Source organism: Indicator indicator, chromosome 8, assembly GCF_027791375.1.
Source record: "Indicator indicator isolate 239-I01 chromosome 8, UM_Iind_1.1, whole genome shotgun sequence".
Classification (NCBI taxonomy): Eukaryota; Metazoa; Chordata; class Aves; order Piciformes; family Indicatoridae; genus Indicator; species Indicator indicator.
The window spans coordinates 35,521,247-35,593,335 of NC_072017.1; the positions used below are offsets into that span (position 1 = coordinate 35,521,247).

Consider the following 72,089-nt stretch of genomic DNA (forward strand, 5'->3'; position numbering starts at 1 on the left):
ACCAAGTTTTTAAAGGCAATTTCACATTGACTTTGCAATGCATTCCGTGTTTGCTGAAGGGGGTCTTAAGTTGAATTTTGAAAAAACATATGCAAGCAGGCTGAAGATGCTTAAAAAAAAAAAAAATTACCTTATGTGGTAAAAATAAAGGCCTGAAGTGGCAGCTAACAGATTGCAGCATTGAGAGGCTTACACAGCTGTACCACCAGACCTACCAACCTGACCAAGGAGACCACAACCCACGAGCTATGTTTTAAACTGCAGGCATTGCGTATGTGCTGATGTTCTTTTTATACCTAAAGTCGGAAAAGATCTTCTCACAAGAAGATGTAACCACATGAGAAGAGTCTTGATTTGTTAACAACAACAAAAAAAAGTACACTCCTCAAACACTCCCACTGCACACCCATAAATATAGTGCTCTTTGAATTTAATTCTAAACCCACCGAAGTGACTAAAACAAATCTGATTTCAGTGATCTCAAGATCATTAAGTCTGATTAAGCAAATGCTGCCCAAGTGTAAGGATATGAAGAACTGCACTGACTTTTCATTAGAAAGCTCCCATTAAAAATCTCACTTGATTTGTGTTTCTAATGAGCCCATCAGCCTTCAGGATCAAAGCTTCCAATGATTTATACTTTAGCAGCAAGCTTGTGTGGATGCTGAGTATTCTTTTTTCTCTGCCTGCTGCCTTCCCTTCTCCCCCTTCTCCCTCCCCCTTATTTACTCTGTTCTTTTCCTATCAGTACGTGCCACTGTACTGTACATTGTGCAGTTGCATTACCATTTATCTGATGGAACTGAAAGCCTAGATCTTTCTGTCTAACTTTTGTGAGCCAAGTTTTAAAAGCTTCTCCTTCCCCGCCTCCCAGATCCCTTCAGGGAAGAAGCAATATGAACAAGAATACGCACAGATCTCTCAAGAATACAAATTATGTTCTGAACAGAAAGTTGGCTCATGCATGTCAATTACTTGTTGCAAAGAATAAAACATTCACCTATAGTTAACCTTTAGAGAGAATGAAAAAAATAAAGGTATTGCTTGCTATATGCTATTTACTAAAGTGGTAACTGGCAGGACGAACTGTAGAGGAGAAAAAAAAAGATGCTATAGAGGATTCTGGGGAGTAATTTTGAGCCAGTGGAGAGAGAAAAAGTCTCAGAGCAAAAGACAAAATTGATTTGTTGCCAGGGTGTTCAACAAGGGAAGAAGAGACATGCTCAGCAGTGGTGTTTAATTGTCCTTTTTATACTCACTGCACTCTCTGTAGTCAGGCAGAAAAACCACCCAGTCCTGAGTCAAGTGATACAAATGCATAAGAGTTTTGTCCTGCCTAATCCAATAGTGCTGCTTAAGCTCATTGCTTACGTGTGTTAATTAATATGTGATTTTTTTGTCACTTGGAGATGTACTGTGGATGAGTTACTTCAGAAAAAGCCTGTTTCTGGAGCATCTACTAGTATGTGCCTTTCAAAATGCTTTTGCTGTTAGGTGAAGAGGATTCCTCTCTTTGTATTAATTCAAGTGGCATTTTAGGCTTGCTTTTAAAATTTACTTATTGCGTATTTTTGCCCTCCATTGTGGGTTCTCAAAGCAGTAATATCTCCAGGAGAAGATTGCATTGGCCTGTAGTGACACAATTGTAAATCTGCCACTTTCAGTAGACAAATTAGTATACTCTATGACTTACTCATGTAAACATCTGGAAAAGTAATAATTAGGTGGGCAGGGGGAATGGAAATTGCCTAGCCATTAGTAAGAGCATCAGAGCTGTTGGACAAGATGATGAAGCGTGCTGCCAACAGAAATCAGATAAAAAAAATCTTGTGAAGATGCATAAATGCAACTAGAGCACTTAAGTTTGAAATTTCTTTTTGCCCAATGTTCATGAGAAACTGGACCTGACTCATTTCTCCTCTTGTTTCCAACCCATGCTGCTCCACAGTGCCAGGGAGGATAGACTCACAGCCTTCACACTGAAATGATGTGCTGTAGACATCTTCACCCATGGTGAGGCCCAAAACATCCACTACAGTTTGGTGGATTAATAAATCTCTTAAGACACACTATCAGCTACAAATTAATAGTGACTTTTAACTTTTTTCTTCTTCTGTTTTTAAGAATAGAATTATTATTTGCTTGGGATCTGCCTGATGTCTGTGTACAGGTATAAAGCCTGGCTTAATAACAGAAGCCAATGACTTCTCTTTTCACAGTCCAGACCCAAGTGACAAATTGACATGTGAGGTTATTTGGTAGTCTAGATCATGACCTGATGGTGTGTGCCTCAAAAGGCACGAGGAGAAGTTCAGTCCCACACTTGCTGCAGACGCTCACATTCCTGAGAGAGAGCGACTGGTGCATACGTGTAATATTACCCATGGTGACAATCAGGTGATGGGAATGTGCCTGGGATTGCTCAGGTCTTTATATTACTCTTGACTTCTGGTCACCTTCTGGAGGTGAAATCAGAGCTAGTTGTGCAAATGAGATAACAAGGGATGCAGCAACTGCAATAAGTCATTCCTGGTTTGTTTGGAGTGGAAGGTGTTAAATAAGGGCATTTCCTTCTTCAGGAAATGGGTACTTGCAACAGAAAGTTATTTTTAGTCACTCTGTACTCCAGGAGTTGATACATAGAGCTCTGACCTGCCTGCTGATAACACATTACCTCATTTGCAGCTCCACTGTTGACGTGCACTCCACTATGTCCTTGCTTGAACCTGGCAGGCACTGTGTGGTACAGTTGTCATGGCATTGTCTGAAGGATTAAACTGCAGCAATGAGGTTGCTGTTCAGACTGACACAGAAACCCCAAACAAACTCTAGGCAGCAACGTCTCTTAGCAGTGAAGCATGAGGGGACAGGCTCACATCTACATCCTACCAAAAATATCTGAAACAGTGCCGTTTTACAGCAGCACAGCTGGCACAGTCTCATTGTGCTAGTGTCATTACTCAGACCTTAAGTCAGAACTCAATCAGTAGGGCTCTGATGAATCTGTGGAGCGACCCCAATCTACAGCAGCTTGACATCTGCCCTTATCTTCTCCATTTCTTGCAAAATTACCAGATTATTTTTGGTCAAGGCAGACAGGGCATCTTCCGCAAGTGTTCAGCCTCCTTAGAAAGCTGGTCACGAATGGGCAACGACTACCTAACGGGCTCCTTTCCTCCTTTCTGCCAGGCCTTCACTGCTGCCAGCACAGCGCCACATCCATCTGGACAGCCAGACGAGTCACTCCCGTTGGAGGCAGCCCGGCTGCCTTTCCATGACTTGGCGCGGGGATGGTGTGGCGGCGTGCCGATCGGCTGGAAGCCTTCCTCTGGGAGTACGCACGTCACCTCTGTGGCATGCTCGCCATCCCTTGGCCCGAGGCCCACGGCCTGCAATCCCGAGTCAATGCTCAGTCTAGGTTTGCCACCCAGCTGACAGTGTAGTGACCTTACTCTATGACACAGATTCGGTTCCATGGGTCACAGGAAAGATATCGCATAAGCCATCTGATCGTTTTGAAGGGGACTTTCATAGAAGCTATTATGAACTAGCCAGATGGGTAAATTCATCTTCTCATATTTTTTCCTGTGTAGTCATTCAAGACCTTTCTGTCATAATGCTCGTCACTGTTACCATTTGGTCACATCATGCTGGCTCTAGAAGTAGGTAAGAGCAACAATCATCGTTCACAGAAAGCCAAACCTCGCAGTTTCATTAGTGGTGTGGCTTTAAAAGTAAGAAAACAGAAAGTCTTACTTCTGTATCATCTCCTTTCTTGGCAATATAAACTTGTTTCACCTCTTGCTTTCTCTGTTCGCTTTCTACAAGCTGAAAAGGATCACTGCTTTATTTTAAAACTTGCTTTCATAAGCTTTTCTTCCACTGTGTCCAGAACCCTTTTTTTCATATCAAGCCTTCTCCATTGCACGTTTTCACCCACATCTTGCCCTCCTTTAAGATTTTTTCCTTTTATCTCACTGCTTTTTTGTCCCAAAGAAGGGCAGACATCTGACTTCTCCAATCTAACTAAGGTCTGCATCTGTATCTGGATACATTAACAGCACTCTTACTTAATTCTTTGCAGCCTGTTTTCTCCCCAAGCACCTACACGTTTTCTGCTTACCCTCACATCCTTCAAATCTTTCTCTTGAGTTCTTGCCACCAAACATTGCAACTATCTTCAGCTGTTTCCAAAACAGTTTCCTTCCTGAATTAAAATTAGGAAGGGGCTACTTCTAATATACTCCCAGGTTCCAGTCCCTTTTGATCCTGAGGCTCTTCAGACTTTTATGTATGTGTCAATTTAACATGTGTGAAATTGTTCTCTGGGAAAACTTGTTGACTGGCACCAAATTCCTCCCCTGCAGATGCATGACTTAACATGCATTAAAACAACCCAGAATTTTTCTAAACTGCACCACATCTCTATCCTGCCCCTTTCTGAAGCACTGCTCTGGGTGCACTGTCAAACACTTCTGATTTGCTTTTCCCAAAACATCAGTTACCCAGTTTCTTTTCCACCTAAGACAAGAAAGCTAAGTACTGTCCTCTAACAACTCCCAAATTACAGTAAGTCTATTGCTTGGAAAGGACATGCTTGATTTTACTTCTTACCTTCTCACCTCTCTTTGTGAACCCAAACAGTGACTGTTGTCAATAAACCCATTTCAGCTGCCTCCAGAGGAGCTCCTCATGTAATCTCCAATGACCTTGCAGGGTCCAGGCATCAGTTTAGACAGGAATGTTTAAAAATCATCCTTCTTTCTTGTCTCCTCTCCAATTCCCGTTTTTACATGTAACATTCCCTGGTGTCCTTTGCCTAAGGTGGTATGTCTGACAGCTTTCTTTTCTTCTGTTTGAACATATTTCCCTTACCCATTAATACCAGTGACTGTTCTGCTGACTGCTACAAGCTACTGCCATCATACATCCCTCTTGTGACTAGAAAGATAGATAATAAATTAGTTTCCCAGCAAAATGAATAACACATGATGATACCATGCATATGTGACTGTCCATCCCCTGCAAAGAGAGTCTGAGTCAACTGGCTGGTTTCAGCCATGTGTAATAAGGTCTAGTGCTCCAAGTGCTGTGAAGATTGGAAGCTTGGTAAAGAAGAAAAACCCCATACACATCCCAAGTGAGGGAACAAGGAATGTGTAACTTCATTAAATGCCAGAGAGCCCTTATACATGTTCCAGCCACAGGGAAAGCTTCTGCTGAAATTCACAGTTGTCCAAGAAAAGCAAGTCCATGCAACTCTCAGGTTTCCTGAGGCTTGCTGCTCCCAGAACTACCTGCTTGGAAAGCATGCATGAGTCCCAAATCAGGAATAGTTCCTACTCCAGTCAGAATCATTTAGCATTTGCATTTCAGCTCAGGAGTAAAAGTATTGTGTTTTTAAACCTCAAAATGCAAGTAACAGTACTGAAACCCCTTGTGACAGGTTGGACTCGATGATCTTTGAGGTCTCTTCCAGCCTTCTTGATTCTATGATTCTATGATTGCATGGCCTGGAAAGACATTATTTCTGAGGTTAAGGTTGAGGTTGTAAGAGCTCTGTAAGTAATTCAGGATAAGGACAGGTATGTACCAGTTCTAGAGGAACTGTCAGCCTGTTGGAATTCTTGATCTACTGACTCTCATGGCATAGCACTTCTGCTTCTCTAGCAATTAATTTTTAGTATAATTGCTCACTGCAGAATAATAGGGAGAGCGTTACAAGGTCCTAATATAAAGGTAATTATTCAGTAGAAACTGTAAGACAAACTGGGAAATTTTGAGGAAGTCTCAGACTATGAGGTATTCATACAGAAATAACTAATAACTGCCATGCAAGGCAAGAAAAAAATATTGTAGGTAATGCTAAAGTGATTTAGAAGGACCTGTGCAAGGCTAGAGGGGGGAAGGGAAGCACATGGCTGAAACCACGCAAGAACATTCTGGCTTGCACACAGTGTCATGCTCTCTAATACAGTTACTCACAAGTCTATATATAGCTCTGTGTGTCCCAAAGATTGTCAAGGTATCCTGTACAGTTTATAGAAATGAAAACCCCACATGGAAAGATCACTCCTTTCACTCCCTGCCCTCTCCTCACTCAGAACACAAATGTAGTTAACTATTTCGGAGAAAGACAGATTTTTGTGCCTGTAAATCAAGCTACTTTAGGTCTTTTTGTGTTCAGGGTTTGGTGCTAACATAAGGGGAAGGTGGTTTAACATACGGAAACATGAGCCCTGCTTCCTGCAGCATTTGTCCTTCCTAACTGAGTTAATTTACCTCCTTAGGAAGTGAGGTCCAGTAACACAGCTTGAGGTGGAATTGCTACTACCCTTTTCTTGCTTTGCATAACAATTTTACATCAGCTTCAGAAGGCTGTTTCTGGCAACTGCAGCTGGCAACCAGGATCTCATGTAGGTCAGCGGCTGTTCCACAAACTACATACAGGTGTGCTAATTGAGTGCCAGAGGCAGGCATTTTGGTGGGCTGGCTATCAAAGCACCAGCAGTACATAGGTGAGCTCAGGTACCTTGTGGGAAAGTTGTGTTAGCGGGCATCTCAAGTGTGTGTGCTGTGGTCACCAAACCTGTGTACTTGAATTCTGGTAAAACAGGCCCTAAGGACCACCTCTCCAGAGATTCTTTAAAGTCTAGAGTCAGATGGGTACTTCTGTAATTCCCATGAAGCTTCTGATTACATTAACTAATAAAATGATTTTGTAAATCCCTGTGAGGTGCCCATCTGCATGTCTCTGTGCACAAACACTTTGGCCCATCTTTTGCTGCTTTCTTCAGTCTTGTATTCAAGTTTTGCTAAGGTTTCCCCTCCATTTGTTGGGAAGCACAACACCCACTGACCACCTGCCCTGTGCCCCACTGTTGTCCCTTCCAGTCTGAGCAGGAGTAAACACGGCTTCCCTTCTGTATCCCTGTGTGCTATGGGTGCTGGCCCAGCAGCCTGGCTGCGTGTGGAGCTGAGACCTGCTTCCTCAGCATGTTCCTATCGGGCAGCTGGCTCACACCCAGTGAAAGAGGCTGCCTCCAAAGCATGTGGATGTGCGTGCAGCTTTTTCTAGCTCAGCAAAGCTGTTCCTCTCCAAGCCTAGAGATCAAGGTCCTCACAAGGAGCCAACTCCTTTTCTCCCTTGAGGATTTGCCCACTCTGCCTACAGTAAAACTTTTGTGTGCTTGAAAGTTTCACAGCAATTATTCCCAAGTGAAGACAACAACACACACACACACAGTGGAATAACAGTGAAAGCAGTTCCTGAGTGCTTGATGTACACTCAGAGCTCATGCTAGTCACATACAACAGCTAGATAAAAATCCAGCTTGTCACTTCATGATATCTGATCAATGTGGAGACCATTCTGTTGCCCACTTTGCAGCAGTCACCACTGAGTTCTGCATTTGCTGGTTTTCCCCATTACACAACCCAGTTAGCTATTTTTCCTGAATTAAACTACTCCCATTCCTTGCATGTTTCTGTGATTACACCATGATTATCTATGATGTAATTAAGAGCTCTGCCCATTTGGCATCATGTGTGCATTCTGGAGTAAAGTACCACTTTGCACTTCTACTTGTGCCTTCTGGTTTCCAAGCAAGGCTGTGGGAAGACAGACACTCAGCTGAGCAGCAAAGCCTGCAGGCTTTCCTTACTAAGACCTTAACATTGCTGCCTTCACAGAAAATCTTTTCTTTTCATACTGAATAGCCCAAGTGCTTTTGGTACAACAGAAACAGAACTCTTACAGTTAAGCATATTTGCTGCTTTTTCACTATAATTAAAAGTTGCCTAGAATGACATTCACCTCTCTCTTGCATGACTTCCTTCTGGTTTGTACCTTCTCTGCAATGCAGGCATCCATGGGGGGGGGGGGAGGCGGGGGGGTGGGGAGTGAAAGAGACAACCACCCTTGGCATTTTCATCAGAAAAAGCTGTTCCTGAAGTGCTCTTCCTTAGCGTGTTGGTTATTGTTGTCCATAAAATAATGAAAGGAAAAATGTGCCTATGTTAACTTGTCAAGGGAAAGAAGCAGGGCAAGAGGCTTGTTTTTAATTAGTCATTTTGTGAACATTTGTGCAAGGACAAAGTTTGCTGCCAAACAGCATCTCAATTAGCATGTCCCTGTGGGCAGACCTTGCTTGGGCTGATCTGTGGCTTACAAAGGTGGCAGAGGGAGAAGACACAGAAAGGATTTGTTCACTTCTTTTTCTTCTTCCCTGCTGCTTTTTGTGTTGCTAGGAGAGCAGACTGGTACAGTGGGTGGTGTTTAATGGGGAGCAGCAACACAGTTCAATAAACCTGTCTGGGCCTCTGTGGGATTGGAGCAGGGCAGCACAGAAGAGCAGGCTGGGACTCCACCAGCCATGGAAGCAAGTAGCTGTTTCTGGTGAGTCGTTAGAGAACAGAAATGAAACATGAAGCAGTAAGACAAGGAAGGATCTGAGAAAGCACAAGGACACTGAGCAAAGACATGCAAATCCAGCCAGCAGTTTTTGTCTGATTGCTATTTCTTTTGTAAAGACCACTTTATTTGTCCAGTTCTCCAAACTTGGAGGGAATACTGGGGGAGAGAGCAAAGAATTGAAGGAAAGGAATATTTCTTCTTCAGAAAAAGATTATAAGATTTCTGCTTAGGAGATGGGGGTGGCAGTGAAGAGATTAAAATGATGATTTAATCAGGAGACTCTCAGAAATCTGCCTAGTGATAACCTTTTTTTTTTTTTTTGTAAAGACTCAGACTCTGTGTCTTAGTTACAAAGGAGGAGTCTTAATTAAAATTAGCAGGCAGATGAAGCATTTGAATGGGCATCTTTCAAATCTTTTCCCTTTCAGCTCACAGTAAACCCTTTTCACCTTTTCTCACAACAGCTTAAGTTTGCTTCAACAGTTTTTCTTGTCCTTTTTCTTTCCATCACACACACACAAAAAAATCCCCTTTAAATTATACCCTCTCTAAAATGTGATGCAAATAACTTGCATTTCTATGATTCTTTTGAGCCAGGAGCAATTTAAGAGGCAGTTCTGTTTCTTGTCAGCTTGCAAGTTACTCTGTATGTCACTGCCTATCCCCCATTACAGCTTGTGAAACAGGCACAGAAATGAACTTAGGGTCTGCACCACGATTAGCTTTTGCTGAGCGTCCATAACAGAAGTTACATGTGGTTTATTTGCAAGTTTATCAGATCAGAACAGAAATGTTCAGCTTGGCTCCAGCTGCTTCTGTTTCTGACACCTGTTGACAGTTAGGGATAAGATTTCCTGCACTAGGCAAGCAAAAACTCAAATTGTGCAGACCATAAAGCTAAAATAGGCTGTTGAGCGTTCAAATATGTATACACATAAAAAAAAAAGGCAAGATTCTAATGTCAGTGGCAAAAACCATTTCATACTACATGAATTCAGATAGAAGCATTATAAATGAGGGTAATCAACAATTTAATTTGCTCTCTCTGTTTCATTATCTATTAATCATGCAGGAGAGCAGGCAAAGTTCCACTCCCTGCTTTCACCAAAAAAAAGAAATTGTTTTTTTTTATTTACAGTGTCACTTCCTTAAAGCAAACTGTCCTAACACAGCAGACAGCAAAGGCAGCACGTGCTGTTGAGTAAATGACAACACCTAAAGGACAGAATGACAAAATTAATTTTCTGACTATCATCATACGGATAAACAGCACACAAAGCCAGGTAACCTAGCTTTAAGTTTGTTATGTTCCTGGATTTTGGAACAGCTTGCTATACATGTATTTTGCCAGGCAGAGCAAGCCAGCTTGCCACATTTCTTGCTAGGGTTTGGAATTAAAATGTAGATTCAAAGCAGATGGGGGTGTTTCTGCAGCAGCTGAATAGAAATACACAGAAACTGAGAAAACTCCCTTCTTCCTCCCCTCCCCCTCCCAAACAAAGTCAGCTATCATCTCGTTCTGACAAAGGCCTATTCTTCTGCAGACCACATAAAATTATCTGTCTGGTGAAGATATGAATTTATGCACTATCAGGACTTTTTGTGAAGTGCTGGCAAGCTCCTCAGTCAGCAGCAGCCGTGTTGCTTACAATGCTGCTGTTGAGAGAGGAGCAGGGCAACCTCTGTTCAGGAAACTCCTCGAGCACTTGTTTTACATACAAAGAGAGAGGAAGACAAAACAACAAGAACCAAAATCAGTGAAACAGAAAATTATTTCTGAGGCTGGTACCTCTCTGGCATTCAATCTAACCTGTTTTGTATTGGAGCAGCACAACAACTACTGGATTAGAGGTTAGTAAGTACAGGCAGCTGGTCTCCCCCTGGATCTCTCCCCCACACTGACCTTGCACAGGGAATCCCTCCCCTACTTTATCCTTAGATAAACTCCCATCGTCCCTGAAACTGGAATAACTGTGCTACCTCACATCACTTCTGCATCTGCCAAGCTTCACTGTGAGCCACCTTTGTTTTCAGCAGGGAGTTTCAAGTCATTACCTGCCTAAGACAGGATTTATTCAATGCGTTAGTGACTCTCAGAGTTTTCTTAACCCAGGCACAGGAAGATTTCCTGTATTTGCATTTTTCTTTTCTCTTAAATAAAGATTTCATCAAGTGATGATAAAACCCTCCACTTCATCCCATCCTTCCTTTCTCTCAAAACCCTAAATGTTGATCTCTGCTGTTCCACCCTTGGTAGGTGCATTTTCCTTCTACAATCTTTGGATCCCCCCCTGCTGCTCTGTCCATCTCTTTTTCTTACAGTCTTTTCAGTGTAATTGATCTCAGCAGTGATACTGTGTATTTTCTCCTTCCCCTGGGCAAATGTCTACCCAAGCAGTTTCTGTCTGTTTTTTCCCTCCCTCCTTAAATAGTAACTCACCTTTTAGGAAAACACAACTGCCTCCCCCTGTGAAACTGTCCTTATCTCCTCCATGCATAGCAAGAACAAGAATTTCTACTTCTTGAGAAAACACCCATGAGCTCAAGGAGAGAAAAGGTCAACTGTGACAAAGTATACATTTCCGTAACTTCTTTCTCTCCTAATCTAGAAAGATTCCTATTTTATGTCTGAACTATACAGCTAGAGTTTACATTTGCAAAGCTAATAATCTTGCTACACCACTTTTATTGCCTGCCACAAAGTGAAGATACTGCTCTTCATTATGAACAAGGTTTGTTTTTCTGCTAAAATGCCATTTAAAGCTAAGAAATAATCTCTTTTCCTTGCCCCTAAAGATAGCTAAGGAAAACCTTAGCTCTGTTTTAAAATTGCAAAGAATAAAAGGAAAAGTAATCCAAAACTTTTTCTGTAGGACAAAAAGGCATGAGGTTTACCCAAATTTTCTTCCTTCCTCAGCAGCTCTCAACTATAAATAATGTTGAAATGAAAACAATAAAAACAACCAACTGTAAGGACTGTGGAACTGAAGAAAGAAAGAAAGAAAGAAAAAGATTTATGTCTGTCCATTACTGATTCAGTTTCTCACTGTAAAGCATTCTGCAGTTTTAAAGTCAGCAAAGATTTTAAGGGAAGAAGCACAATTTCTTATTGATCATCTGTGGTAACTGAAGTTCTGTATCATGACTAAAAGATAACAGGAGAGAACTGTGTTAATCTTCCCAGCAGATGACCACCATAACTTTTTCAAATGCAATTTCTAACTATAACACTGACAGACAAAGCTGATGATCTTTGCTCTTTGGAGGTATTTAGTACCTAGTAGCATCCCTCTTATTTTCTTCATTCAGATATTACAAATCATTTTTTTTCCCTTTGAGAAACTAAGAAATACAGAAACTAGACTTAAAAAAAAAAAGGCTCACAGAAGACTTTCCCTTCAAGCAAAAATGACAATGCAAATAAACATTGTCAAATAATGAAAAGCTCAGTATTACTAAAGAAGAGCAGTGGAGGAGTTCCTGTGGCATGATCAATATAAAAAATACCACCACTGCCTGCTTTTGTTATAAATGGAAGTATCACCTCTCAGTTACTAGAGTCTCTAATGTTTCTATGTAAAATCTGGTCTAGTCAATGCCAGTTTTCCTGCCCATTGCAACGGATGCAAAAGTTTATGGTCCTCTTTTCCACCTATAGTACATGTAAATGAAAGTGTAAATACAGTAACAAATCACTTTGCACTTAAGTAGTTGCACCTAAAACTAAATCTAAATGATGGTAAGGCCACAGGTGAGTACAAAAGTTAACTAAAGATGCTATGGCTGCTCCTATTTCTGGTTTGCTTATTGAAAACCTGCTAAATTTAAAGTCACCATAGTTCATTTAAAACTGCTACATTTGCAATGTCTATGAATAGTTCATCCCTGAACTTCTGGTCAGAAAAAAAACCCCAAATCAATATACTCTACTATGTTCTCTGCACTTCACCATGCCAAGCTGTACACACTACATACCCTGTGGCCACTGTTTTATGGACACATCAGCTGTGATTTGAACAGGCAGATGCACAACCTTCCACCTCTCATGTTAGGTCCTAAGTCTCCTAAGTATTCAAAGAACCAGATGCAGCACCTGCCAGGTGCCCAAAGGGGAGCCAAGGGTGGGAATAGCATTTTGCAGGCTGCATTCCACAGGGATGGAAAATGTGCTGGGGTTTCCCAGCTAAGTCAGTCAGAGATGTGGTGGCTGGCTGGCTACCCTGAGTCCTTCAGGGAGAGTTACTGTTCAGTGTGACTTGTGCATGAATTACTGTCCTCATGTTGTCATGTGTGAAATGCAAATTTTCTCTTAAAAGATAATATTGGTAGTACTTGCCTTAATTAATCTGTCTCTGTATACTATACCAGAAAGAGGTAACAGCCTCTTAGAGTACTCAAAGTGCTTACAAAATGTGTTTCCTAGATGTTGTACATTGTTACCTATTGATTACTGTAATTGCCTGTGAACCTGCACGTGGTTCTGACCTGCGTGAGCAAAGTAACTGGTGAATGCTGATGCCGATGCCCTGTTCCAGCTGGAATGTAATATGAAGGATAAGTGGTGTCATGTGCAAGCCCTAGCATCATTCAGTAACCCACTGGTTGCTCTGGGGAGGAGGGGGCTCTCCAGAGACAGCCTCAAAGAAGTGGCTTCATAAGTCCCACAGGTCAAATGAGCATGGCTGCTTGTACCAGACTAGACTGGAGGAGAGGATTGCAGTGCAAGTGGGCAGGATCAGGGAACCATACACATGTGGACAAGTTCCTATAAAGACAGATTTGAATCAAACTGACTCCAGTTACTTGACAATGAGTGCTATAGTTGCAGACTTTAAACTTTTGATTAAGAGGGAAGGCTTTTCTCATCAGCCATATCTGGAGGAACCTACTTGATTCTCATACCTGGTTTTGGGCCTTTGAATAACTATTAAAATTCTAAGTAATAGACAAGACAGAAGATAAAATGCTGCAATCGTTTAATCCAGAATTCCACTGCAGTCCTTCACTGACTCCTCTGCACACACAGGTATTCTGTATGTATCCCTTTGCTGGTTTTTAAACAAAACCTTTTTATAACCAGTAAGAATAGTCAGTGCAAACTATGCAGTTAGTTCCTAGCTGACCTAAGGAAGGGGAAGCTTTTTGTAATAAGTACCTAATGAAGGTCAGTGCCTGCCAGTCCCTGGGGGGACACACTGTCTTCAGTGGCTGCTGCAGGAGGATCCAAACAAGGACGGACTTGGAGACTGGGTCAGTTGGCAAGCCCTGGTAGTTTCATCTTCAAAAACTACTGTGTTTGTGCACATCTTAAGTCTAGTTTCTAGCTGCTGTGCTGCCTTTCTTGAACTTCCTGCAGCTCTGCTGAGCACATTCTTCCATCCACTTCCTCTTGTTAACCTTGCAATGGAAAATCTCTCTCAAAAACCTCTCTCTCTTCCTTGCTGCTATCTGAAGCACACCAATATTTCCTCCAACACTAATACAATCTAAGACAAAATATAGAGGGAGGTTTATTACTGCTGACCACACATTCTAATATTTTATAGCAATTTCCTTTGTAACCCTGATGGAGCTTTTCAGTATTCAGTAGATGCAGGCTCTCCCTAATGGTTCTCTTGTAAAATAGACTTCAAATCCTTGATCTTTGTATTTCCCTCCTTGCAGTCTAAAGCAATAGCAGTGGTTACTAGTATCTAGTTATTTGCATGATAGCTTGTTTGATCAAATCAGGATTTAAAACCAGCATCAAAGAAGCATCTCTTATATCATGAAGGTTTTATTCTTTTGCAAGGCTGTGTGCATTGTTAGAAAGGAGCTCCTCAGCCATTAGTCCAAAATACCAGACTGGTTTTGACATAATCTCAGTTTTTTTCCTCAAACTCATTGGCAGCAGCACTGCTAGAGTTAAAGTGTTTTGGGTTTCTGTTTTAGCTTGAACATCCTTCTGCTGATTTCTGAGTATCCTGTAGTACAATAGCCTCCTTCAAGCAGTAGACTCCAGTGCAACATTTAATCTTCAGAGAGCATAACAAAAGAAATCAGCCCTAGTTACCAATAGATCATTGAGTAGTAGCAGCTGTTTTTAAGACACTGAATTATTTCAAATGAAGCCAGAAAAACTGAAGCACAGACTAAAACTTTGTGCTGCCTGGTTATATTGTGGTGCATGAGGAAGTGGGATAGAAGGAAAAAGAGCAAACAAGTATTTAACATCAGAGTAGACAGTGTCCTGATCAGATAAATCAACTGTTATTAGCCTCTGACATCTCTGAAGACATCTTTGCCTCCATGCCTCCAGGAAAAAGGGTTGGGACCTCAGGGAGGGGGAGGTTGGGAGCTGGTGAGATCCCCATCAGTTTCCAGGTCAGGACTGGGGCCCTGTGAAGCGGTACTGGTACATACCCTGTATCACTTGTATGGCCCCTCCACGTGAAGAGAGGAACACGGGTTTGTTGGACCAAATAATAGTGCCAATGGGAGAAGGTAGGGAACAGGGTGGGCTGGGAGGCGCCAGCACCCTGAACATAGACTCTAAACAGCTTTATGCCATAATTTCTCTGGAGGATGTGGCAGACTGCAGAGCTGATGCACAGCAGTATGGGAAAACATACCCAGTTCCTAGTGCTTACCTGATTTGCTTTAGTCCTCCATATGTATTTTTAAGGTTAACTGCAGGTACTTCAGAATATTTTTTTTTTTGCCCATCTCATTTGTAGTTCTAATTTTAGATGCATCTAACTTTTCAAAACATTTGCTTAATCATCAATACTTGTCCTAAACTTTTAAGATCATTTTGGTTTGGGGAGTTAAGACATGCTTCTGATTTATTAAATACCAATTACATGTAAGCTTTTATGAGCTAGATGAGGCTGTTAGGAAGGGGTTGTTTGCTGGGGGTATAAGCTGGGGGTATAATGAGCAGATAAATTTTGCCATTCATCATTGTCCCTCACCCTTCCCATAGTAAAATTGTTTGCTCATTTTCTCATATTCAGCCTGTCTGACCCTCAGATTGTTACGAAACCAAAAATAAAGTTGCTTTGAATGCATTCAGCAGTGGCATGCATGTTAGCTTAAATGACTGCATTAGACACGTAGTGTCCTGATAGCTGTCTCCTTTCATCTCACAGCCCCCACTTTTTATTTTCCATTTTAAAGGAAAAGCAGTTGTTCATTGCTCCCAAAGGCTGTGTAGAAGTAATGCTACCACACACAGACTGCAGTGCCTTTTCTCCTGAGCAAAACTGGTTGCATGTGTCAGAGCTTAAGGCCTATCATCTTTGCTTGGCCCCAGCCCTGTTCTCTCTCTGGTGTGTTTTGGGTGAGGGGGGAATGGAAGAGGGAGTGAAGGTTTACGTTGGCAAGAACAGCAGTGACACAATCACACTTCACGTAGAAGGAAAGCTTACGGGAACTTGATTAGCACAATGCAAGGCGTTCATCCCTTCGCCTCCATTCCTGGGCTCAAGACCACTGCAGCTCTTAGGCTTCTGGCTGAAGGACTAGACTGGCAAACACTTCACACACGTTGTCAAGAGAAGCAGTTCTGCAGGACTTGCAGGATCAGGTCCTCACTGCTGGAGGTGTGGGTTTAAATAACAAAAAGTCACCTGACTCTTTTTGAGGAGAGTTCACCTGCCACCCTTCCAAAGAAGGGTAAAGAGAGGCATACAAAATGCTTCCATTATTTTTCACCATCTATAGTTAAGATGTTTACATAAGCTGGAAAAAAGTCTCATTTATGATTTATGAGTTTCATGCAAAGTAGTCCTATAGCTTAGGTTTGTCTATAGCTCCCAGCTTTCCAAATCCAGTTGAGTGCATACTTCACAATGGTGAGCTTTTCATCCACACTACTTCTTTGTGCACTGAGAGCATGACTGTGCTACGGACAGACAATAATCAATTAGTGAAATGGTATCTCGTGACTGAGAATATGAAGTGGGCTTTGCAGGATCTGACAACAGCTCTTTTAACTCACCCATTTCTGTACGTCTCTTAAATATCCCAAAATATCAAAGGTCTTTCATTAGAGCTTCAAACTCTTTCACATCCATGCAGGCCACTGGATACCTCAGAAGACTATGAACTGATGTGAGCCGGCAGCAAATGGCGAGTTGCCAGAATGAAGAACAACTGACTGTTTTCAAAGCTTTGAAAACATTTGAAAAGGAGGGACAGAGAGAGGAGTGTTGTAGTTCCCTTCAGCACTGCTCAAATACTGCTCTTCCAAGTGTCAGCTGCGGGAGGCTGAAAGTCTTAGCGAGAGTTAAAACACAATCTGCCAGTTTCCCACCCCACCCCTTTTAGCTTGGCGGCAGCAAATTTTCTGTCTTTTCATGTTGTATCTTGCCATAAAGAAGAAAATTTAAACAGGAAAAAGAATGTGCTTTGAATGATGGGAAATGAAAGGAAAGCGGGAACGCCAGCTCATTCTGGGATCTCAACCCTTTCTCAGCACAGCAATCGCCAAGTTTTTATCCAGTCTTGTAATTTGGTTAAAGGAAGAAACCTTCATGCAAGAGCTGTGTTTTTAAACAAACATCTCCTTCACAAAACCTAGACTTTTCACTGGTTTCTAGTTTTCCTGAAACCCCAAGGGGAGATACCAGACAAAGGCAAATACCTGTCTCCCTCTAATAAGATATTTCTTGTAGTAGCTTTCTGACTAAATATTTCTTGACAGAAAAAAAATAAGATTTCCCATATAGTGTCTTATTCATACCTAAATGTTAATAAGTTTTATATGGCTATAGATAAAACCCATGTTCTAAGTAAGTAAGCAAGCATGTATAAGTAACAAGATAAGAAAGAACTTGGAGGTGGCCTTAGTTGTGTGGAAGCACAAACTGGATCCTGTTGCTTGATCTTCATAACAGGATTAATAGAGACCTTCTAAAGAAAAAGCTAAAAACTCTCTTGCCAAGTAATAAAAAGCTAAAATTAGAAAGTGGAGGGAAATGACTGTAGCCAAGATAGTATCTGCTGAAAATCTGCTTTTCAAGCCAGCTTTAAGAAGTCAGGCTGTGAGTCCCTGATAAACGCTGGCATGATGTGAAATGGGTGTCTCCTGATTTATAATTTGTTTGGGCCCTGAGCCATTTTATCTAAGATTAGTCAATGACGAAGTTTTTTCCAAGCCTGTATGTTGAGTATTCAGAATTAAAATCTAGTCCCATATTATCATCTCCAACCTAAAACTGAAGGAGATGGCAACAGTAGCCATGCCAAGCTCTCATGTGCTCAGAACTGTGGCAAGGCAGGACCAGCTCCCATGGTTTGTTATTCTCCCAGAGCTGTGCTTTCATCAAGGTTAGGTGTTGACTGCTCTTAGGTCATCAGCTGGCTCTGGTCATCAAAAACACCTTGTCTTTCATCTCTTGTACATATGGAGAGGCAATTGAAACTGTTTTTTCTCAGATGTAGATTTCAGCATGATAATCCATGCCATTGTTGCATGTAGATTGCAATAACCCACATGAAAACTGCTCCTGAAGACCACACATGAATACAGAAAGAAGCTGAATGGCAACCATAGCTCCAGAGAGCATTTTCTAATAGATCTCTAAAAATGCATTAGATTCTTATCTTCTATGGTGCCTCAGCAGCTGTGGAAGTCAGAAGAGATGTTTGTGCCAATAGCTCACAGACTTGCTGCAAGCCAAGTTTTAAGGAAATAACTTTGATAAAACTCTGCTAGAAGTAACAAGCCTGTTCTGTTGGTTTCAGTGTTATTTATATAGTGCCTCTCAAGCAGAGGGGATAAAACTGATTTTAGTTACTGGGGAAAAAGCCAAGTTAATTCATACAGGTATTTGAAATGTTGTACAGACACATATCAGAGCTGTTTGTATAGCAAACATCTGAACTGGGGAAAAAAATCTAGTAGACTGTGGCACATGCATAAGGTGTGCCAAGAACAGACTGTTGCATTTGCTTTGTGACCTCCATGCATCTGGTCAGGGAACAAATGGTATGGTTATAGATCCACCCAGGGAGGGGACCAGATGTCATGACCCAGGTTGTTTATTCTGTCTAGGGGGAAGCAGTAATAGTCCTTTACAGTTACATGGGGAGAAAGAAGCCATAGCACAGAAGGAAAAAAAAAAAAAAAAAAAGAAAAACAAACCCAAAACCAAGCAAACTGTTCCATGAGTCTGTGGTAGATGGGAAGAGATGATCTAGGGTAATGTTTTAAATAGTAGAAGCTTTCTCATAAGTAAGGTTAATGAAGCACTGCATGAAACTCTGTGTGTTATTATGCAACTCTCATCATTAGAGACCTTTGAACACAGGTTGGAGTGGACCAGTCAGTACAGGTCTGCCCTGGAGCCAAAGGCACTCAGGCCCCTGATAAACTTATTTTTTCCCATGTGTTTATGAGCAATTTGTTGGATTTTCTAAGTTGTGCAAGGCACAAATTGGAAGGAAGGGAAAAAAAAAAAAAATCACAAGTGGGCAGGAAAATACATTTTAAAATCAAATCACACAACTCTGTGTAGTGTGGGAGATGTCTCTCATTGGTGCCTCGCATTTCTTAACGATCAAGAAGAGTAGATTGAAAGTTGAGTTCACTACAGCATCCTAACCCTCGTGTGGTAGAAGCAGGAGAAAAATCAGAGGAACAAAGGTATATAGGGATGTAAATGCTACCATAGTGAGGCCAGTGCAGGGGCTGAAAGCTATATTGTACCATATGGACATGTGGGAGCAACAGTTGCTTCTGGAGAAGAAATTTAAGAAAATGACATTTCATCCAAAATTCTGCTTTCATCAGAACTAGGAGACGAACAGGATTTCCTATTTGAAGTTCAAAGGATAATGGAAAACAGAGTTGTGGAAATAGGTTTCCTGAGGACACTGCAGCCCACAGTGTCTTACTCTCCTTGATCAGTTCTTCCACCCACATGCCAAGCAGGACTTTTTTTGTTCCTATTTTCTAATGTTACTGTCCCAACGTGATGAAACTCTGAAATCTTTGGCTTGCCAGTATTTTTTCCTTTGGGTCCTCCCTTTCTTCCTTATAGTACAGGGTGAAGAGAGCCAAGAGAATCTCTTCCACTGCTTCGAGGAGGTTGTACTACTTAATAGGGAATTACTTAATTCTGCCAACAGCTGTGATGAAATCATAATGGATAACCGACCTTCGACGGATGTCAGGAAGTCATCAACCCAAGAAATCCCTACTCTATCCAGGTCTGAAGCCAGATGGACAAAGATCACAGAAACTGAAAGATAATGATGACACTGACCTCTTGGTAACCTTCCCTAAATGGCAGGTTGATAATATCAAGTATGTCTTGAAGAAGGGTTCAGCCACCAGTGCTTGCTTATCCTGGCATGCTCACAGAGGCATGCTGCACCGCAGAGCTGGATTGGAGCAGCAGGAGCTGTTCGCTGGTGCTCTGGGCTAGCTGATTTTAATCAGCAGTCAAATGATGCCATTTGACACATCATGTAACTGAGAGGAAATTTATCCCTCAGATATCAGCATTTTTCCAGAAATGAAAACCAGGCCTGAGCATCAGTTGTGCATCTGATAGCAGCACCCACCCTACCTTGCCAGCCTTTGCTCAACACACCTAACCTATCATGAGAACTGTTTGAGTCCATGACAAAAAGAGACTTGGTTCTGTTTTCCTATCCCAGCATGTTTCTCAATGTTTAATCCACTGGCACTGGTGAATTATCTCAACAATGCCCTGTGTGGGTCACTATCCAAAACAATTTTGTTGGCTCAGACTTCACAGGCACACAAAAAAAGTTTCTCATGATACCTAGGCACGGAATCATCTTGATTGGCACACACATATTTAAGCATACCCAGTGTTTTAGACTGGAACTCACATCCCCCACAGCCTTCCTGTCAGAATCATCGACTGTAATGATTCCCCAAACCAGCAAAACTGAGAGAGTGTTTTAGTTCAGCTTCCCTGCATTTGTGAAAGATGTGTAACAGTAAAGGAGGTGCTCAAGAAATTGGGCAGTACTGATTCTTGGAGTATAGAGACAAACCAGCAGCCAAGATAATGTCACACTGGCTAACCTGGGAAGTAATATAGCTCTGTGTGATAGCCTGCCTGGATCCACCATACCCTAAATCTAACCCACAGAAAGCAGCAAGAACAAGCATAGGTGCCAACCTCATCTTCAGTCTTCTGGTTATGACAGCAGGAAGGTCCTTTTGTCTCTTAAATCCAACTTGTCTCTTAAATCCAAATCTAAAGTTTGACTGTTTGGGAAGCATTTCTAATCTTGCCATACTATGGTGAGATTGCAAGCAACTTGAAGAGTTGTACTCTTCTGTTACAAGTGCTACAGGATACAGTCAGGAGCAAAGTTTGTATAGGACATAGATCACAACAAAAATAGCAACTGGAGAGCTGTGCAATGTGACTTTATCATTCCTATTTGCTTGCATTTTATATTCCTGAATTCATTTCCTTCACATAATTGGTTTTTTCCACCTGTATTGTAGAGGCATTTAATTTGCACTCCCCTTGATTTTATGCAATTGTTAAAATAGTGCAATTTTTCATGTCTCTGTGGATATTATGCAGGATCCAGTCTTGTTGATGGTTATATAATGTAGTGAGGGGAAATCACTGTGCAGACCAGTTTAGCTTTACTCTCTTGCCCTCTTCATTAAGGTCAAAAATCAAACTGATTCAAGGGCTTTTGCATTTAGATCACTGCATCACTGAAATGCAAGGACTGGTGTCAATAAATGGAGGGGGGCAAGCACTAGTTGATTTTAAAATGCATGAATTATGAGGCTTCTGGCTTGGATAAGATTTAATGAATTATTAATCCTCATATTTCACAAATCCCATGCTTTTCATTCCTTTATGTCTGCTTATATCTATACTCACTAGTCACTTCCCCCCCCCGTAAATTAAGGATAAATTAGCAATAAATTAGGTAAATTTTAGCCACCCCACATTTTATTGTCTGTTTGACATAGATTTTTTTTTAGATCTAAGTGCCAGAAGACAATTATGTTCATGTAATATGACCTCCTGCAGAATACAGTCACAGAATCTCATCCAGTACTTTCTAGATTAACCCATTAATTGCTATTTAAAGCTACCATAAGAAAGTAATACACATATTTTAGAAAAATATAGCCTTTCCGTAAAAACATCAAAGGACAAAGATGGCTCAGGACTGTTATGTGAATTTTTTCCAAAGCGTTGCTAGTGTACTGAAAAAATACACCATCCAAATGAAGAGACAGCTGAATGCAGTGCAAAAGGACCCCATTGTAAACCATAGAACCCAGCTAGCAACAAAGTGTCCTTGTCCTTCTGGGGCCATCTGCATTGAAGTTGCGCTGTTTTCCACAGCCACCACACTTGCAGCAGGGCAGCAGTAATGCTGGTAGGGAGCAGAGCATGCCTTAGGGCATCTTCTGGAGTTTAGAGCCTCCATTCACCTTGGGCATGAATGCAGTCTCTCTTTTGAATCTGCTTTGGACCAGGGTTATAATTATTTCATGCTTGTGTTGGCTTCAGAAAAGCACATTAAACCCATATTTAAACAACAAGCCCACATGGGATTTGCTTTCTGATGGTATTGTATTTATTACAAACTAGCAGCAGCCCTGGCTTGGGAAGAGGCTGTTCTACAAATGGCAAACCTTCCAGAGTCTGGGCAGGCGTAGTCTTGGTCTTGCCTCTCCTATTACTTTCCATGTACTTTGTTTCTCAGTTTATAAAAACAGCACCTTAGGTGTGAAACATATAGGAAACCCTTAAACTACACTACAGTGTTCATATGTGCAACATTTTGTCCCAACAGTCATGGAAATGGCTCACAAATAAGGAGCGTTGATGTGTTTCATCACCCATTAGCCATCTGAATTCCTGCACATCTTTTCTCTTCTAGTGACATTTGCAACTTGCTTACAGGTGTTAACCCCAGGCACAGATGAAGCAACTGCTACTTGGGCCAGAGAAAAATGACATCCCACAACAATCACACAACTATAGATTATGGTGTTGAGCATCATTATAACTGCTTACATGACTTGTTCCAATGTTTAACAAGAGAAAACTTTGACACAGAGTTAATCAGAAACAATTTTGCATGTAAGCAAGTCCAGAAGATGCCATGTATGAGTGTTCCTACAAAGGACTAACCCTTACTTAGGAATAACTCTAGTATTGCCTTTTCTTGATTTGTCATTAATTCTTGAAATACAGGGAAAAAATGCCTTCACTTTAGGAGCTTTTTCACTTGTTGGCATTTCAGGATTTAGACCTCTTTGCCAGCAGCATTAGCTTCAGAGGAGAGAAGCGATCTCACGACTGCACATCATAATACGCAGCAAATTATGCCAGAAGCCAACTATCGCACCCAGGTGATGCGAGCAGGAGAGCATGAGCAGAAAATGCAGCTTACCAAACTAGAGCTTGGCAAGGCATACAAGTCAATTCACCTCCTATCTAGAAACTGCTGTGAGGGTTTCTTCTCTGGGAGCAGTTTAGACCTCTGTGTCATCTGGCAGTGGCAGAAGGGTGCCAGTAGGATGGAGGCTGTGGCAGCACTCCAGGAACAACCCAGCAAGCCATTGACAAGGTCCTGCATATCTGACTTCTGCTTTCTTGAGTCTCATCCTGATAATTACTTGGGCACAAGTCAGCTGAGGTCATGATCTGCAGAGGTATATTTCTGCTCAGGAAAAAAAACTCTATTTCTATCACAGCTAACCCCAGAAGGGGAAACAACTCATCTGACATCTCACCTTTTAGGGCCAGGAGTATTCTGACACAGCATCCTCCCACCTATTTTTTTAACTGGGACTCTTGCCCAGCGTTGCCAAAGATTGTACTCCCCTGCAGTGCATGTATTTACCTATTTATACATCTGAGCAGCTTTGTACGCACAAACTCCCCAGATACACATGCTAGATAAAATGAAGCATGAACCTTTAGAGTGGGCTAAAAGTAAAGAAAATTACATAACTGAGAGTGCTCTTGTTACTGCAGGAATATTTGTTACGCTCCAACACCACCTTCCACAGTCTATCAGTATTCATGTATTGATAGAGGTGGCAAGAACAGGCCAAACTTGCCCATAAAACAAACAAAAAAAATTTCTCAAACTCTCTCCCAGTACCTAGCTTCCAATTTGTGCCCCACATGAGGCAAGAAATAAGTGTAGACGCATTGCTTGGCTCTGACAAAGCCAGGCAGCAGCAGACAGAATTACAACTGGAACGCATATTGGTGGGATGAGCTGCTGATCCATTTGCACAGTAATGTGCTATATTTAAGTCACGCATCGTGGCATCTTCAAAGAGGCCAGTCATAATTATGATGGATTAGACTGCAGAGTCAGTCCTAGATGCAGTAATTGTTTCACAGATGCTGCTGATGTGACTTGAATTTCTAATGAGGTATAGCTGAAGAAAAATATGCGGAGCTTTCTAAATGGTCTGGATAAAATACAGTTATGGGAAAGAGAAGAAAGGCTAACTGCTATGCTTAGGGAGAAGTAGATTTATTTCAAGAGGCAGACAGTTCACCCCACAGCAATTGTAAAGAGCACAGAGGCTTTGCAAGGTACAACCAGGTCTGTTTAGTACTAGGATCAAGCCTATCTTCCGAGTGTCCAGTTAAAACCATGAAGGTATCACTGCCATTTCTCTTTTGCCAGATGTAAATTACAAATAATTGCTGTGATTTGTAGCTGGTTTAGCATGATTTGCACTCAGGTGTGACTCAAGGGTTGTGAATAACTGACTATAGACAGAAGTATAAAGCAAAGTCATCACAATCCTGGATGCATTTAAAAAAAAAAAAAAAAAGGCAAATCTGTCACTTTTAGTTAACAGTATTTGGGGGAACCAGTTGACTCATGAGGTCTTTAAGAACACCACAAATTATTACAGGTTGTTACCTGTGTCTCACAGCGAAGTAACCTTGTGGGTTTTGAGGACGGCGTGTACCGAAGACTCTTTTCTGAGGCGCAAATGTGCTCCTTTGAGGGGTTTGCAAGGTAAGTTTAGAGAAGTTGGGCAGCTCCCACTTCTAAACAAAAAGGTGTTTTTACCTGTCAGTAAGGAGTTGAGAAGGAAGATTGTCTGAGAACTCTCTGAAGGAATTTAGTTGCAACCCACATAGTGCACCAGGATACGAGCAGCAAGGCAGAATCTGAGGGCCAGAGGAAGTTTCTCACGGATCAGTCACACAGACTAAAACTTTTTTCAAAGAAGTAAATATGTTAGAAGCAGCACGACAGCACAGTGTTAATTACTATGGTGCCTTTCATTTCAGCTCATACTTGGCAAAATACAGCAGCCTACATACACCTGAGTTGTGGTTCAGCTGCAGTTTCTAGGTATGAAAGGTGTGAAGGCGAAGAATGGCTTCCAAATTAGACTGACATTTTATTTTTGAGACATTCTGGGAGCATCATTCTGCTACCAGGCCTAGAATGACACATCAGAGGAATCCTTTTCATGCTGCTTTCTATTAAGTGGGGAGTATCATCTCCCTGGGAAAGCTGCACAGGCTCATGTCTTTTGTGGTACTTCAAAGCTAGGTTGGGAAATATACTGAAATATATCTAGAAGGGAAGAAGCCTATGTTGCCTTGTCAAGAAAACAAGCTAGATGGCCAAACATTCTTTTCCATCTCCCTGTTCTTGCCTTTCCCTTCAAAAACTCTTTTTTTTTTAATTTTAAGTACTGTTATTTGCAGAGAAAACTTCTCTACTCCTGCCATACAAAACATAAGCTGAGTACAGAAAAAAGAAAGAAAACTTCAGGAGGTCAAAAGTAAATCTAAACCCAGGTTTGGGATAAGGAGGAAGTAAACACAAATCATCACACAGATGCTTGCGAGTCAAGATGCATGTTTGAATTGCCCTGATACTGAAATCAGAGCTACAAATCAGAGAGGATTCTGCTGAATGGAATGAATCTCATGAAATGATACTACTTTTAAAAGCATTGTAGAATCATATTACTCAACTGGCTAAGGCAATAGTGCACAGAAAACTGTAAAAATAAAAACAACCAAAAAAACCCAACCCACCCAAAAACCCCCAACCAAACAGACAAAAATATAGTGTAGGATAAATACATAAGCAGAGCAACCAAGACAGGATAAATTTCTCAGTACAGCATTCCTGCCCTAGTAGTAGCAATACCAGCCACATGTAAAACTTCTCCTATAGTCCAACCAGGGATGACCTGGTAAAGGAGAACCTCCAGATTCCCCTTCATGCAAACCAAAAATAAAAGCTTCAGGACAAAGATATGCTCGATCCAAATTTTCCCTGTGCAATCTCACATCCGTAGCACCCTCTGTCAGTCTGTCTTCTGTCATTTGTGATTGCTAGAGAACCGTAAAGCCAACAAAGAATAAATTACAAGCAAAGTCAAACAAGGGCTTTATCTGTGTGAACTGGAACTGTGAATCCTGGGAAGATCCATGTGAACAGGATTAGCTTGTCATTGTATGGAATTTCTTCACTGCAGATTGTCAGTACTTTTATCCAATGAAAAACTTCATTTTATAAAGAAAATATAAAGAGTATATAAGAAAATGGGATTTTACATGCAAGCAAAGAAGAAAAAAAAATCCTAGCTCCACAGCTGGGAGGCTCAGTTCAAACCCCAAATGCATAGCTTAAGCCATGCTTGATGTCTTGATGTCTATATGCAAAATTGAAAGGATATTAATACCTGAAAAAATACCACATCAAACCTTTCCAATAGTTCTGGATTTGTTTCTGTTAATATTATCAAGATGTTGATGAACTGTAGGAGTTCCTAAAACCAGCAGCCAAACATGGCTTTGTCTCACATGTACTGTGCCACTTGCGTGGTCTTTAAGAATGCCAGCTTAAAGGATCTTGTCATACAGCTGAAGACAGAGAAAAGGAGGTTTTCCCTTCTAACTGGCAAGCTTGGAGGCAATAATCCTTCGAGTCACACAAAGGGGTTTGGCACACTTAATCAAGTAACAGCGTTAGCACCAAGTCTGGGAACGATGGTTTCGGCATGACTTTCTGCCTTAGCAAGGAGACAAAGTGATGACAGAGTAGTCTGTGCAAATCATTCAAAAACAGAGAATATTTTTTGCACCATTAGGAGAAATGCTTTTTGGTAAAATAGCTGCTTATGTGTTAAATGGGGGGAAAGAGCCACACTGTATTTTCACTCTCTTTTCATCTGGAAGAAGAAATCCTCAAGAAATAGGGAGAGACAGGGCTGCAAAACGTGACAGGACAGTGAAACACTCCCTGGATGTGTTTGCTGCCCTCATGTTGTGTGTGAAAGCTGGTCAGAACGATGGGTGCTTGAATGCTGCAGGAATTGTCAGTAGTTTGTGTCCATCTATGGAAACTGAACTTGACTTAGATTCTCTCCCATTTCTTTTCTCTTTCAGATACGTTCAGAGGGTAGCCTTGTGGATGGCCCCGGAGCAGGCCAGATGGAACAGGACAGAACCAACCATGTTGATGGCAATAGATTGAGTCCATTTCTAATACCACAACCTTCTCACATTTGCCAGGAAGAGCCTTCTGCAGTGAAGCTACAGAATGGAAGTCCAGCAACAGAGAGGCCCGAAGTTGAAGTAAATGGAGACCACAAGCAGCTATTCATTAAAAGCAGCTATGGAGTGCCCCACCTGAAGGGAAGCCCAAACAACTGTGTTAGTCCTGACCTTTTACAAGAAAAGAAAGTGTACTCCAAATACCTGCAAAATGGTGGGATAAAACGCACCTTTAGTGAGCCCTCTCTGTATGGACTTCATGAGAGCAAGAAAGTGAAACAAGAGGTAAACGGAGAAAAAGCTGAGCCAGAAGATAATAAAGAAAACCCAAGCATCTCCAATTGTTACAGTGAGAAGAAATCTGAGAGTGCAACAGGACAAGAAAATGAAACTTCAGATTTGATACAGTCTACAAGATACAACAGTGGTGGTTCAGAAAACCCTCATGATGTCCTGATTCAGGATGAGCAGGAGCAGGAAAATGTTCATTGCCACAACAGGGACATTGTCTTACTACTTAAGAACAAGGCAGTGCCAATGCCTAATGGTGCTACAGTTTCTGCCTCTTCCATGGAAAGCATGCATGGTGAACTCCTGGAGAAAACACTGTCTCAATATTATCCAGAACATGTTTCCATAGCAATGCAGAAGAACACATCTCATATCAATGCCATTACCAGTCAGGCTACTAATGAGTTGTCTTACAAGACAACACATTCATCCCATACCTCAGGGCAGATCACTTCTCCACAGACCTCAAACTCTGAGCTGCCTCAAGTGCCAGCTGTAGTGGTAACTGAGGTCTACAACACAGAAGACTCCAGTAAACCACCTGTATTGCCAGGTAGCCGTTCACTTCAGAAACCAGAACTACAGCTACAGCAACAGATTCCAAGCTATGATCCACACCAATTACCCATAGGAAATAGTACTGTTTGTGGAAGCATAGGGCAGGTTCCCAACCATGACCTCTCTCTTAGTTCCAGCAGTAACCTGCAAGCTCAGAGAACCAATCTGGAAAGGTTTTCTGAGCAAGCAGAAAAAAATGGTGCTTACTTTACACACAACTCAATGTTTCACAAAGATTCCTCTACTCCTCCTGCTCCGGACGTGAATACTGCACCATCTGTTGTGGTGCTAGAAGGACACCATTCCTATGACAACAGATGTGATGAAACTCTTCCTGGGGAAATAAAGAACGAAGGACAGCAAGGACCAATGTCAGAAAGTCCCAGCTTCAGCCACCAACAACTGCACCCTCAGCAGAGACTTCCACAGCAGGCACAAACGTCACAAGAAGATGTCAATGAAAGCACCCCACAAGCTGCTGTGGCCGCCTCAGTTCAGCAGCCCCCAGAAGAAATTATGCCGGCGCCAGAGCCTCCCCTCCAGAACCTGCAAGGGCGTGGAAGTGAGGGTGATTTACAGCAACACTATCAGCACTTCCCAGGACAGAGAAAACCTGAGATTCCTCCTGACAAAGAAAAGGACCAAGTGAAAGATCCCCTGCAACAGGCTCAACATTATTCAAAACCAGCCTGGATAGAGCTGGTTTCCACCCAGTTCCGCCAGGGAGAGCCTCCCCAAAAGCCCAGCGAAGTATATTTACGATCAATTCTTCAGTTTCAGGCACACACAGCTGAAACAACCTACACAAAGCAGTATGCTGGAAGTCCTGATGCAGTAAAGGGGCCTTCAGGACAGCCCCAGAGCCAGAAGATAACACAACAGGAACAAATTCCTCCCCTGTACAAAAGCGAGAACTCCCAGACACAGCCGCATCCCACAGCTGACCAGCAGCTGCCATTCCAGAAACACTCACCACAGCCACAGCTCAGGAAGGTGGATTCTCTACTCAAGTCCCAAGTCCAGCAGCTCTGTTTCCAGCAAAGACCAGAGCAACCAGCAGAACAACCTTTAAGGGCCCCACTGAAACAGCAGCACCTGAATCCCCAATCAGGGGAAAAAGAGCCATTCTCACATTCACACATTTTGCAACAGATGCTTCAAAACCAAGCACAACAGGTGCAACTGCCTTGTGCTCCTCAGTTAACCCCAAACCAGCAACAGGCTCTGCAAAGGAAAAGTAAAGACCTTCCCCAAACCATTTCCCACTCCCAAAGCAACACTGAGCAGCTGCTAGACAGGACAACCTTCAGTCAGCTTAAAGCAGATGAATGCTTTCAACCTGGGAATAAGTACATGAAATCAGCTGCATTCCCACTGCATAACCCTCAGCTAAGCCTGGAGCAGGTACAGATCATGAACAACAAAACTCCCCTTTACACTCAGAAATCAAACACTAGTCTGCAGCATCCCTGCCCAAACAACATGCACTTGGTTCCTGAGAAGAAAGAAAACACCACAAATGTTGAATGCTTTGGAGCCAACAAAATGCAGGACTTGCAACACATGCATTATTTTCCCAATAACTTGATTGCAAAGCAAGATGTGAATCACTCTTTTCAAGAACAAGAGCAACGGACAAAACAAACTTCAGTTATGCAGCTACCACCACTCCAGCAAACACAATGCTATGGTGGTAGCCTGAACCAAGATCTCCCAAGTCAACAAGCCACACAGATTTCTCAGCGGTACTTACCACACAGCCAGCAAACTGTCTCACCCTCCCAAGAGCAGCGAGGTTGTCATCTGCAGTCCCAAACCACTAAAGATTTTCAAAAGCATGCTGCTTTGAGGTGGCATCTTCTGCAAAAACAGGAGCAACAAACATACCAGCAACCCAAATCCGAGACTGGTGCTGGTGCAGCGTGCAAGCCGATCAAAATCGAGGCTGGCACAAAGTCTAATGTCTGCATGCGTCCATCAGCTGGACAGCCGGAAAACAAAATGTGGAAAAAAACAATTAAACAAGAGAATCAGCACTTTGGCTGTGAGAACGTCCAGCAAAAGAGCATCATTGAGACAATGGAACAGCAGCTAAAACAGATACAGGTCAAATCACTGTTTGATCACAAGACTTTTACTCTCAAGTCACCCAAACATGTGAAGGTTGAAACAGCAGGCCCCATTACGATCCTATCCAGAAACACCAGTGCTGCAGACTTTGACACTCAGACTCCAATCTTAGATCAACAAGCAAACTCATCTGTTGAGAAAACCCCAACCAAAAGAACAGCTGGAACTGTTCTCAATAATTTTTTAGATTCACCTTCCAAGTTATTGGATACGCCTGTAAAAAATTTATTGGACACACCTGCCAAAACCCAGTATGATTTCCCATCTTGCAGCTGTGTTGGTAAGTGCTGAGATGTACTAAAAATTTCACAGCAAGGAAACGAGTCTTCCAGTTAGGATCAGGGGGTTAGTTGGATCTTTTTGTTGGAGGATTTTCTGGCTTTTTTTTTTTTTTTGTTTGTGGGGGTTTGGGCTTTTTTCTTTTTTTAATCATTAATTAGTAAAGACTTGCAATTGCAATTTTATACACTTACCCAACCCTGCACTGGGGCTCTTTCTCAATATTTTATAAAGCAATTACCTTGTTGCTTTTTCAGTCAGAATGTTTATGGCCAGTAATGCATCCCATCACATTCATTCTCCTTGAGCAGCAGACATGTAATGACAACACACTGATAAAAAGTAGGTCATAACTTCATAATCTAATGTATTCATCAAGGTCAGATACAGCCCTGGGACTAAAGCATGAGATCCTTACTCTGTTTTTTGCTCTAACAGTGAAATTGCTGAAGTTCCCCCATGAAAAGCCTAAGCAAAGAAGGGACAACAGATTATTCCTCACTTGTTGCAAGAGTTTGTCCTCCCTTTCACACACTTGTCTCCTGCAAGGATAAAACAGATCAGCATTTTCCTAGAGAAGCTACTGAAGCAGCACCAAAAAAGCAATGAGGGGGACCCTCAGTATTTCTTTATGGTATACACAAACTCCAAAAGAGAGGAATAGAGCAGTGGGAAGCAAAACGGAGTGACACACATGGCCTCATAGCCTCAGCTTCCATACAGCACTGAGACTGCACATAGCCAGGTCTAACAGGCACTTTTAGGCTCTGCTGGAAAAACTATGTAGGCTGAGATAAAAGGTTCAGCACTACAAATGGAAAGAAATATATATCCTTGTTATAGTTTCACTTACTGGGATTTCATACCAACTATAAAAGAGGAAAGTTGAACCAATACTCCTGCAGAACTGCTAAATGGACCTTTTTGCCTTTTCAAACACTTGGGGTATGTCTCAGAGATGATGCGTGTGAACAAAAAGAGGAAGTAGTGGATTTCCAAAGCTCAGAGAAAGAAAATTGGAAGCCAGTTCCTTGCTGTTCCTTGTTGTTTTATAATAAAGAACTTACAAAATTTAGAGATTTTTTTTCAAGCACTGAAGTTTTTTTCTTGAGACTGTTTCTCACATGTGGTTGGCACAAGTGTTTCTGGCAATCATGTCATTATTCTCGCTGTTTTTTCAGCCGATACTGAAACCACTAACTAAGCAAAAGGGCTTGTTTTCCACTTGCATTTTAATTCTTCAGTCTTAGCAGACCCTTTATGAAATAAAGAAATACAAAACTTAGTTCCCATCCCCTTTGAAGACCCCAGTGCTGCAGCATAATTGATAGGGCTTATTGCTCTCTCCTGCCAATGCTTGTCCTTAGGAAGATTAAACTGAGCCATTCCCCCATTGACATGTTCAGGTTTACAATGCGCCCTCAGCATGCTTCCTGAGGCTCCACCTTACCTTGTCAGCCTTTGGAGTTAGCATGGCATAAAGTTATCCCTCAAGCAAGTCAGCACAGCTCCACCATTTTCTCCTAAACCCAGGCAGAGCCTGGCCATTTCTTTCTTACTGCTGGAGCCTGCCTCCTGATACCAAACCAAATATGTAGCATATGTTGTGCTGACATGGTCCTACCTACACACAGAAAACTCAGGCCACATTCTTAGCATACAAGCATTTTGACTAAGCCTTGTGCAGGATTTCTTTCAGCAAAGTTACTTTATTTATCATTTCACAGAGCCTTTCTGTGGGTGGCAGAAAATCTCCATGTAACCTTGCTGGCCACTTTCTCGAGCTGTAGGTTTCTACCCTGTAACATGTCTGCTGAAAAACAAGTACTGTACAGCTCACTGATGTCAGTATTTACCACTGTTATCCTATTTATCCTCCTTCCTAGATACTGGGAGAGGAGGAAGTGGGAGAAGGAGAAACAATTGTGTGATGATAACAGGAAAATGCCTTTTGAATTTCAGTGTACAACCCAAGATGTGAAACAACTGTGCTAGTGAAAGGCACACAAGTCTGTTTGCAGGATTAGCCACATGCTTCGCATGCTTTGTACAAATTGCATGAGCTTTAGATATAAGTGGTTGAAAACTCTGAACCCAGACCTGTACAGCAGTGTTCTAACAAGCAAGATATAAGCTTTGCAGTGTGACTTTTTTGCATTACAGAATCAAGCTTCAAAGTAATAACCTTTGTTTTGTTTTAAACAGAGCAAATTATTGAAAAAGATGAAGGTCCTTTCTATACCCATCTAGGAGCCGGTCCTAATGTGGCAGCTATTAGAGAAATCATGGAAGAAAGGTAATTAGTGCAAAGGCACAGGGCAGATTAACATTTATCCTTTTGTGGATGTCAGAATTTTTCCAGCTTTTGCACATAAAGAAATAAACAATTGCAAATCAAGTAATTACTTGTAGGCTTAGCTACTCCAGTGTTGCCAACACGACGCACTGTGCTATTCACCAGAGAGTCACAATATTTGACAGGGCTAATAGTCTGCTGGCTGGTACAGGCTGTGCACTTTGAGACAGATGCCAGCAAACCCAAGCAGGAACAAGTATTCACCAGCCTGCCAAGCAAGACGGTTGGCAGTGCCTGCAAAAGCAGGCATGGACCTGGCGTTCCCTCTGGGAAGGAGAATGCCAGATGAAGAGCAGAATACCAAATTCCAAAATTAGCTCCCCCCCTGCCAAATTACTAACCCTAAAGAGCTAAATCTAACTTGGTCACATCCAGAGGAGTGCTGCAAAGTTGTTGGATAGGATTTCAGCCCAAGTACCGATGAGTAGTTTTGGGGAAAAAAAACTCCCTTTCCTCAGAGCACTGCACAAAACCAGCCTTATCTTGACTGTGGACAATCCCTGTATTGTGTTGTATCCCATGAGACATTACATCTAAGCCAAGCAAACCAGGAATTTTGAGCAGCACAGAGTGGATATATGATCTGTGCTGTTTAAAAATATGTGTAAGCACAAAAGCCACCAGCCTTTCTAAGTTTTTTAAATTAAGAACTTTCACAAAAGTGACTTCTGCACTGTGAATTCTGTATTACTTGTAGCTTTTTGCTTGCATAGACACTATTGGTCAGAGTTTGAGAGGTATATGGGAATTCCGTTCCCCTCTGAACAAATAAGCAAGCAAAAAGCTCCCCAGTAAGTCAGAGACAGATGGGGAAATCTGGGCTCCAGAACTGCAAAGAAGCTCCAGTTAGTTGCAGAACCAAAAGCAAATGGGCATTATTGCAGCGCTGTGCCTGAGCTAAGGAGCACTGTTTCTTGGCAAGGTCTGTTAGCCTGTGCTCATCTCTGCACAACCACAGGCCACTTAGGGCATATTAAACCCTTCAGATTACCTCCAGGTCCTTTCTCTTTCTTAGCACCTCCTTCCCTGTGACTCCTGTGCAGGGCTTGCCCCATACTTGTTTTCAGCTTTCTGAGCAGCTTGAATGAATGTAAGCTGCAAAAATCAGCTTCTTCCTGTGGAGGGGGAATTAACACTGACCCTCCTGAGAAGCTTCTTGAAATTTATCTCCGGAGCTCTGGGACTGGTTGATTCCTCAGTAGTTACAAATAATAAGTAAAAGAGGAAAGTCATTCATGTCATTATGTCAATTATTAGAGATGAAAATTTTTCATTACTTTAGAATGTAATTTTTCATCCTTAATATTAACCTCACTGTTTTATTTTCTTTTCCCTTTTATCTTTTTTTTTCTGCATTTAATTTCATTTCATGTTGCCAGAGGGAAAGCCTGAGAGATTATAGATAACAGGCATCTACTCAGCCAGGTTCAGCAGGCATCTACTCAGCCAGATTCAGCAGAGTTTAGCAGCAGCCACTTGAGCAATGGCTAGTTTTCAGCTGTTCATATGGTATGAACTGTGTGATTCCCTGACTGAAGAACTCCAGAACTTGTTCTCATTAGATAATTTTGTGTCCTTAAGTTTAAAAAACCCCAACATTTAACTGTAAAGATATTCTTAAGCCACATGTGTGCAGTTGGTGACAGTAATCACAACTGAAGCACTTCTTAACTGGCTTCCCATGAATATGGATTGGCTTTTAAGGTATTAGCTTTGCCAAACAAACCTGGATTTGGATTTAGAGTTGCAGTCACTATTTTAGCTATACCAGAACAAATTTCTTGCAGAATCCATGATGGTTACAGACATTTTACCTCTTCCTTCTCCTGATCCCTACTTCATGCTCAGTGCAGTTTTGCTCCACTTTTAAAGCAAGTCAGCTTTGGCCTGAGAGCAAGCATCGCAAACATCAGGCATGAATTCCTTTGTGACTGTTGAAAAGATTTGAGACAAAGTCCATTTCATTTCTAATGTGTGATATTCAATGTATTTCTTTAGCAATATCCACACAGTTGTCCTGCAATCCAGATCAGCAAATTGATAAAAATGTTAAGATTTTAAAATGTTTTTTAATATGGTTAGAGGAAAAAAAAAAAAGTCACCTAAGGTTTAAGCCCAAGCAGGAAATAGTGACCTAACAGTTGCCTGCAGAGCATGTGTAGTACAACTTGATTTTATTTGTATAATTTCCTGTGACACTGAAATTTCACAGTGAGATCACAACTGAAAATAAGCATTTTTTCATTTCCTTTACAGGACAGACATTTAAATACAAATATTTTCTCTTAAATAAGTCACTAAGATTTTGGTGCAAAAACAAGAGATGAAAGGTCAAAGGTTCTCAAGGCATCATTAAATAGCTGCTTAACAGGAAAGAACTATCTCAGCTGCTCTATTAGTAACAGGCAAAGAACAAGGAGACTGTAATTTAGTCACCATACTTGATTATTTGGGGAAAAAAAAACAAACCAAAACAAAACACAAATAGCCCCCTCCCCCCCCAAACTACACCAGAAAAAGATAATGCCAGTGAGAGTGGCAGAACTCAAGAAATGGTGATTGAAGAGCAATTTGCCAAGTTCCCAAAATGCAGCCAAGTCAGTGTGGGAGGTGGATCTGTAGGGTTGCAAACACTGAGGTTCTTAAATGCATAGCGTCACCAGGTGCCCAGACAGATCTCAACCTGGTGCTCTGCAGGGCTCAGAAGTGGGTACCTGCCAGCTGCAGCAGCCCAGAGAGAGGCCTGGCCAGAGAACATGCCTGGAAATGGCTTAATGGGTCTGATGCTTTTTGTTCTGTCAAGATTTGCTTCACTTAGAATTTGCTGCATATTTCTACCTGGTCCATCGGAGGACTTGGAAAGTAGATCCCATTTCGTCTGGGTAGCAGCACTGCTTGCGTGTGGGGCTGCATTCTGTCTTGATGGCATAATCAACTTGATTAAATGCTTCAGCAAGAGCCAAGCTTACCCACCTGGGGTGCAAAAAGTCACATACAAACATCATTGGAGGGCACTCTGTGATCCCATTCAGTATAGAAGTCAGGCAAAAGTAAAGAAGTTACAATTTATGAACAGATGATAAAGTAAAAGAACTAAATATGGTGACAATTAATCATGACTTAATTGATGCACACTGCAGCTAAGCCAGAAACAAGCACAGCAAATGGATAGATTGACTGCTGTGTTCCAGCTGGTCCATGACAACTTAGTTGTATACAATTCAGAGCAATAACTTTAAGTTTAACCCAGAAAATAAAGCAAAATGTAGAATTCTTTCCCAAAATAGAGAGGTTTCAGTGAACCACTGTAATAAAAACAGCAAGATAAACCACACTGCACAGCATTCCCTGTATCTCACACTGTTTGTTTTCTAATATAAGACTGGCAAATGTGCTCCATCTTTCCAGTTTTCACACAGGACCAGATGAATCTGCTTATTGTACATATTTTTCTTTGTTTAAGATTTGGTCAGAAGGGTAAAGCTATAAGGATTGAGAGAGTTGTCTACACTGGGAAAGAAGGCAAAAGTTCTCAAGGATGTCCAATTGCTAAATGGGTAAGTGATGAAGACAAATGTTAATACTAATGTAGTTGAGCGTGATGTCTCATGCGAGCACATAGCAGTGACATGTCCTGTGAGCTGACACTATGCAACTTAAAACAGCTCAACAGCAGCAGCACCACAGGACACCTGTAGCATGCTCCCATCTCTGTCTCTCGTGTTCCGTTTTCTTGTTGCATGGAGAACAGCAAGAATAAAATCAGGCTTAAAGGTATGAAAACTTGAGAAGGAAGGAATTCACTTAGATTTGAGATTCACACCAGCAGGCATTCTCACTGCTGTTTAATTTTAGTTCACCAGTAAGTCCAGTAAGTGCACTGCTGTGATCTTTCTAAAATGCACTCTTGGTTCAGGAGAGGCATTGGGATACTCTCCCAGCAAACACTGTCGTGCTTTGGCACAAATTACCCAGTGGTTTGGGTAGGCTGGGGAAAGGCAGGATGAGTTAAAACTGATAGATGATTATAAACTGTGTCAGACTGCACCTGTTTTTTTTCCAGCAGTACCCACAGTAGTACAGGCACTGAGTAGGAATACTCTTTTATTTGAACATCTACTGCTTTCCTGTCATCACTGCAATATTTGTATGTAGGAAGGGCAGGTCACAAAACTTGAGTGGCTGATCACAAGATTATCTGCTTAAGTTGGGGAGGGAAAGGGAAACAGCTCCCATGCCCGGTTATTTAGTGCTTTCCTTAGCTGCCTGCTTTTCCCTGCATGGCTCCTGCCCTAGGTGTAGGTGTCCCAACTCTGTGCAGGGAGGCAGCTTACTGCTCACTTCCTTTTGCTCACTCATCAAACTGGGACACATGTACCATAGTACAGATTCAGGAGGAGATTCCTGCTGAATCAGAGCATGGGGAATACCTTTACAAAGCTGTTTTCCACCACCATGGCTTTCCACACCAACAGTCAAGCCTGTCACAGTCAGCTTCATTAAACAGAAAGGGTAGCCCTAGCCCATATCATTAAATGAGAAAAAACAGACCAAGCTGCCAGAAACAAAGAGGAAGACAGAAGCAGAAGTAAGTTCCCAGCACATGCAGGAGTGCTGAGGTTTCCTGTTCTCTTGTTCTTCACACTAAGAACTGCTTCGTTTGTATGGGGGCTGTGGGGCCCGTGTTGCTGTGCATGCAGGTAGTCCGCAGAAGCAGTCAGGAGGAAAAGCTGCTGTGCTTGGTGCGTGAGCGAGCAGGCCACACGTGCGAGACGGCCGTGATTGTCATCCTCATCCTGGTGTGGGAGGGAATCCCGACCAGCCTGGCTGACAGGCTGTACTCCGAGCTCACCGACACCCTGCGCAAGTATGGCACGCTCACCAACCGGCGCTGCGCCCTCAACGAAGAGTAAGTGCAACTAAGGGAGTGCTCACCCAGCTTGAAACCCCACTGTCAGCCCTGCTCATCCTATTCCCGGAAATACACAGAACCTTTCCAACCATTTCAGGCAGCTTGAAAACCCACAAAAAAGCAAAGTAAACGTTCTCATAAATCAGGGAGAAACAGCTGCCTGGGGTTGTGAAGCATCGCTGGGTATTTAAAGGATTGGATCTTGGCAGGGCCCAGGACAGCAGATACCTCACCCTTGAAATAAAAACTCGACGCACTAAACCATAGTGTAAGCTTACAGGAGCTAGCCTTAATCTAAAGAAATTGCACTGTGTTGTTTTCCCATGTCTGTCTGATAGACCAAAAGAGCTATCACAGGATGTTACTTTGGCTTCATGGATAGAGTCATATGTGGCATATGGGGATGGCCCCTGAATGGTGTCTGGGAGGCAGGAGAGAGGGAAAGAGAGAGAGAGAGAGAGAGAGAGAGAGAGAGAGAGAGAGAGAGAGAGAGAGAGAAAGACACACAGAGGGAGAGACTGGACACCAGGAATAGCTCGCTTAGGCAGGAGTTACTGCTTAGCCCCTGTTACAGGGCTTCCACACTCTTGCAGATCCATGCCCCTTTCTGGTACCAAGATTGTCACCACCTAACAAGGCACTACACAAACATACCCTCTCTCAAGGCAAAGCCAGGTTTCTCATAGAAGTGTAGAAACCCTGCAGTCCTTGCTTTGCAACCATGAAGTTTCTCACTGAAATTCCTCTGTTACAACACATATGCCTCCCTTGTCCATTGCTTTGTTATGTGCTGAGGGAAGATGATCCCAGAGCATGGGCAGAGCACCAGTGCCTACTGTGGGAGCACCCAGGAGTGACCTGCCTGTTGCTAACAGCCACATCCTCTTATGTTCTAGACGGACTTGTGCATGCCAAGGGCTGGACCCTGAAACTTGTGGTGCTTCATTTTCCTTTGGGTGCTCCTGGAGCATGTACTACAATGGTTGTAAGTTTGCCAGAAGCAAGATTCCAAGAAAGTTCAAGCTGATGGGAGATGACCCAAAAGAGGTTGGTGTCTGTTTCTGAAATGAGCTTCATTTGTGAGGAAATGTTTTCTGTCACTCTGCAAACACAGACACAGTACGAGAGAGCACAGGCCAGAGCCCTGCCAGAATGGCATACATGCAGGGTAATGAAATAACTGCCAGTCAGGACTGATTGATTCCAGTCACTGAGCCAGCTGAATTGACTGTCCAAATTCTGACAGCTGGTAAAAGCCCTGAGACTTGAAACCATGTTTGCAGGCTTTCACAATTAGAGGGGAGGGCATGGCCTGAATAATTGTGGCTGTGTTAGGCCTACAATTGGGCATTCCCCAGTGGCTGAGTGGAAAGTTTACCAGCTGAAGGCACATAACATTGCAATTGGGAACCAGAGCAGACTGCATAGAGCCAAACTCTTGAGATGACAATAGGAAGAAGAGGGTAGGGAGATTCATTCTACATGCAGTCCTGCCCCACTGAATGTTTCAAGACTGGGCTCTGTGTTTCAGCAGACTGGCAACTATGTCAAACCAGTCAGAGTAATAAAACACTGACCTTAGCCTGGACATAAGATAACTTTTGATGTTATGACTGTAGCAACTCCTGGACAGCTCAAGCTAGTCATGTGTCTGGGAGGCTCCAGCAGCCCAGCCTGGTTTTGGCAAGCACATAAAAGTTTAGTCCCTTACTTGTGTACTGATGCATAGCTCCACATCTTTCACTGTACTCTGGTACCTTACTCAAATCCAAGCATTTCTCTTAAATGATCCGTGTGCCAGGTACTCCTGCACCCTATGGCCTGTGCTGAGAGCACTGCAATATTTAAAATAGCACAATTAACAGTTTTTCTTCCCCACTGCTTTTGTATAGCTCCACCAGTTATGGAATAGCTCCCCTTCAACCATAGTGTGGCACAAAGCCTTCTTTATCATAGCCTGCAGTCCTGAACTCTTTACATTTGCTAAGCTGGATACCTGGCCAGAGCGTGCCGGGCACTACTCCAACTTGCATTCTTGGATTCACTTCCCATGGAAGCCAGAGCTGGGCAGAGAAGATGATTTTACCCTCCAGTCTTGTTTCCACACAAAATCAGGGGCAGCCAAAGCACACATCCATACCAGGGACTGAGTCCCACAGCATAGACACAGTTTAGAGACAACACAAATAAGGTTCTCACCAATAAAAAGACTATGGGCCATGTAAAAGCTTCACGTTCTGGCAGCAGCCACAAGGTCCCAGCAAGATATTTTTGGGGATTTCATAATGTCATTGTGGAGTCCTAAACTAGGATGTAATCCCATAGTAGGAGATACAAACTTCTGATGCACCAAACACTTCTCTCTCAGAGCCGTAAGGTTTTTTCAAGGTCTTCAAAGCAAACAAGCTTCTAAAGACAAATAAACCACAGCAGTATGCTGTGAATTAAAAACTGAAATTAAAAACTGAAAGCTAAGGTGAGGTTTTGAATTTGGGATTTTCATCATGAGAGGACGAGGGACAACTTGGTGTATGTTATTAGAGTACTTCCTTTTTAAAAAGCATGTACCTCTCCTTACAGCAAAAAAAGAACTGTGCTCATTCTTCCCTCGCTATCACCATGTCCACAATTCTTCACTGCTTAAGAACTGTGAGCTTTTTGAAGCCTGAAGTATTTAAAAAAATTTAAATTGCTGCATGAAAAGGTAGCTTGGTGTGTTAAAGTGCTGTCACTGCAATGTGTAAAACTTAATTAGCTGGATTTACTCAATGGATCATTCTGATACTGTTGCTTTCAAGCTTTCTAAAGATGATTATTTTCCCCAAACTCCAAGAGGGAAAATAATAAAGATCATCACACTTGGATCTAAAACATCTCCTTGTTGGAGAATGTGATTCTCCTCGATATAATCCAAATTAAGATTACAGTATGTGAAGTCCTCTTGCAAGTGTCCTCTTACGCTACTTAACTAATTCATTATTTTAAAGGTTGTGAAACAATAAAATTGAAAGAAGATTCACAACAGTTACTGGCTCAAGAATGATGAAAGTCTAAGCAGTTACACAACTATCAGTGTCACCTTAATTGTGTAAAGGCCCTAACTTTTTAAATCCCATAAGTATAGTATGGAAATGTCACTGAACTCTATTTCACCTCCTAACAGGAAGAAAAACTAGAATCCCATTTGCAGAATCTGTCAACCCTGATGGCACCTACCTACAAGAAGCTTGCACCTGATGCATATAACAACCAGGTACGCTGGATTAAAAAGGAACTGGAACAGTCATGCAAATAACCCACTTTTTACCACACTTCCCAAAGCTTCAGCCTTGTGCAATCCGTTAGGTGCACTTTGCGACAGCATTCCTTTGACACCAGGGTAAAGACAACTGGAAATAAGAATTCCACTTAAGATGTAAAACTAGCAGAATTGGGTCCACTAAGAACTAATCATTTTTCTGTCATCAAAACAATAAAGTTACTTCACAAGAGGAGAGCTCTCATCTTTACAACACAAAGTTCTGGATTTAGCATGTGTCACCAGCCAAACTAGCAAAGCAGCCATGAATATGGTGCGAGATGGGCAGTGCCGGAAGGCAGTGTGTCATGTCACACTTGAATCCTGAAGCCACAGTTTCAGTCCTGCTCTCTTCAGTGGCAAATGAATTTGATTTTCACCATAACAGCCATTACAAACATGCTTTAAAGGAAAGTCTTATATTTGAGGACGCTCAGCCCTACAGATGCACAGAAATGCCTGCACCAGCATTCTTGCATGAGAGGATCATGCACACATGTTTTCTGTGAAACAGCTCTCTAGCACACTCCAAGTTTTTATGAGGTTCCCAGTGTGGCTGTATGTCATCTGCATTCCTTCTTCAGCTATTTGCATCAATATCTGACAACAAACTCCCTGCAAACACAGAACTGTTTGCCTTTGTTGTTCTTGCTCAGGTTCACTGCCATTGCAAACAGTCACAGAACTTAATCTCCAAACTGCCAGCATCTCTACAAACTATGCTAGCATCTTTCTTGCTTGTTGCCACCATTATGCTATAGTAACCAACAAATTATTTGCCATAAAACTCACTCCTTTACTGCATATTTGTTAGTACCTAGACAGGGTAACCAGATTCAGTACAGACTTCACCTCTTCCACTTACCTGATCAGATAATGTTTGGAGACTCATTATGGAGGAAATTGTGGCTGTATGCCCACTAGCTGTGCTTATCTGTCCAGATACCTGAGAGGTGTTCTGCAAGAGAAGAAACAAAGAGGAAGAAGAGAAAAATGAGGGTGTGATCAACAACAAAATGGTTTTTTGCATGGGCTTTTTTTTTTTTCTCACCAAAAACCCACAGAAGGATTTTTCTCCATGTAAGCCATGGCCCTGCCTGACACTTGTTAAAAACAAATGCTTTTAGAAGTTTCAGTGTTCACCTTGTGTAGTAAGGTGTGTGTATGGCTTGGTCTATTTCAGCAGTCTCATGCAGACCTTGTATTTGTGGGGAAATTCTGACCAAGTTGCTGTCAATGCCTTTAAAGAGATGATTGGGGCCTAATTTGTATGGTATTGTAAAAGGTTCTAAACCCAAAAGCCTTAAAACCAGCCCCGCTCTGAATTCCGAATAGAAATTCTGAATTCCCAGGTTTATTCTAATCCAAGCCTGAATTGCTACTGGATTAAAATTTAGAATTGGAAAGAGTCTGTTTTTCCAAGTAGACCAAATAGAACATTTCAGAAAGTTGCACTGGTACACTTCAGTCAGGCTGTCACAGCCTGGCTAATGCTTCAGACCACACTTGTTTCATTCCTAAGCAGTTTACATGTTTTGAGTTTTATTCTGCTTTTATTTTCAGACTCCAAGGAGGTAAACACTCCAAACTTGAAAAACGAAGGTCTGTGAGCAAAGTAGACATCTTGGATTATTTTTGCACTCACTTGAAAGGTTCAGGAATTTCAACAAAGCATTTTACAAGCATGGTTTCATTTTTAATTTCCTAAATAAAATATGAAACCATTGCTTGTCTAAAGCTTGATCTTCCGTTACAAAATAATTTCTTTTTGTGTCAGGTTTATTGTTACATTATCAACTATTTGTTAAGCTCCTTAATAATAAGTGCAGGAGTACAAAGTGCTGTCTTGGCTGAGTTATCTTTTTTTGGTTGGGGGTTTGGGGTGTACTTAAGCTAATGAAATACATGTTTAGGGTGCCAAAATATTACAGATCAAAAAGCAAATTATTATTCTTCATGAAGTCATACTGAAGTCAGGTTTCTAAAGCCATTTCCCTTAATAGGCTGGTATATTTCCAGCTGACACAAACATATCACTCTTACAGTGCCAGATGTGCTGCATTTGTTCTGTAAAAACACCAACCACTGGCAGAGAATCAAAGGTAATATGCAAGAAAAAAAATATTATTGGCCAATTTCACAATCCCATCAGAGACAGAAAGTAACAGGAACAAAGCAGCAAGGAGTGAACTATGATACAAAATTGCCACTGAATGGCTTGCATTTACTTGCCTTCAAGATCTGTTTGTTGCCACCACCAAGATGTTAGGACGCTTGCATGCTGCTGTCACAGGGGAGCATGCAGTGCCAGTTCCACAGACTGGAGCATCCATTTGGGTTGCAGTGACAGCTGTCACCTCTTTGCAGATCGAGTATGAACACAGAGCCCTCGAGTGCCGCCTGGGCTTGAAGGAAGGTCGCCCGTTCTCAGGGGTCACTGCCTGCCTGGACTTCTGCGCACATGCTCACAGAGACCTGCACAACATGCAGAACGGGAGCACACTGGTAAGGCCCTTCTGCATGCAGCCCCCCGACTCCAGCACTTATCTATGTATTTAATTCAGCACAGTCTGTTTAAATTTACCCTCGCATAACACAGATTGCTAAAAAAAAGAGAAACATTAAGCAGTAATTGGGCTAACTTACTACCTCCTACACAATTTTTCATTCATGTGAGTGAGACTTATGGTGTGTTAACGCAAGTTCAGTATAGAACTGGTAAAAAAAAAGCTGTGGAGACAATGGAAAAAAGGTCCCAGCAGGGCTGAAATGCCTGTGTCAGTGTTCCTGGAACAAAACATGCCTCTTGAAACACTTTTTTTACTAGCAAATTAGGATTATCTCTTCTAATAAAAATCAATATGTAAACAATTATCTTGTTTCCAGAAGCTGTGGATTTGATTCCAGCTTGCAATGAGCAGAAAATCTGCAAGCCTTGCCACCCTTTGTACTGTGCACATACCTTTTACTTCCCTCAGTTCTGATCTCTAGTGTGTGCAGCAAAGGTTCTGTGGAAGACAGCAGAAAAGCAAGCTGGTTTTCACTATGCATTGGGTGACTTCTGTTCCTTGGCTACTCTCTCTGTGACAATGCAGTTGCAGTAAACACAAGAAAGAATAATCTTCAGTTTTGAATAATCATCCTAGTTGTAACTTGAAGCAACTACCTAGATTCACAATGCAGCTCTTATTACAATCAAAGAAAACATCTTTTTCAGTATCAGCTACATTTTTCTTGTTTTCAGGGTTTGACTTAATTGACAACCACCACCAACATACTATGCACTCCCAGCTGAGCTTTCTTCCTGAAACTGGCTGCTGCTATGATTTTGCTGCAGAATGTCTGTCTCAGCATCTTTTTCCACTGAGCTCCTCCTACTACTTGTTGTAGTGGGAGCTAACACAGGGAGCATGCTTCATGACATGGCAGTAACTTCCTTAAATCTTATGTGACTTGCTCGTTGGCAAGGTGCTGGAAGCTGCCACTGCAAGGGGTGTGAACTGCAATGGCAGTATGTCCTGTTACACAGTTGTGTCTAACAGGTAGCTAACTAATGTGTCACAGCCAAAACATCTTCAGGTGATAGAGTCCCAGGTTCCAGTGGTTTATCTCTCTGGCCACAGTACAATGGAACACATAGGTTATTTCATGTTAGGGGAATCCCTAACTGTGCTGTTTATTTCAGCACAAGAAAATGACACATGAACTTCCTGTTTCTATTAACACTGTCCAACAGAGGAATGGAAGACATAAAATTGCAGGCTTATTGTGATATGCATGAGCTGCACAGAAACTTACAGTCTACAGATAGCTTGCCAGATGCCAACGCTGACTGCAGCAGGGCAAGGTGCAATGCACAGGCTACTGCTTCAGATCTATTCTTCTCAGACAGGTTGGAGAGAGTTACTCTAATGTGCTTTTCCAACAGGTTTGCACACTAACTAGAGAAGACAATCGTGAAATTGGCCAAACACCTGAAGATGAGCAGCTCCACGTGCTCCCATTGTACAAAGTCTCTGATGTGGATGAGTTTGGAAGCACTGAGGGCCAGGAGGAAAAGAAGAGGAATGGCAGCATCCAGGTCCTTACCTCCTTTCGCCGAAAAGTAAGGATGTTAGCAGAGCCCGTTAAGACGTGTCGGCAAAGGAAGCTAGAAGCAAAGAAAGCAGCTGCAGAAAAGCTTTCCTCCTTGGAGAATGGGTCTAGCAAAGCTGAAAGAGATAAGTCTGCTGCAGCACGCAACAAGCAAGGCAACTCTGAGGCAGCAGGTCATGCCAAACAGCTAGCAGGTAAACGCATAAATCTGAATGGGATCTTTATCAACAGTGGTAAGCTTCCTAGAAATCAGGGCCATTTATAATGAGTCTCAAGGAAACCATTATTCTCAGCCCAAGTACAAAATGGTAAAGTAAAAAAAGGAAAGAGAATTCTTGTAAGTAAATATCAATATTGTATATTTATAAATACTAGAGTGCCACAGACTGAGAGACCTGTATAGTCTGGAGAAGAGAAGGCTGAGGGGACCTTATCAATGCCTACAGATATCTGAAGGGTGACTGTCAGGAGGATGGATCCAGTCTCTTTTCAGTGATACCCAGTGATAGGACAAGGGGCAATGGATGTAAACTGAATCACGGGAAATTCCATCTCAACATGAGAAAAAACTTTTTCACTGTGAGGGTGCTGGAGCACCAGAACAGGCTGCCCACAGAGATTGTGGAGTCTCCTTCTCTAGAGACCTTCAAAACCCACCTGGATGCGTTCCTGTGTGACCTGCTGTAAGTGGTCAGGCTTTGCAGTGGGGGTTGGACTCGATCTCTGAAGGTGCCTTTCAACCCCTAGCATTTTATGATCCTATGAAATTGTGGTCAGCTCTGGAAAAGAAAAAAGGAAAAGGTTGTATGGGAAATCCTTTCTTGTTGGACAGTTAACACCTCTCGAAATCTGGTGCTTTTGCAAACTCTGCTTGCCATGCTGTGTATTGTGAAGTACCTTCAAAAGATTAGTAGTGCTAGAAGCCATGAAGAGAAGTATGTGAAGCTGCTGTCACAGAAAGAATGACCTACACATTGTCTGCCACTGTTACAGAGAACCTTGTGATTTGAGGGGATTCAAGCCTAACCTCCTCATCACTATTCATGCGTTCTGCCTCAAGACCAAAATCAGAGCAGGTTTTTCCATAGTGGAGTAAGAGTTTCAAAATCCACTTAACAGTCCCTTAGTCCTGAGCAAAGGAGTTCATCATGACTATCTTATTACAGCAGCTTTCTCAGAGAGGGAAAAAAGCTATACATCCAAGACCACCCAGAAGGTCACTGAAATACCTGCCAGCAAAAGTCAGTTGTCCCATGACCCAGGCTAGGATTGTAACTATTAAATGATGCCATTTCACTTTAATGAGTGATGAGTTTGCTCTTACTATCATCAGTTAATCTCTCGTGTTACTGTACTCTATCAGGGAATATCACTGTTGGTTTTTTTTACATAAAGATAGGGACTTTTTTTTTTGTGAGTCAGTTCTATTAATATAGATAAGAATTATTTATTCTCAGTGAAGAGAAGGTCACCTTGTGCACAGCTGTTTGGGAGCACTTTGATGCTCCATTTCATGGGCTACTTAAATGACGATTCAACATTATGGATTTTGTACATGTGACTGATTGCACTGTTCTCTTTTTCCCCATTACCACTAGCATCTGATCTCCCTGGATCTGTGCCAGAACAGATCAGTAGCCGTAGCATTTATTCAGCTTCTTAAAGAATGGTATTTGAGATAGGAGAAAGGGAACCTCTGTTGCTGTATCACATGATAGTCTTCTTAGAAATTTCACAGATATGAAGAAGGGTCTATAAAGTATGTAGTTTGTTGGGGGAGGTCCCATTTTTCTTAATTTTATTTTTTCAAATCTTGTTTGTTGTGTTGGTTTTCTTTTCACATCTGCAGATCTCTTACGTCTTTCAGGACCAGCCACACAACAACAGCAGCAGCAACATCCACAGCGTGCTCTCCCCAACAACCCTCAGTCCAATTCTCTTAACTCTTACTCGGGTTCAGATTCTGCAAATCTCTATGGAAGGTTGCCTAATTCAGCTAGTGCTTTCCCAGGCTCTTCATACACTTCAGATCCCTATGGAGGGTCCAATCACATGAACCTCTACACCACCTCATCACAGCCTGCGGGGTCTTATTTGAATTCTTCCAGTCCCATGAACCCTTATTCAGGATCCTTAAGTCAAAATAACCAATATCCACCCTACCAATGCAATGGAAACATACCTATGGACAACTGCCCCTCTTACTTGGGCTCCTACCCTTCTCAGCATCAGCACATGGACTTGTATAGTTGTCAGAGCCAAGACCATATGTCTAAACTCAGTCTACCACCCATTCAAACATTATACCAGCATAGGTTTGGGAATAACCAGAGTTTTGGTCCCAAGTACTTGAATTATGGAAACCAAAATATTCAGGTAGACTCCTTCAATAACTGCACCATTAGACCAGATGTACACCACGTAGGGTCTTTTTCCTCTTACTCCACCCATGAGGCTGACAGCCATTTCATGGAGGTTGCCTCAAGGTTAAAATCTAATATGAATAATCTGAGCATGGATTATGCCTCCAGGAGTAAAACCAGAGACCATCATCACATGCAACCCCTGCCACATTTAGCACATGACTACCATTCTGCTCCAAGTATGTTTAGTGGTCCTCCTAATTCACTGCATCTCCAAAATAAAGATAGTGAAATGATTTCACACGCAGTTAATGGTTTGTCTAACACACTTCCAGGTCAAAACCATGACAGGACTACACCCCAGGGTGGTTTAGATAAAACCGATGTGCTGAATCCAGAAAAGGCAGAGGATCCTGATGAAGTCTGGTCAGATAGTGAGCAGAACTTTCTGGATCCAGAAATTGGAGGAGTGGCAGTTGCTCCATCTCATGGGTCAATTCTCATAGAATGTGCAAAACGTGAGCTCCATGCAACAACTCCCTTAAAAAACCCCAATAGGAACCATCCCACCAGAATATCCCTTGTCTTTTACCAGCACAAAAGTATGAATGAGCCCAAACACGGTCTGGCTCTGTGGGAAGCAAAGATGGCTGAGAAGGCAAGAGAGAAAGAAGAGGAATGTGAAAAGTACGGCCCAGACTACGTGCCTCAGAAATCGTATGGCAAAAAAGCCAAGCGGGAGCCTGCTGAGCCACACGAGCCCTCTGAGCCAACCTACCTGCGCTTCATCAAGTCTCTTGCACAAAGGACACTGTCGGTCACCACAGACTCCACAGTAACTACATCTCCATATGCCTTTACACGGGTTACAGGGCCTTACAACCGATACATCTGACTTCACACCTCTCTTGGTTACCTCATCAGCAAAAAACCACCGTGTCGCTAGGGTAGTAGTTCTTTAGGTTTGAGGGAAGGCAAGGGTGGAGAAGAAAACAGTGTTCATGCAGAATGCTCAGTGGAAAAAGCCTCAGCACACCAGCAAAAAGAGCACTTATTTTCCACTGATGTTTAAGTGGCCACAGATGGCACGTAGGGAACAAGACCAAAGCATCCTATGCAAAAACAAAAAGAAAAGACAAAACAAAAAGGTGTTTCACAATTTACCTTTGAAAACACTGTCTGCGTTACTGAGAGAGATAATCTACAAATGAATTTATTTTTATTTTCCTTACAGTTTTGCACATCTGTGGCCACTTTAAAATATCATCAAGTTTGCATAGTCATGGAGAAAAAAAAAAACACCCAACAAAACCCCTAAAAAATAATCCTGTAGTATTACAACTGCAGGGACCTTGAAACAACATCTGGTGCTGAATCTACAATGTACTGAAATACTGGAATCGTGGCTTTTTACCATGGCAGTTTTTACTGTAATCTTATTAGTATCTTGATTTTATTTAACAGAGTAGATAAGTATAAACCATACCGAATAGACAGCAAAACACTGAATCTGTTTGGATGTTCTAAACCCATGGTGCTATCTGAGAGAATGGTGTCTTTATTTAACAGTCAAACAGTTTATGCCTTTATAACAAAGTGTCAGTGATGTAGTCAAACATTCTTCAGTGACAGGGAGGACCTTTACATTCATGTATGTATTGAATTTACCTGGTGTTAAAATAAGCTTATTATTTTTTAACGTTGGAATTACAAAGACCTCTGGATTTTACTCATCCAGTCAAGTCCTGGAAAAGGACAATAAAATATATAGAGAGATTATTTTTTTTTTAAAATAGTGTTTCAAAAGCACTTTGTCTACCTAAGCTTGGCAACTTGAACAATGCTGAGGTACTAAGACGTTAAAGAAAAAAAAAAAGAAAATTAAATTTTAAAAAAAAGAGTTTACTTTGATTTTAAAATGCAAAGATAATTTTTTTAAACTAAAAAAAAAAAAAAGCTTTTAAATACTTTTGTTTTAGCCATGCATCTGCTAGTGGGCTACGTATCCATTTTTAATACAGTCAGTTATGGTAAAAATGGAGCTTACTGGATATAAGGGAATACTTTAGTACACAAAACACATGTTTTCCTGGTGCTCATCTCACACAGCTATACTGTAAACCGTTTTCTACAATTACTATGACAAGTTCATTGCTCAGATATGTACAGTTTTAAGGAAAGAATTTTCTATTAACCACAGGTAATAATTAGCAGCATGCGACAGACTACAGCTTAGTTAGCTTGGGCTTCTGCTGTGTTCGAAGGTCTCTATGCTCTTCACATACCCAATGGCAGATCGCTTTTGTGGTGATAATTATGTCACATCGTAATGCAAGTCATTTCTTGGTGCAAGTGTCTTCTTTTCCAGGAAGATTGAGCAGACTGATGCCTACACAAGATGAATGAAACAGGGTTAGTACTGTCTGATTCCATTGAGTAATAGAGGAAAAAAAAAAAAAAAGGCAGCTGGCTTGCTGTGGTGGTTTTAAATCATTAATTTCTATTGAAAAAAAAAAAGCAGGAGAGTTGTATAGTAAATTAAACTGTAAACAAAACTTTTTTTAACGCGATGCTTTAGTATTTTAGTACTGTAAAAATATTAAATCTATATATATTTGGGTTTTGAGCTGAATTCACATCATGGTGCTACTCAGCCTGCTACAAATATATCATAATGTGAGCTAAAAATACATTAAAAAGGTTTGAGTGATGTTCCTACTTGTCATATACCTCAACACTAGCTTGGCAATAGGATATTGAACTGAGTGTGAAAGTTTTTATATTGTTATACCATCTTTTTTTCCCCCCAATAGCCTTTGAAAACAAATAAACAAACAAAACAAAAAACAAAACAACACACAAAACCCCCACCTCTCTCAATACTTGACATTTTAGCAAATATAACTTGAACTTCAACCTTTCTTTTTTTCCTTTCTTTTATTTTTTTGGTTCTAAAACTTCAGGGATATTTCAGCTCATGTTCTCCTATGCCAAGGTGTCACCTGTGTGTATGTAAAGCTGTTGTAGGTTAACTATATTATTCTTGGGGGGATTTTTGGTTTGTTCTGGTTTATTTTTTGTTGTTGTTCAGGGATTTAATGCTTTTCTTTTGAATCCCTTCTCTAATTTTTCCTGTACATGTTATCGATGTAACTAAAACTAATTTTGTAAATTCGTTAGCTCTTTTTATTGTAATGAAAGTGTTTAAGAGATTTAGAATGTTTTGCCTGTTTCAGACAAATAAACAAAAAAGAAAGTAGAATGCACTGAGCTGATTAAAGGGAAATACGTATGGCAGGGGTTTGGCAAGTGACTGTTTGCTAGAGTTGTTCGAGTCACTCTCTAAACAAGGCTTCTTGGATGCTGTAGTGAATAAAATAGACTATAAAAAGGTACAGTCTGTACAAGGGCTTCCCTAAACATGCAAACCTCCATGTCCCAGAGATATCTTGTGCAATATACTGTAAGTTTAAGTTCAGTCGAAAGAAATTTTTATCTACCAGAATCACAATCAAGCTCGAGTAAATCAAAGGAGGCCATTGGGTTTAAGGGTCAAATATTTATTATAGCAATTTTGGTTTTTTAATTCTCAGTCTGTGACTTTATCCACTGCATTGAAACAAAAGGTTTGCCTTTGAAAAAGAGGAAAAAAGAAAAAAAAAAATGAAATGGTTATATGTCAGATTAATTAAATCATTATAAATCTTCCTCTTTTGGCAATTCTTTTTCTTTTTTTAAAGTCTTATATTATCCATGTAATCCATAGTAGATGTTTGGTTACTATGCCGTGCACTGTCATTTGCCAAACTGCTGGCAGCAGGAGCAGGAAGCTTAGCTGGAGAATCAGTTTTGTATTGTAAATACCCGAGCTGTAATTTTTGGTGTACAGAACCCTGCTTCTGCTGGAACGAATGACAAAGCAGACATGAAATTGCTTGTACAGGATTATCAGGTTGACTATAGCCATACTTGAAGATGCTTCTGAGTGGTGTCAACTTTACTTGAATGACTTTTTCATCTTGATTGACGCACAGTGGTATAAAGTTCACTTCTAAAGCTAGTGGTTAACTTGTGTAGGAAACTTTAGCAGTTTGACACTAAGATAATGAACTTCTGTGTGCATTTTCTATGCTTATGTTTGTTTGTTTTTTTTTTTAACTTTAGTTTCATTCATTTTCATGAACTGTTTGGTATGTCTATAAAAAGAGTCCGAGGATGGTTATAAATACTGTAAGTATTGTAATGTAATGCAGGTTATTTGAAAGCTGTTTATTATTATATCATTCCTGATAACGCTGAGATGTGGGTGTTTTTAATAAAATTTATATTTATTTAATGCACTCTAAGTCTGTCTTGCAGAAACTTGTCTTTCCCTATCATTTCATCAGCTAACCACAAAGCCAGCACAGTCAAAACATGGCCTCTAGTACCAGCCATGAGTTAAGATCCCCCACAGAATGTAGACAACTGTTCCAGGGCTGGGGGTGCTGCTAGCCTGGGGAACTCATCTAAAGCTGTGTTATGAGAAACAGAGGAAGTTCCACAGTTCAACAGCTTAGAATCTGAATGCATTGACTGACACACCAGGACAACCCAAATGTTTCAATGAAGCAGACCCACATCCCCACAGGGGTTTAGCTCACCTCCATGATCTCCAACTCCAACATCACACTCAAAGGAAATGCCTCACTAGGGCCTTCAAAACAGGAGATCTGGACAACAGAGCTATTCCTAGTTCTGCTTTGGCTCTTGTCTCTAATGGGTTGGGACACTGGCTGCCCAACTCAGGCTACTGCTCAATAAATCCTATTTTTACAGGGAAGAAGGGAAGCATTTCTGTGGGCAGGAAAAGGGTGTAGAGCATCACTGCTGGTTTCCTACTGGCATTTGTGGACACCAATGAACATAGCAGATTCATTGTCGGAATTTCCTCGCTACTGAAGTTGCAGCCACAAATACATACCTGGCAGAGGCAGGACAAGGGGGAGACTGTAGGGATTCATTGGTTTGTTTGTATCTACCTGCTCATGCATTTCTTCAGTTGATTTCAAATTCTTTCCAGATGGTGGGATGCTCCAACAGATAGTATTCTTATGCCAGGGAAGGTTTAGGCAGGTAATTAGGAAAAATTTCTTCACCAAAAGGGTTGTTAAGCCCTGGAAGAGGCTGCCCAGGGAGTCACCTGGACATGTAGATGTGGTGTTGAGGTAGTGTTATTTATAACAACTTAGTGTTAGTTAGTCAGCTTAGTGTTGACCTGGTAGTGCTGGGTTAACAGCTGGACCTTAATAGTCTTTTCCAACCTAAATGATTCTGTAAGAAAAAAACCAAATTACAACAGCCTAAATCCTCCTGTGTAATGTAAATCACACATCACTTAGAGAAAACCAGAAGCAATAAAAAGTGTTTGAATCAATACCACAACATACGTTCTTGCGGGCACCAGACAAAGGCTTGTTTTTATAGTATATTCTTTTACCTTCAAGGGATTCAGGACTGAATCCTGAAATATTCTCTTCTGTGGGAAAAGACCAAAATTGCTCTCTCCACAGCTGCAAAGTGTTTCTGTGACAATTGGTACTTGAAAGCTTTTCTTTAAGACCCCAAGTTTGTTTTCAGCTTTGGTTACCCCATCCATCAATGCCATGCACCTTGGGAAAGGCCCCCTACTCTCTACATTCACACAGCCAAGTGTTGGGGAAGCACTGAATTACAGCTCAAACCCCCCTGCACCGTTCAGCCCTCGGCATATTCCCAGATGGGAATGTCTCGAGGCAGGCCAGCGCTGCGCAGCCAAGTGCTCCTCTTTTCTGCGTGCAGCTGCACTTAATGCAGGAGACAGCTGGAACTGACAGATGCACTCACTCCAACAAAAGTCTGCCACCCCTTCAGCCTCGCCCAGAAAAGCTCCTGCCATTAATGACCGTTTCCACCGGCCGCCTCTCCACACAAGCAGCTGTCTCTTCAGTGCACGGCGACAGATCTGGCTTCAGAGGCACTGAGAACACTGGCACAATGTGCTCCCAGCCAAGGCCACTGGGAAGTCAAACCACCCCGGCTGACCATGCTTCTCCCACAAGCACAGGCTCTCCTCAAGACAAGGGTAGCTTGCCAGTCTCCCTCAGGTGGCTGTGACCAAAGCATCACTTTCCATCGCTACCCAAACCACAGGCTGATCAATTAGTTACGACTGGTGGTACCCAACTGAGCATCCAGGTAGCTTCTGCCTTGCCCTTCCTCTTCTTCTACCCATCTGTTCTGGCATTTTCTTCCCTCTGACAACCAGCAGAGAGGACAATACCACCCTTGCTATGGGAATGACTGAAAAGCCTGTGATGACCAGCCAAGCCAGGGTGAACAAACCCTAGCAAAGATTTAAGAGAAACAGGTGACTGTGCTGGAAGATACAGAAAAGTGTCCAGCATGGAAGAGTGAGGAAAGGGGAAAAGGAACACACACTTACAAAGGATTTCTTCTGGAGCAGTAAAGCACCTTACAGAAGGTGCAAAGATTAAGAAGTGGTTGATAATGGTGGTTTTTCTGTATGAACATTTTCACCACTCCTTTCAAATACAAAATGTTTTTTAAAACCTCAAATCTTTTCACTCAAGTAAAACTGAAAGCAGGGGAACAAGGCCTTGGATTTAAATGTGAACCCTGTGATTTATGCCTAGCTACAAGCAGTGCTTGGAGAAATGCACATGGCCCTGCCTGCAGGCAGTTCAGAAGAGCAGGGCACCCTGCCTGCTGGCAGAGCTGCAAGGCAGGGCTCTCCCTTACTTCTCCAGTGTGTGTGAGGAGCACCACACTGAACTCACTGAAGCTTGCTGATAGTCCAACAGCATTGAGACTAGCATTGGTAGATATAAATAGACAAAGATAAAAATACATATAGATAAAAATTTCTATAGGTATATTAATGGTAAGAAGACGACTAGGGAAGGCGTGGGCCCCCTCAGAAAGGAAACAGGTGAACAGGTGACAAGGGAGATGGAGAAGGTGAGGTTCTCAATGACTTCTTTGCCTCAGTCTTCACTGGCAAGGGCTCCAGCCACACTTCCAGAATAATGGAAGATAATGGCAGGGACTGGAAGAAGGAACTGCCCATTGTGAGTGAAGATCAGGTTCGTGACCATCTGAAGCAACTGAAAGTGTTCAAGGCCATGGGACCCGATGAGATACACTCACGGTTGCTGAGGGAACTGGCAGATGAGGTTGCTAAACTGCTCTCTATTATATTCCAAAAGTCATGGCAGTCAACATCTTTGTTGGTGACATGGACAGTGGCATTGAGTGCACCCTCAGCAAGTTTGCTGACGACTCCAAGCTCTGTGGTGCAGCTGACACGCTGGAGGGAAGGGATGTCGTTCAGAGGGACATTGACAGGCTGGAGAGGTGCACCCATGACAACCTCATGAGGTTCAAAAAGACCAAATGCAAGGTCCTGCATCTGGGTCAAGGCAATCCCAAGCATCAACATAGGCTGGGCAGGGACTGGCTTGAGAGCAGCCCTGAAGAAAAAGCCTTGGGGGTGCTGGTGGATGAGAAGCTCAACATGAGCTACCAGTGTGCACTTGCAGCCCGGAAAGCTAATCACATCCTGGGCTGCATCAAGAGAAGCATAGCCAGCAGGTCGAGGGAGATGATTCTCCCCCTCTGCTCCACTCTGGTGAGACCCCACCTGGAGTACTGTGTTCAGTTCTGGAGCCCCTATTACAAGAAAGATACGGACATGCTGGAATGTGTCCAGAGAAAGGCCATGAGGATGATCAGAGGGCTGGAGCACCTCTCCTATGAGGACAGACTGAAAGAGTTAGGGCTGTTCAGTCTGGAGAAGAGAAGGCTCTGAGGAGACCTTATTGTGGCCTTCCAGTATCTTAAGGGGACCTACAAGAAAGATGGTGAAGGACTTTTTAGGGTGTCAGGTAGCGATAGGACTAGGGGGAAAGGAAAAAAATAGAAATGGGTAGATTCTGATTGGATGTTGGGAAGAAGTTTTTCACCATGAGGGTGGTGAGACACTGGAAGAGGTTGCCCAGGGAGGTGGTAGAAGCCTTAGCCCTGGAGGTTTTTAAGACCAGGCTGGATGTGGTTCTGGGCAACCTGATCTAGTGTGAGGTGTCCCTGCCCATGGGGACTAGGACTAGGGGGGCTGGAACTAGATGATCCTTGAGGCCCCTAACAATTCTATGATTCTCTCTCCTCTCAGCAGTAAATTAATACTCTTCTATTTAACTGATACAGCAAGTTTCTGTTACACTCAGCCACATTTACCTAACACAGACACAATTAATAATTTTGAGGTGCTCAGTAAATGACCATTTTTTCTCAGAAAACTGACAATCTTACATCCACCAGCCCATGAGCTACAGCCTGACTGCTCTCCCTCCATTACTTTGTGTGAGACATTTTGGTTTTTAACTAAGTTTATGTATTAAGTGGTTCCCTTTACTTTAGCCTGGAAATGATTCCTTAAGTTAATCAGAGCAAATACTGTACCAGGAGAGATGCTTTCAGAACTTACAAACTGCTTCATGTTTTGTTTGCCTCACCTCTAACCAGCAAAGGGAATAACTGATGTTCTTGAAGTTAGCACAGAAAGTGCTAATAAAAAATCCTTATATTTAGAGGGGGAAAAAAAATCTTGCACCAGAGTGAGGAAGTAAGAATGGAGGAGAAAAGATCTACTCCTCTCCTTTCTGCTCTTTCTGATCAACAGAGAAAATGGCCTTGAGTCTGCATACTCAACTTGCACATTGCCAACATGAGGCACTCTAGCCCCTGATAAACAACACGCTCACTGCAGCCACCCTCCAGCAGAGTGAGGGGCTGGTGGCCCCTGTCTATGCAGGGGTACACAAGGGAGGGATCTCCAGAAGCCAGGCCATGGGGAAGAGAATTACTTCCTATAACATTGTATAAAAACATAGTCAAGGCCTTTCAGTCTAGAAATCTCCTTATTCTTGACTTAGGGGTCACTCTTCTTCCAGGTGCAGGAGCGAGGAACCACTCTTTCTCCCCCAGACCATTTTGCCATCAGTTCAGAGGTTTCAGTACTCACAGTCTTGACATTCAGGTCCTTCTTGCCTGAAGAGATTTAGCACACCACCATACAGGATGTGAAAGGCTGGATCCACCCTGGGGTGGATTCATAGAATGGTTTGGGTTGGAAGGGACCTAAAGATCATCTGGTTCCAACTCCCCTGCCATGGTCAGGGACACCTTCCACTAGACCAGGCTGCTCAAGGCCTCATCCAGCCTGGCCTTGAACACCTGCAGGGAGGAGGCATCCAAGACCTCTCTGGGCAATCTGTTCCAGTGTCTCACCACTCCTACTGTAAAGAATTTCTTGCTAATCTCCAGTCTAAATCTGCCTTCCTCAAGCTTCAATCCATTCCCTCTCATCCTATCACTACAAGCCCTGGTAAAAAGTCACTTTTCAGCTTTATTGTAGGCCCCCTTCAGGTACTGGCAGGCTGCTATAAGATGTCCCCAGAGCCTTCTTTTATCCAGGCTAAAAAGCCCCAATTCTCTCAGACTGTCCCTATAACAGAGGTGTTCCAGCCCTCCGATCATCTTTGTGGCCCTCCTCTGGACCGTCCCCAGCAGTTCCAGGTCCTTCTTGTGCTGGGGACACCAGAACTGGACACAGTACTCCAAGTAGGGTCTCACAAGAGCAGAGTACACACAGGCACATCACATCACCCCCTCCTTTCCGCATCACATAAAAATATACTTCAAATCATTACATGAAGTGGCTGGAGGAGGACGAGCCTGCTGTGCCACTTCCTCTCAAGGAGGGGTTCAGCCCTCAGTGTGAAAACAGGGCCACTCTCCCAATTCATAATGCCAGCAGAAACACAGCACCTGCAGCTAGAGGCCACGAGGGGGATTGCAGGTTCCTGTCTTTTACAGCTGAGCTGATCAAAATTAACCTGCTTCTCCCACACAGGATTTGCTCCAACTAGCACATTAAATACTTTGTCTTCATAGCATCTGACACAAGGAAAACCATCCTGGGTTAAGCACATTTCCTTGGAATGTCATGGCAACACAGCTGTACACTCCTGCGCCATGGCAGAAAGGCCAGCCCGGTGCCTGGTAGGAACAGCTTGGGATTGTGGTTCAGCTTCCTTTTAGCATTAGCAACTGGGACCTCACTGGATTTTCAGGCATCTTCCTCTTATTTTTCTGCTCCTGTTGTGATTATTGGTAGAAATGACAGCACCATTATCTTCTTGTATGTAAGCCTTCATACAGACCACTCTGGTAAAGAGATTTAACTGGAGGGGATGGCTTAAAGTGCAGTCTGCTCTGAAAAGGGTTTGGGTTGGGCTCCCAGTCTGCACTTCAATTACTATTGTAGCTTATGTGCCTGGCTTGGAAGGGGGGTGGTATTTCCCCCCATCTATCCCTCCCCAAACAGAAGCAACAGATCTCCTCTGACTAGCCCTTCTCCCCACCTGTGTTATTCTGGCTCTGTTGACATTTGTACAGGCACAAAGCTGGTCAGATGGCAGCATTCCAGTTCTAATTAATGGGAGCAAATGGTTTGCTATAAACAGAGGAAGGGCTGGCACAGGGGGGGAGGCGACAGATGTCAAACAAGGGGAAAACATCTATTAGCTGTTCCCTCCTCCACCACCACCCCCAGCACGTTTGTTTCGCATGGCAGCCCTTCAGTTCAAGTCCTGGTTTAAAACATCCAGACTCGGCATAGTGGAGCTGTAACTGAACCTTTGCAGCACCCTCAAAGCCCTCCTAAGGCAGGAGGACAGGACACTAAAAGGGACCGTGCAAGGCAGCTTTTCAAAGCTCAGGCTTGCCTGCCCTTCCAGAGTCTACACAGTGGTATGATCAGTAACCCTGGCAAATCTCCCCTCTGGTTGTCTCTCTGCTGTTAATACTCACCAGAAGCACACATGAATTTGGTCAGAGTGCTGCAGCTTGCAGACACTTATTCTCCTAGATCTTAAGATGCAAACAACAGCTCATTGTCACCAAAACACTCCAATGTCTCTGGCACAGGACACAAACAACAGCAGCTTGTTTCCACCTCGAACCACCCTTAGGGGAGCTGCAAGACTCCTCAGCTGAGCCAATGCAGACAAGACAGGGACCAAGGCCATGGCACAACACTTGCACCTCGCAGAGGACACATGGGGCTCCTGCTGTCCAAAACCCCAGGTAACAAAGACTAACCGATCTAATGGTAGCACAGAGGAAACTCATTTGCATCAAGACAACGACACTGCGGAAGTACAGGGTGTGGTATGGGGCAACGCCAGCCACACTGAATCAGTGCAAGGGAGAAAGGGGGAGTCTGACAGTTTCTGCGGCAGTCAGATTGCCAAGTGCAGATCCCAGATACATAAGGTGACAAGACAAAGGTGAGCCCCTCTCACAGGACTACCAACAGGGCATAGAGAACGTTTTAAACCTGCTGTCTTGGTGATTTTGCCAGCAGCAACACATTGGCATTTTACAGAAGGATTCCTCGCCCCAGTGCAGGCAGAGGCATGGCTTCCAGGGTAAATAAGATTGAAAGCCAGATGTGCTTTTGTCAAAGAAATCAGGTCAAGTGTAGCCACGAGGTTTCAGAGCTCCTGCAGCTGTGCCTGTTACATGAAGAAAGCAGTGCTGCCTCCTCCTCCGCTACCACATTTACTGTGAGCTGCTTCCTTGGGAAAGGTAGGCAAGCAGCTTGCTTACACAGAATTAGATTTTACCCCCCCCCCCCCCCCCCCCCAAAACAATTGAAGTGTAAGAGACAGAATAAAACTTCACAAAGTCTGAGGAGGACTTGACAAATATCCGTGAACCCAGCAAGTATTGCTCTGTGCTGTCATCCTGCACTTGTTGTAAGGTGCTACAAAACTGCTCAAACACAGCAAAGCACAGTCAGGTTCAACTGACATTTGACTACCAGGGAACAACAGCAAACGTTTTCTTCCTAAGAAAGTAGTTTGCTGCCAGTTGATAGTCACCAGTTCTACATGGCTGTTAGATTTCTTTGTAGGCAGACCTCCACAGCACAGTTTATGGACTATGGCTCTGGGAAAGCCCTCTTTCAGAGGTGTGGGGGGTGTATACCTGTGCTGATAAGTCGAAGAGATCACCTGCTTGCCTTTAGAGCAGTGAGCAGAGGCTGTTTGATCCATGGAGTACCCTGCTGATGGCGAGTATTCCCAAACAGCTCCTGGTAAAGAGCAAAGAAAGTTTTTGCTTGTTCAGTTAACTCTGATCAATCAATAACAGTTAAGAAGAGAGATTATACATTACACATGACCTCTTGCCACAGGGGCTGGAGAGAGATCTCTGGCCTACTATACACACAAACATTTTCCAAAAACACAGCTGGGTTCCTGTTAGAAAGCTTGATCACCATTTATAAACCACTGCCAGAAGACAGTCAAGCCTGCAGAGCAGGGGAGAATGTGAGGGCATTAGTCCAAGATATGTCCCTCCTCAAGGAAGGAGATTCCTCCTGCCACTCAGCCCAGATTATGATAATGTATTTGCTGGGCCAGAAGGACAGAAATGTGCCTGAGGGGAAGTGTGACTTTGTAGTATGGGAATGGAGAGCTCTGCTGCCTGTTCTCATTTCCGCTTACAGATGTGATGTTAATATTAAGCAGCACATTAAAAGACAGTGCTCAGAGATAGCACTTGACCCCTGCCTTCCCCTTCATAGGCAAGCACCTTCCCCAGCAGACTCTCTCCTTCCCCAGCTATGCTTTAAAAGCAGCCAACACAGCAGTGGTGCTTGTCAGGAGATTGGTCCTCCTGGGCCATGAGTTTGCTTTGATCAGAACTTAGGCAGAGGAACACTTTGTTTTGGGGTTAGGTCATGCTTCCCTGTGAGCCATGCTGTGGGAGTCCTATTCTGAGCACTCCTGGGCAAGTATAAAAGCAAAATCCAGCTGCACAGATGTCAGGGAAACACATCACCTCCAGTGGCAAGCAGTGACTGAACAGGGAATATACCGAACACGGATACAGATTTCAGCCCCTAAACTCTGCTTACAACCTGCTTTGGTACCCAAGCCCCTTAACTATATTTCTCCACCACAGTTCCCTACAAAAGGCTTTGTGCCAAACCACACAGGAATGTTACAGCAATAAATAAATTAACCATTTAAGTGTTCAGATCTTCTGGTAACATCACCTGAATTATGTATCCTTGAACTGGGACAGCTCAACTGCATTTTTTTTCTGTTTACATTAACTTCTTTCCTGCTTCACACTTCCACCCCTTATGAGACAGGCCCTGTTAAAACACTTGGCTTTTCCTCATCTTTGCCTAAAAAATACCTCCTTTAGAGAATTGTTCCATTGTCAATCCACAGTTTATTAAAAAAAGAGGGAGGTGGGGGGCCAGAAGGAGGAAGAATGAAAGAGCTTTCTATAAAATCTTCCAGTTCATCTAGCCCATCTCAAAGCAGGTACAGACAAGAATAGCTGCTCAGCGTGCGTGTAAAATTGTTTTACTGAATGCAGAAGGAACAGCATTGATTCAATCTCATGGACATGAGAAGTCAAAATTGCACAGAGTTGCCATTAGTGCTCTTGCTGCTGTGAAATCTGAAAGGAGTGGAACAGCCACTCGTTCAGAGGCCAGCATAAAGGCAATGAAGGAAGCCAAAATTACTCTTCTGAATTTCCTCTCACTACTGCTATAATTGGGCACCCCAAGGTATTCTCTTCCCAACCACAATGGCGAGCAGTCAAACCTGTCACTGCATACATAGTAGGTAGCATGGAATTGACAGCCAGGGCAAATTTTTCATTGATTTTTCATAAAATGATCGATAAAATATTTCATTATAACCCGTGAAATCCTATTTGCATCATCAAGAGACAGGAGAGATGTTGTCATGTCTGGAAACGATAAAATAATAATAATAATAATAATAATAATAATAATAATAATAATAATAATAATAATAATAATAATATCCCTCATGGGAGATGGAGGTCTGCTGACTGTTTTTCTCCAGTAAAAACCCACACAAAATGACTTATTTTCTGAGTCTAATCATACCCCATGAAGTACTGGCTAGCTGCAAGGGGTAAAAAACAAAAAAACCCAAACCCTACTGGTCAGAATCAACTTTCAGCTAGAGAAGTACCCCACAAATCAACAACAGTGCCTCTAGCTGTCTGGGACAGCAAGTTCAGTGTCAGAGGCAGAGCTTTGGGCTTTCCAGGCAAGCTGCTCACAAGGAACTGCACAAAGCACTGAACCAAACAGCCTATCCTGCAAAACCCTTCCAAGCCACCATCGGTGAACTGCCCCAAAGGTGAAGCCGAGGCATCCTGCCACTCAGCTCAGCAGGCAGAAGGGCCATATCCCAACAGCAGCAGTGATCCTTAAAGAGCTCCTGGGATTGCAAATGGCCCTGGGGCAAGAGGTATTTTCTACTCAGATGCATTCTCTGGTCCATCAGGGCTAAGACAATTGGAGGTGAAGATACTCAAATTCTCTTCCTTCAGTTTAACTCCATATATGCAGAAAGCAGCCCCCTTTCCCCCATCACTGTGGTTTCAGGAAAAGAATGAAGCAAGGTCTGGAAGTCTATAGAAAGTACATGGCCAAATATGCTACAAGCTCCTGGAGCCTTCCAAGGTTTGCAGAGGGCACAGCTTGAAACCTTTTAAAGCCACCTGATTATTGGAATACAGACAGGTACTTCAGCTTCTTTCTAACATCTCACATTAATCATCCAACACTCAGCTAGCCACTTTGAAAAGTATTTGAGTGCAGACTAACTGCAGATCAGGCTAAAGTAACATCTATTTCCATATTTATTCAAAAACTTTTTTTTTCTTCCTCCAATTACAGATTTACAAAGGTAAATGTTGTTTACACATTTTGTGGCCACTCACAAAACAGGTTCACTGCAAAACCTGGGGTACAAGGAATACAGATTCCAAGAGATGGTTTATGAAATGCATAGTTTTCTCAGAGCCTTGCTTACATTTCTGAGCTCAGACCGTGAGAGCTATTTAAGACACTGTTGCCCTGACCCTCTCACCCTTTCAAGATACAAGAAACTCTCACAACAGCTTAGTCCCCTGAAGGTCTTTCCCAAAAGGCAATTCATAAAGTTTTAAAGCACTAAAACACTAAGATTACATTGGATACAAGACCTGTGGGAAAGTTCAAGGCAAGACAATGTAGCCATTCTGCAGAGTACTACAGAAAAAAAAAATGAATGTGTAAAAATGACACAAAAGCAAGTGAACTGCTCTCATCCCTGCCTATTTGTCAGTAGGACAACCACCAAATCATTTTAGTACAACTCCAGCCAGGCTCACCATAGTTTTACTCCAAGATGCATACAAACTGAACAAGAAACACCATCTTAGCATCTCAATCTTCTTTGGGGCCACACAGGTCTCTGCAGCTCCAAATTCCTCCAGGGATATGCAGATTTGCTTCTCTGCATTCATTTTCAGGTGCTGAAGAAAAGTTTGTCCAACATGTTAGAAATGGATTTGTTCTAATGGTGAAGGAAACCAGGGTCTTTACTCAGCACTATCTTCCAGGCTGTTACTTAGGTTTGGGACACCCAGACTTCTATTCATCAGCAACAAGACTTATTTCTTCTGCTAAGAAATCATGCTCTCCTCATCCCTCAGTAGTCTTGGCACTTCAAACCTCACCATATGCTGGCTACAGCTTTGCAGGAGGCAGCACCCTTCCAGAGCTCTCTGCAGTTCTACCAGGCACACCACCATGACTCACCAGCATCAGCTGGCAAAGAAATTTTCTGAGAAGCAATAAAGGCATTGTGAAGATTATCACGTGAGTTTTATTTATCGTTATATTATTTCTGTTCCCAGCAGATTATATTAGCAGTTTGTTTTGAAGCCTCACTCTGTATGCTTGTCCACTACGCTCCATCAGTCCAGAAAAAGAATTGCTTATTCTTCATATTTTCCTGTCATGGAGCTTTGTTACTATGACCACCTATACTAATCCCAGAAAATTAACAAAATCCCTCAACCTTTGACAGAACCTCACAGATAATTCTGGAAGGGAATAACCAACCAGGCTCTACAGCCCCTGAAACACAGCTCTTGGTCTTTGTAACTCAAACTGTTTCCAGATCAAAAATCCTATCTATGGTCCTTCTTTAGTCCCTTCCTCTCTCTCTTTTTCTCTATTTCTGTTTGTTGTTTTTTTTTTCTTTTTTAAATTACCTCTACCTCCCTTCTTACCAACTCAGTCACCTGTTTACCACACATACAGAAGCCAGCATTACAAAAAGAATAGTTCTAACCTGTAAGAAAATCAACAGACAGGATTTTCTCCCAGAGTGGCAAGGAATGGGATCTAAACCAAAATGATACAAAGAAGTCAGAATTCATTGATATGCATTTTGACCCTTTCATCTCTTTCATTTTACTAGAAGCACAAAAATGCGAACATTAAAGTCTCTCTCACTTTGGATACTTGAAAGGAAAGTTAGTGAGCAGCAAATCAATCAAGTCACTTCAAGTGCTCCCACATGGGACTCACACCCAAACAGTGGGGTTTATATTTGATTTTAAGGCACCTTGAAAGTAAGAAAAGAAAAGAAAAAAAAAAGAGTTAGGGATGCCTAATTACCTTATGGTAGAAGATGGCATGATAACTGGATCATTAGTAAAAAGAAATCATATTCAGGAAGTCTAGAAAAAAAAGCAATTCACTTGAAGGTAACAAGCAAACAGGAGATACGTGAATGCCAGAACTTCAACGCACATTAGAAGGAAGTCAGTCTCACTTTTTTTCAATGTCTTTCACAAGAAGAAAACACAAACACTTCTGTAACCAAAACAGACATCTTGTAAAATGACCTGACTCATTCTGGATACAGTCTGCATACAAGCTTGTTTATTTGGTTAGCAAACCATCAGAAAGTTGTCTAAACAGGTTGAGATTAAGTAGTTCCTCCACCTGCTCTATGCCAGCCTTGCTCACACTGGGCTTGTCCCCATGGAAAGATGAAACTATTTAATCATTGCTAATTAGCACTCCCAGTCCTCCACCCAGCACAACTGGGAGCTGTGTCTTGCTTTGAATAGCTACACTTCTAACACAGTGCTCTCCTTAGCAGCTGGAGAGGTTCCATGCTGCAAAGTAAATGCTTGCAAGCTCCACAGGAAGAAAGTGTAAGGTATGATTTCTTGTTGTAACACACAGAAAGCATTAGTAACGTGAGTAAACAGAGAGAAAGGTCAGTAACAGCCAGTTAATGAACCAATTCACATTTCTTAGCTGGAATTCAGTCTCTTAAAATTAGTAAAAAATCTAGCTGAAGCTTGAAATGCTTCCAGATGTAAGCAATTTCTCCTTTCCTTACTGTCTCAAATTTCTCTTTGGTAACTCAGGAACATCATTTTTCTTGACAAGAGATTTTTCCCTGTTTCCATGGCCCCCAAAACACTAACCTCGTTTAGGCACACAAGCTCTTGTGCTCAACTGTGTATTCACTTCCGAAATGTGTTAATTAATACACTAACACAACAGTCCTATCAATGCATTAAAAAAACCTCAGACCATCATTAGCTGAAAGGGCATTTAATCCCAGCCTGGTTCAGTGCAGAAGTGGACTCCTCCATCCAGCACAAAACTCCTTTTTTGTTTCCACTAATAACACAAGCCTTTTACGTTCTCCTGGGGCATCACAAGAGGCTTAATCACAGTCTCACATTCCTTCCCTGCCACATCAAACCAGAATGCATGACACACCCCACACCACAGCTCATCCTTGGGTCTGCTTATGGAACACTGCCAGGCAAGAAGCCAAGAACACAAGATTAGAGACACCCTGCTCTCTCCCTGGTTATTTATCACGTGTGGAGCACAGGAAGAACATGGATAGTTACACCACAGGACACAGCAGCACAAGCCAGAATGCTTTTGCCATTTGTATCTGGGTTATTTTTTCGTGTTGTTTTATTTTTACAGAACTCGTAGGGTGAAAAGCAAAAAAACCCCAAAACCAACATCCAATTACCTCTTGTCAGCTGTCAGGTACTCTGACACTAAGTATTTCCATGTTTGTTTCCTAGCAGGGCTGATAGCTAACAGTAAGGAATGCAGCCCAGAGGACTTGGGCAGCTCCTCAGGTAGCAGTGCAGGATCTAACTGACCACCAAGCCCTTAGATGATTCTGCCTCATAGGTGTGCTAAATAAGCTTTTAAAAAGTGGAAGTGGCAGAACCTGCTTCTTGCATTTCTCCAGTTAATTGGATTTTTAACTGGGTGGGGAGGAAGTCTTTCTGCGCTGGTTTGGTGACTTTGTGTGTAATGCTGTAATTGAGCTTTTCCCTGAACTTGGTCATCCCTTGCTCAACAGCAAACTCCCACTCCTGCAGTCCAGGCAGTTTCTATGGCTCCACAGCAGACTGTCTGAGATTTTTGTCTAGGGCACAGAAGCATCATTATACTAATTATGAGAGAGAAAAGATAATAGATACAGAAGTTCTTTTCCCTAATCAGCTCTAGGTCAAAGCTTTACCTACAGCTAACAAGGAAATAATCTATTAATGAGCCCAAATCAGGAACCAGCACAGTTCCAGCAATGCAAACACAGAAAGCCATAATTTGCAACAAATAGGTTAGAGCTACATTTGAAGAAATGGCAGAGTCTTGGGTTTATTTAACTAAAGACATTAATACCTTGAAATTGCAATTGCCTCAGTGCTTGGTCTTCACTTAAGAAGAAAGAAGGCATTTATCCAAAGAAATAAATGCAATGTAGGAAAATTTCAGGGTTCAGGGCTACAAGAGTAAACGCTGGAAGTCCAGAGCAGCCTTTGAAAATACCAAGGCATCATACCAGCCATTCAGAAAGGTGCCTTTTCCCTATTTCTCCTGCTAAGCACACTTACTCAAGAGAAAGAAGCCACCCATTCTTGAATCATGGTAAGGTGTAAATCACCAGGACTCTGGGTGCTAGACCACCCCCTACCCACCTAGAGCTTTCTAGAGAAACTGGACTGGTCTTCTCTTGTACGACTATTTTATTATGTATTTCATATACAAGCCAGACTCTTTTAAGAAATGGATTGCCAGGCCCACAGAAATATCAGCGCAGGGTTTCCATATGCTACAGCTGGATTGGCTTTTGTAACTGCTAGTAGGATGTCCCACCAGCAGCAGAAGTGCATAAGAGGTGAGGAACTGGTTTTCAGTGCTGTAATCTATGCTTCTAAGAGCAAAGTGACACAAGTGTTGTAACCACCCGTGCTCTGCCTGTGCTGTGGCTATGACTGATAAGCTTTATCAGGGTAGCAGGCTGGAAGGAAGCCTGCTTGTTCTTTTGTGCTTTTTTTTTTTTTTTTTCAGGAAAGAAACCCTCATGCAGATACAAATCATGACTGACAGGTGCTCTGACAGCAGCCTGCAGTGCAGGTGGGACACAGAGTCTGGCTTTCTGTTAGCTCCTCTGTCCTAATGGTGTGGCTGCTGGGGGTGCTAATGTATCTTTAATATGCAGACTGCTGGGAGCAGGCTTTGGGAAGAAAGCAGTACCAAATGCTATTTTTTCTCTGTATAAGCACTTCAAGAGTACCGTGGTGTTAATGCCCCCTAAGGAACAAACTATTAACCTGCTTGTGGACCTCAGCTTTCAGCAGAGCAGTGCCACACCAAAGCACTTGTCTATTTTAGTCTCTAGATTCTGCAGCAGAAGCAACAGCTGTGATTTCAGCAGTAGGTTCCCCATGCAATGTGCAGGAAGTAGCTTGATGCTTCTGAGCACAATCTACGTAACACAGCTCGCTTGCATGATAAGCTGGTTCAACCAGCACCAGGAGCACTGAGGAGAAGCATAGTCCTCTATATACTTGCTGATACCCAAACCGTTTCTGCTCCGTTTCACAAGACCTGAATTTCCTCAGGAATGGAGACCTGAACACTAACCTTGGAGCTGTTGTGTAACAGATTGCTCTGAAAGCTGCCTAACTTGAGCACTGCAGGGAGAGCAGCCCACCCATGGCTCAGGTGACACAGATGTGCCACACCACTCAGACATGAAGAAAAAGGAGGTATTTCTGAGAACAGCAACAGCAGTACCGTCAGTGGCTGAGGATTTCAGTGTGGAAAAACTAGGATCAAATATTTTTCCAGTTTAGATAATCACAAACTGGAGGTGCACTAGTTCTTCCAGTGCCTGTTACACCAACAAATCAGAGACAGCATTTATTGTCTATCATATTGTCAGGAGGATGGGGTCAGTCTTTTTCCAGTGGTGCCCAGTGACAGGACAACTTGAAAGTTCCATCTAAACAAGAGGAGGAATTTCTTTACTTTGGGGGTGGTGGAGTGCTGGAACAGGCTGCTCAGAGAATAGTCTCCATCTCCAGAGTTCAAAACCTGCCTGGATGCAATCCTGTGCAATCTGATCTAAGAGATCCTGATTGAGCAGAGGTGTTGGGCTTGGTATCTCCTGAGGTCCCTTCCAAGCCCTATCACTCTGTGATAATCAGACCCACCAGAATACAGTCCAAGCACAACACTTCCCAACAACCAATAAATAAATAAATCAAAGGACTATCTGATCCTTCAGGAAATTAAACAATATCCAAGGTCATACTTATTGCCCTGTTACTTATTAAAATTTCCCAACAAAAAAATGAGGCTAAAACTCTGTAATTCTGCTATTTTTATCTGCCCATTTCCTCCCATGTTGCTGATTTGCTGACATACGTGAGAGCACATGCATGGTACAGTTTGAGTGGTTTGTATTCCATGTTTTATGGTTGACCAGGAATCCAGGATCATAGCCTGAGAAACACTGATATAGTGAAAGTACTTCATATACCACCACCCCTTTGAAAAAGAAAAATGTCATTTCCAAAGATAACAGGGAGAAGCTATCCAAAGCAAGGCAGGATCTTCCATTAGAAGAAGTCTGACAACCTCAAGCCAAAGACAGAGGTCATGGCTGTTTTGTTTGTGAGCTAAGAGCTCAGAGGCAAATGAGGAAAACAGTCACTGTAATGAAATCATTTTAGATTCAGTTGTGGGAATGGGAGACTTAGCTGACTCTAAACAGGATAAACCAGCTTATACTGGTTCACATAAAATGCCCTAAATAACAACACCAGCACAGTGTGTCAAATCACTGAGGTAACAGAGCACAAGATTAAATTGCTGTAGGATGATCAAGTCCTCTGTGCTTATCTTCAAAGAGTTGGTATTGACCTACTGATTCTGTAAGGTGTCTCACACCCTTATGCCCCGATTTTTATAAAAAGTTGCCAGGTCAAAATGATGGTAAAGGAAAGTGACAAGCATGGCATGGAGAACATCTAACCTCTATTAAAATGCACCTTTTTTGGCTATCACACTACTCTCAATGTATACAGGATAATACAAAGCAGTACTCCTCTGCCAAGTCCCCTCCTAGTGACACTGCTTTTTCAGTTCTCATATTATCTTCTAGACTCCCATCCTATGCACTCAGCCAGTTGAGCTGGCCTTGGCTGGTGCACATGTGAAAGAACAGACATCATCCAGAAGTTTGTATTGCTGCGTACCAAATTTAAACCTATCTGCAGTGCTTTGGCTTTCTGGTCTGGCTGGGTCTGGCAGCTCTGCCTCAGCATGTCCCTTGAGTTTTTATTTCTGTAATGCAGCAACAATTCAATCACAGCACCACTCTCAAATATGATTCTAGAAATGACACAGCAAAATTCCACTTTCATTTGTCACAGCAATTACAGAACACAGCTGCTTGATTCTCAGGTCTTGGGGTAGGTTGCTTATTCTTGAGGTTTTGGTGCTTCTCAGGGGTAGGGTTCTGTTTTGATGTGATAGCAGGAGAAATAGAAGGGAAAGTAACTATTAATCTTAAAAATCTGTGGCCATGAAAGTTGGGTGCTCTTTTTCAAGCAATGCATGTTATTTCCTGCCTTTTTATTTGTGATTGCGGTTATCTTATGTTGATAAGGTAGGAGTCAAAAGCAATCTGCTTGCTTTCAACTATGTTGACCATGCAAAGCAGATTTTAATCTAAACAACAAGCAAATTCAAGCCAGAGATAACCATGTTGGTCTCCAAGTGAAGGAATCCTACAGGATATTCTCAGAGAAAGATTTTGCAGGATTGGTTCCACTGATGTTTGTTAGAGTGAAATAAACTGGCAACAGCCCCTTTCTATTGACAGTAACAATGCAAAACAGAGCAATTCCAATTCTGATTTCCATTTCTTGAAGTTTTCCAGGCCAACAGTTGTTTGTTTTTTTTTTTTTTTGCTTTTTGGCATTTGTCTTTAAGTCATTGCATGGCATACATATAGTTAAACAGAGGATCCAAAAATGCATCCACCCACCCTTGCCATTGTGCATTTCCCCTGACCTCTTTACTAAAGAACAAATTGCACTGCAGATTTATGGGGTCCGAATAAAGCTGTTAGTGAGAATTTGATTCACATAATTCAAGTATGGCCACTGAAAGGCAAATGTTATTTATCATCACCAAAAAAAAAAAAAAGGCAACAAAACTGAAGAGGTGTTATTAGGTGGTTGCTTGCACTGTGAGGGGGAGAGGGGGGGAGGGGAGGAGAGGTCACTTCCAAACACCTTGTTCACTCCTAGCAGAAATTCACTGTAACAACCGTAATTTATGAATCCCAAGGATGCACTTAAACATCTGCAATTTCATGATCTGTTTTTGTTTTTTTTTTCTCCATACTGTTAGCTTGAAATTTTGACAAGCCATTGTGCAGGTAACAAGTCAAGAAGTTGAGGATTACTACTGCAGGAGAAGCAATGAACCCAGCTGTTCGGCATGATCAAGAAGGGATTATTTCCTGTGACAGGTCATATTGGAAGATTTCCTTGCTGTTTAATACCTGCAACAGCTGAAAAAACAGCTGCTTAGTCTGAACATTTCAAGATGCCACAACGAAAAAATAACCTTAGCTTTCATGGTTTTTGTGTGTTTTAGGGAGGTTGTTGCTGGTTTTTTTCAAGAAATGAGAAAAAAACTGCAGAGCTCACAACCAACTTCTTCATGATTACTTAAATTCATATAGTCCTACTCCTCTTTTACCAAAACACAGCAGTGTCTATGAAAACAGTAGAGAAGGCATGTCATAACAGCCTCATGAAATAACTAAGGCTGTTTAAAATACATTCAGCATAAGGTGCTGAAGCCCTGGGGTATTTCCAGAATGGCAGAAAACTTCTGACTTTGGTGGCAGCCATGGCCACCCTTGACATGGTAGTGCAGCATCCTGCCCTGCTGCTGGGAAAGCCTCATCATCCCTTTGCCTCATAGAACTTGGGGGGCCTTTAGCCAGTTTGGGCCCTTATTCCAGGTTCCTCACTCCTTGTAATTATAGAAAGTGAAGCTGGTGTCTCAACAACTCTGTGGCTTTCAGATTCACACACTTTCTTCAGAAATTGTTCCATCTCCACATTCAGCCTCACATGCCTCTCCCATCCTTTTCTGATGCATTCTCTGAAGCCAAAAGATTACAGCAACACCAACAAATTAGCCACCTCCACCTGTTTTTCCCTCTTCTACCTGATCTTTGCATTTAGTGTTGGACCAAGCTTTGGAAATGCTGTTCTGATTCAGCAGTTCTGCTAATGATCAGGTAAGTAACACCACCCCTGCTGCACCTTACTGGTAACAACTTTTTGGACATGGCATTCCCTTATGGCACTGTTGTTTCAAAACAGGCTGAGAGCAGTAATTCATTGGCTTCCCTTCATCTAGATCAGCCCTTCCCAAACCATGGTATGCACACCAGGCACCATCAGCAAAACCAGTTCAAAGAGATATGTGCTAAAACCATGGTATGCACACAGCTGTTTCTCAGGAGGAAATGGGGACAGTAAATACTGCCCATGCAGCTGAATGTTTCTTCCTCTGCAGCCCCCAGTCCTGCCACCACATCTTTGTATGAAACAGGTCGATGCCAAAGGCAGAAATTAGCAGTCTTTGAGCACTGACTCATCTGCACAAGAATCTTTTGTGCTACTCTGCCCTCTAAGCCTAGGTTTCACAGAATCAGGCTCTCTGAGAAAGGTATTTCTCCAATATTTTCACGTGTCCCAGCATGAAGCAAAGCCTGAGACATTCCTATGCCACATGACAGGGGGTTCCAGCACTCTCACAGTTTTGCCCTTCCCTGACTTGTCCTTCTGAAGTAACCAATGAACTACTTTGTAAGGATGTGGATAGTGTGACCATGCAGCTGTGCTCAGTCATCTGACTGCCATGTGGCACTAACTCGGAAGCTGATCCGCACAAAACTGTCATTTCTTCTCATTTTGCCTTCTCTCTTCCTTCACCCCCTGCATGTCCCCCAGAAATTCAAATGGCATTTTTCCTCTCAGTGTTGAAACATTTGCTATAGACTCACTTTAACATCAAGAAAGTAAACTTCAGGACTTCAACCGTAAGTCTTGCATCAGAGGGAGTGAAGAAAAAGCCACGACAGTAACTCCCATCTCCATGCACACCTCCATAGCAAGCAGCATGCTTCCAAGAAAGCAGCCCTCAAAGCTGACACACTGCACCACTTCCCCTTTCCTATCCCTGTCCCAGCACTGGCAGTGAGAGGCAGAAGCTCTGTGGTTACCCTCTTGGCCCCTTCTGCCAGGCAAGGAAGGACAAGGGAAGGAAAGGCAGAGGACAGGCAGAGAAGGCAGCTACCCCTGCTGATGGCTGGCAGAAGTGCAGAGCACTGGGCATTACAGGGCAGCCCCAGGGGCAGATGGCCCTGCCCCACCCCTCATGGGTCTTGGCCAAGATCAAGGGCAACCTAGGAAAGCTGCAGCCATTCCTCACTGCTCAAGATCAAGCTGTGTATGTAGGTGTTTAACCAAGAGTCACCTGAGTGTCACTAAATGACTCAGTCTGCAATA

General features: G+C 42.5%; 1 protein-coding gene across 1 annotated transcript; it reads left to right on the forward strand.

The window, feature by feature from the left end:
• The first annotated feature begins 26,823 nt into the window (after positions 1-26,823).
• On the forward strand, positions 26,824-48,102 carry TET2 (tet methylcytosine dioxygenase 2). The gene is made up of 9 exons (XM_054383198.1): positions 26,824-30,184; positions 32,389-32,479; positions 36,003-36,096; positions 37,240-37,448; positions 38,348-38,498; positions 40,615-40,704; positions 43,117-43,254; positions 44,678-45,038; positions 46,694-48,102. Exons 1-9 carry the CDS (start codon positions 26,863-26,865, stop codon positions 48,100-48,102), a joined length of 5,865 nt encoding a protein of 1,954 aa, XP_054239173.1. The 5' UTR covers positions 26,824-26,862.
• The last annotated feature ends 23,987 nt before the right edge of the window (positions 48,103-72,089 follow it).

What these genes read in the sequence shown, in the direction of transcription:
- TET2 (XM_054383198.1), top strand. Translation starts at nt 26,863, where the DNA reads ATGGAACAGGACAGAACCAACCATGTTGATGGCAATAGATTGAGTCCA. An exon ending in GATGTCCAATTGCTAAATGG is followed by an intron (nt 36,097 to 37,239) that starts GTAAGTGATGAA and finishes CTGTGCATGCAG; the next exon opens with GTAGTCCGCAGAAGCAGTCA. An exon ending in TGCAGAACGGGAGCACACTG is followed by an intron (nt 43,255 to 44,677) that starts GTAAGGCCCTTC and finishes CTTTTCCAACAG; the next exon opens with GTTTGCACACTAACTAGAGA.